Source organism: Aedes aegypti, chromosome 3 (genome assembly GCF_002204515.2).
Source record: "Aedes aegypti strain LVP_AGWG chromosome 3, AaegL5.0 Primary Assembly, whole genome shotgun sequence".
NCBI lineage: Eukaryota > Metazoa > Arthropoda > Insecta > Diptera > Culicidae > Aedes > Aedes aegypti.
The window spans coordinates 396,040,811-396,112,899 of NC_035109.1; the positions used below are offsets into that span (position 1 = coordinate 396,040,811).

At 38.6% G+C, this 72,089-nt stretch overlaps 1 long non-coding RNA gene across 1 annotated transcript; it reads left to right on the forward strand.

The window, feature by feature from the left end:
- Positions 1 to 34,591: 34,591 nt before the first annotated feature.
- On the forward strand, positions 34,592 to 35,753 carry LOC110678759. Its single transcript, XR_002501915.1, has 3 exons — positions 34,592 to 34,983; positions 35,098 to 35,278; positions 35,336 to 35,753. It is a non-coding gene; the product is annotated as an uncharacterized LOC110678759 (long non-coding RNA).
- Positions 35,754 to 72,089: the final 36,336 nt, after the last annotated feature.

The following is a 72,089-nucleotide window of genomic DNA, read 5'->3' on the forward strand; positions in this document are numbered from 1 at the left end:
ATTCCTTGTGTAGCATTAAGTTACACTATAGACACAGCTCGTAACACCAATAATAACTTTAATTAATAAATCTTCATCCAGGTGAATTTAAGCACACCCAAATTAAATAACAGTTCAAAGAGTAAAACACCATTCTCATGAGTTTTCGAGAATATAGATATGTTTGTTATTTGATATTTAAATATATGAATTATATCAATCATATATTTACAAGTAATTATAATAAATAAGTATGTATGGAACAAGAACTATTTTAATTTATCCCTATAATTGAACGACAATTTCAATTAGAATCTCTTTCAGGAGGATTTTGATTCCCTATAAATATTTTTTTTTGCAATGATTCAGAATTGAAAGTATCAAAAGTCTTTTGTAATCACATATTTGTTGAATTGCATGTGTTGTTATTCAATATTCAAAATAAGATTCTTTAAGCTGGACATGTTGATTCTTCAACAAGAACCAACAACTAGCATTGCTTTAAGATATGAGATTTTTTTGTAATGCACAACCAGCATTAACGTTCTCCCCCTTTTGTTTATGTACTTATTATAACTTCAAATCATTTAAATTAAATTAGTCATGTTGTCTACTACTAATCACGGAAACATGTTGCAACATAAGTGGAGCTGCTTTTAAAACAAACTTGTGCATCGATTAACCAAACCTAGAATAGCGGAAAAATAATAATAACCGATCATTTTAAATCGAGCCAACTGGCGCTCTTTCCGTTCGCTCGGGCTCTCTTCAGAGCTGTAAAAACAGACCTTTGTGCCTACCTTCTTTGGCTCTCCTTCAACTCAACAACTCAGCACGATCCACCTCGGGATGGACACGGTATACACAACAAGGTAGGCTATTCCCACGTGTAAACAACGATTTTTAATAAAAACATATGCCGTCATCCCTATCGTTAAGCATGGGGCTAGAAGGATAGTAGAAGAGAGCAGGCTTTGCTTTCTCTTGTATTCGTTCGAGTTTGCGATAGGAATTACGTCACTACCAAGTGTCAGTTTTCGGAATATAATACCTTGTTTCTTTTTATCGTGGGGATGGATTTGGTGAGCTGTCTGGTTGTTGCAGATGAACAATTATTGTGTAGCGCAACATCATCATTTCCACCAAGACTGCAATTCATCAGAAAACGATAGGTATAATTAACAATAGCCCAAATCTAAACAAGAAGAGCTACGCTAGCAAATCTTGGACGCGGTGATTGATAATCCTGGTCAGTCGCAAAGAGGGATCGATAAAAAGGCTTGGAATCCACCATTCCACTGTGTCTCGCGTTGTGAAGATGATCCAAGTGACGAAGACCATCGAGCGGCACGGAAGATAAGGCAGTACTTTAAGAATAACCCGAACCTTTCCACTTGAGACGTGGCCAAAAAGGTCAATTCGTCGAAGTGGTTGGTCCAGCAGATCATGAAGCGGGCTGGGCTACATGTTTTTAAGATCGGGAAGGCGCCAAACCGGACTGACAATCAAAACACGGTGGCCAAATTGCGTGCGCGGTAGCTGAACCGTGAGTAGCTGGTCATGCCAGGCTGTCTCGTCATGGACATACATCAAGGCGGGCACCGAACAAATCCCCTCGAGTTTTTTGTCGGTCGTCCCGTTCTGGAAAAGTTTCGTAAGAGAAAGCTGGACAAATTCGGGAAGAAGTACCTGTTGTGGCAGGCGATCTATGAGTGCGGACGGTACAGCAAGCCGTCCATTACAACCGGCATCATAAACGGGCAGATTTTTTGCGCTTGCTGCTCTTCCTCCGCTCTCAACGTGGTCCCACGCTGTTCTGGCCGGATCTCGCTTCGAGTCATTACGCCAAGCCTGCAATGGATTAGCTCGGAGTGAAAGGCGATAATGTGGTCCCGAAGGAGGCGAACCCGCCAAATACACCAGAACTAACATATAGTTATTTAATCCCTGAACATTTGAGAAGTATCCGATTTAAAATAAATTTTTGGTGATCATTTTTGTGTCTCATTTTTTCCGAGTTCAGTCCAAAGTACCATCGAAAGAGATTTGAGACACACCCCATCCCTACTGCCCTAAGGCTCATGTTAGTATTCGTATAATATAGAATATATTTCAATGAGATGATCACTTAGTACAACCGTTGGAAGGAAAAATGCGAAAACAATATTCAGCAGAGAAATAAATAAAGGTTCAGATCCTAGGCTTAATGTATAGAAAGAAGTCCTTCCTGGGAGCTCTCATCGTTTGGAGGAATTGGGGAAATATTATCCGATACAATCAAAGATACAGCTCTTCAATATTTTAGGGCAATTTGTAAGTAGTATCCAATGAGGTAAGATGTACGATGTGCACTTTCAAACTATTGAACCTCTATTTCCGTTTCCAACAGTTTCTTTTCGTATCTTTTCTAACACCAACACAAAACAGATTAAAAATGGTTAAATCTAACAGCTTGTTCAAACACCTGTTCCCTATTTTGGGCTGAAAAGATTAAAAGCCAACACCAGGGGAGCAATCTGTAGTAAAAACTTAACAGGCAATGTGAACCTTTTCTCTTCCAGGCTTCATCCTGATGAAAGTGCAAACTCTGTGTTACCTGACGCCTGTTGTGTCAGACGGGGAAGATGGCCCAAAATGCACCAATTGAATTTTAGTCTGAGACAATCTAAGGGATACTATGGAAATTCAAAATACTGAATGGAACATTGTAACAAAATAGCAAGTTATGTGCAAAGACAAACCCATTTATTAGTTGGCACCATCTTCCCTCATTCTAGATTGAACAACGAAGCCTAGGGCTATGTGTTTCATACTCGCTATGCGGCCCTGTGTAGCGTTAACTGTGCTGACTTTCCGCATTATGTACTCGTTCTACACTGATCGCCTGGCGTGGCTTCCCGGAGTTCAACTTGTTGACTTTTGAACAAATGAACGCAATCAATCGTTCGCATTTTACCCTGACTCTGCCCTCAATGCCCGGTGTCTCGTCTCCGCACCGGACCCGAGTTTCTGGGGGGCAGCTTATTCAGAGTACCAGTAAAAAGTTGCAGCAAAGGTGTTTTATGAAACAGTAGCCCATGAAATAATTTTAGCAAAAAAAGCCGAAACAGAACTAAAATAGTTGTTTTTTCAATTTCTCATCGTAATAGGCTGATTTTCATCACGCCAATCTGTCATGAAACGGCTTTCTTTACTGCACTGAAGTATGCAGTGCGGGAATAGTCATTACGCAACTGAAACCAGTGCTGTAATGATTCATTACGCAACGCTTTCTCATTACGCAACTGTTTTGAGTTGCGTAATGAATCATTACAAAACCATTTTTCAGAAATTGTAAAATGATGGTGAATGCATTCCGATATTATTTCTGATACCCTCAAGTGGTCTTCTACGAAATTGCAAAAAATGTTGTACGTAACTCGTTGCAGAACTCGATTTTTACAGCACTCGTCAGAATCATCCTACTCGGCAGGCCTCGTAGGATAGATAAATTTACAACTCGTGCTGTAAAAATCATCATTCTGCACCTTGTTGCGTAAACTACTAGTACGTAACTCGTTGCAGAACTCAATTTTTACATCACTCGTAGCAATTATCCTACTCGGCAAGCCTCGTAGGATAATTTTACGACTCGTGCTGTAAAAATCATCATTCTGCAACTTGTTCCGTAAACTACTATTATGCAACACGGAGACATGCTTAGTTGGATAAATACGACAAGCACTGAAAATAAAAATGAATTTTGCAACGAGTGGCACACACATTTTGTTTTGCAATTACGAAAACTTTCGCTTACTTAGTTCGATTATTTCTAGGAGCATCGATCCTGGTTTCACTCAGCATCCCTCACATTAGACGAATTCGAGTCATCCAACGGATGTGGAATCAGAAACTAGTTGACTAAATCATTGAGAAATCCAGAGCAATTCGTTGTCAGCGCTCAGATATTAATCTGCCAATACCCAAAACAGAACAGCACCGTTATGAAGAAGTGCTGAAAAGTAACACTTTTCTGATCTGTACTTGTTGGTACGAATAGAATGACGTTATTTTGTTCATTCTTTTGATAAAACAGTTGGCTGAAATATAAAGGAATTGCAAATCATGTATTTCCAACTAGTAAATCAATAACACAAGCAATGATAACTTGTAACCTAGCAATGAAAAATCAATCGATATAAAATAATTCAAGTACAAACGTTAATTTTAAGAAAAGAAAATCTTTGGTAGAAGTATACTACCAATATTGAACTCAACTAGTACACGACACTGAAGATGGTCTTACAGTTGAGGTAGAAATACACATATTCTTTAAAAGATACAAACTTTAGTGTCATTGAATGGTATGATACCAAATTTGGTTTTCATTTACTTACAGGTATTGCACTAAACAGCTCGACGATTTATAATTAAAAACAATAATAGATCATATTATTATCTATGGAGTATTTTCGATGTGCATAGTGTAATTTGATAATATTTATAGTGCAATTTGATTTATTGTGGAAAGGAAAGTATTTATTGTGGAACATTATTCCATAACATATTGTTTTTTTTTTATGAAGTACACTTCAATATTTATGGTGTATTTTTAAATGATTTTTCACTTTAATTTTCAAAATTTATGGTTTTACCAAACAGCATGTTCGTTTATTTATGGTAGGGGGAGATCCCCCAGTACCGGACAGCACCCAATACCGGACAAAGTCGAAACATTGAGAAATCATGGTCCAATCAAGATGGTGTATTAGTAGTAAAGGAAGCTATTCTGGAGACTAATGTTTGCGTAGAATAACACATCCTTGAAATATGCATGCCTTTTTAAAAAAGTACAAAAGATTGAAAATTTCAAAAAATTTGATGCATTGTCTTAATTTTGAGCCTATTTAGTAATTTTTAAGAATATGAAAAAATACTTTGGATCACGCAAGCATATTCGAACATAATCCTAATTTGATAATATGAATGTATTTTGTACCATAATTGGACTAAATATGGACAAATTACAATTTTGTTCAAGCACCTCCTGTCCCCCAGTTTCGGACAGCCTGATTTGTTATATGATATCTTCGTAATTATTGCACGAGTGTCTCAAAATACATTCATTTTTCATGGATTCCGTCGATCATTGTATCAAACATGCAATAAAATTAAGAAAAATGAACATTCAGTACAACATCGTAAAATGTGTTATTTTTCATCATATAAGAAAGAGGTTTTTGATGGACATCTTGCAAACTATGATATACTCAAATTGTTCTTGTAAATGTTGCAAATGCATTGAATTGGCAATTATATACTATTCCTAAAGTAAACACATTCAATGATGTTCAAATTTACAGAATTCGAGGCATTTCCAGATTGTGTCCGGTATTGGGTGCCACCTTTCAAGATCGATCAATTTGGTACTAAAATACATCATCAAAATGCAATGTCAAAATTCATACTTATATTTTCAAATTTATTTTTGTACACTATAAAAATGATAATATTTATCATAAATGGGTAACACGAGCGCATAAAATCAATATTTTTCGAATTATGAATTTAGTGGCTTAAGTGTCCGGTACTGGGGGATCTCCCCCTACATAATAAAAATTGGAACCATTGGATTTTCTGTGGAGCATTTTCATGGTTTTATATTCCCAAAAACCGTTTTGCCGTTAGTGAGGGAGAGTTCGTATTACTACGGGGCAAACTAGTCAGAATTACGGCTCTTTGGCACCTGTTGTCGAACGTCCCGTCATTACGGTGGTTGAATGGAAAAGTTTAATCAGTAAAAAAAAAAGGAAATTGCCGACACCTTTAGTGCTTGTAGTTTCGATGCGGAAAGGTAGATCCGTTCCTGCTTTTATGCACTCACGTACACTCAGGTGTTTTGTTACACCTCCTAAGCTGTTGAGCTTAATGAGGATTGTGAAAGTTTGCCTTCCAGGATGGGTCGGCAAGTCGCCTTGGTTGTTTTTATTGGAGATCTGAGCAAACGAGCTTCAACGAGCAAAAACGACTCCTCGGGAAGGTTTAGGAGGTGGTTTTCCCATCAACGAGGTTGGCGTGCTGATATAATTACTCTTGCCTCATCATTTTTTTTTGGTGAGAAATTAAGGTTATGCTACATGCTGCTGCATGTTTAAATTTGTGGCTAGCTTATCAACCTTAATAGCCTTATAGCTCAATGTAGTGATGTTCGTAAACGGTATACATTTGAGAACAATTTCATGACACGGTTACAAAAGTAACCACTAGCCTGCTAATTTGCTTTTTTTTTTGGTTTTATACGATCGTTTTACGGCTAGTATTGAGCACGACAGATCAGGACTATATTAGAAACCAGGGTGAATTGAAGTGCTATTTTATTGCTTTGGTAATATTCTATAAGGCCAATCCAGTCATTTTGGGTGCCGATATGTTCTTCGATATATTCAAACCAACTGGTAGGATTCAACCTAAGAGAGACTCGCGAAGAGGAAAAATATCAACGTCATATACAGCCCAGATTCTGCTGCCACGAAACGACAAATGCAGCCCGCCGTTTTTATTGCTGCAAAAGTGAAAAATATTGTATTCACAATAAACTGTTATTGAAACCTCAGTCGGGGGAGCAGTTTTTTCCAATGTTGCTGATAAATCTAAACACAAGATTAGTTATTTTCATTGTCTGCAACGTTTGCTGGCATGCAATTTCATTTAAAAGGCTATTTTATGCTTCGGTGTGATGCAAACGCAATCTTTTTTTGCTGAGATGTTCATGTGAAAGCTTGAACGGGCACAAAGTGGAATAAGAAAAAAAAAACTCAGCAATCACAGAAAAAGAAGACCGTCTTCGCGAGTCTCGTCCCAGGATTCAACTAGGCGAATCACTACCAATCCTCGTGAATTCAATCTTGGTTGGGTGATAGCAGGCCGAGCTGCTCATTGTCATCAAATTTCACCTGTCGTTTCCAATGTAGCAACAACGTCTAATCTACCTGAACTAATGGAGAGATTCTGGGCTTTGGAAGAACATGCATCACAACTACTCCGTCGAAGAGGCTGCTTGTGAGCAGTTTCTCGCAACTCCGAAGTCCGTCGAAGAGGCTGCTTGTGAGCAGTTTCTCGCAACTCCGAAGGGCGGTGCGCCTTCCATTGAAGCAAGATGTTTTGGCAATCTTAAGCGATAATCGTGGTACAGCAGTGAGACGCTTTCATTTGTTAGAACGACGATTGGCTCGCAACGAGGACTTGCGCATGCGCACGCAATGAACCGATGCACGAGTTTACTATTTTGACATTTTAGCGGTGCCGTATTCACTCGTTGTCATGGTCACATAAATAACACGGCACCGCTAAAACGTTAAATAGTGAACTCGTGCACTGATCCATGGACCGATGCACGAGTTCACTATCTGACGTTTGAGCGGTGCCGTGTTATTTACGTGACCATGGCAACAAGTGAATGCGGCACCGCTCAAACGTCAAATTCATGAACTCGTGCACAGGTCCATGGACCAGTGCACGAGTTCATTATATGACGTTTGAGCGGTGCCGAATTCACTCGTTGCCATGGTCACATAAATAACACGGCACCGCCCGACTAGAGGCTTGTAACAAAAATATAATAAATTTTTTTCAGAATATGATATGCATATCATATTATGATATAATTTTGTTAGCCTCCGTTATCCGTAGAACATAATAAAACAGAAATATAACATAATGTGTTTTATTTCCCTTTAAGATATTTTTTTGTTTATTTTCAACAACTGTATAACACAATAAATAGATAGTTATGCATTTCTATTATATACAATAATATCGTATATCCAACAATATTATAATTTTGATACTTTGTATCAAACATTATAATTTGGTTTGATATGTTTTTTATAAAATTAAAACACATTTTGTTATGTTTATGTTACTATTCATACACTTTTTGTTATAATTTTAGTTATTTTAACAACATCCTGCATCAAGTTTGTAACAACCTATGTTCGAAAAAAACTTATAACATAATAACATATGCTGATATAATTTTGTTATGTACCCTTAGTCGGGCGCTCAAACATCAAATAGTGAACTCATGCGTCTCAACGGTCCATTGCAACTTTATGGATGAATATCTTCGTCTCACGAATCACGAATCACGATAATGCTTCCCAATCATCTTTTCATCTTTCTCACCATGCTGTAATTCTGGAAGACAGCTCAACTACGAAAGTCCGCGTTGTTTTCGACGCATCATGCAAGTCAGCCTCAGGACCGTCTTTGAACGAGGCTCAAATGGTTGGACCAACCGTCCAAGAAGATTTGAGATCCATCATCATGCGCTCACGGAAGCATCCTGTTATTCTCATCGCCGATATCAAACAGATGTACCGACAGGTTCTGGTGGACGAGAAGAACAAACCCCTTCAACGTATAGACTGGCGATCTTCTCCTGAATCACCCCTTAGTACCTTCGAACTCAAAACGGTAACGTATGGCACAGCCAGCTGGCTGAGGACGAGCGTAACAGTTTTCCAGAAGCTGTAGAGACTCTTAGCAAAGATTTTTATGTAGACGATTTGTTCTCCGGCGTAGCTGAAGCTGTTGACCTTTGAGAGCAGTTTGATTCATTACTGACTAAGGGAGGATTTCAGTTGCGCAAATGGGCCTCGAACGAAAACGCAGTGCTTGAAGGAGTACTCCGGAGAATCATGCTCTACCATTATCCGTCAACCTTCCTCGGGATCAATGCATCAAGACTTTGGGCGTTTATTGGGAACCAGTTTTTGATGTCCTTCGATACCGTATCAATCTTCCTCTTGCAGACAGCACCTTAACACTCACCAAGCGAATTGGGCTATCGCTCATTGCCCAATTGTTCGACCCTCTCGGACTGGTAGGGCCAGTTGTCACAACAGCGAAACGCTTCATGCAGTCACTCTGGACTATGAAAGATGATAACGGCAACACCTGGGGTTGGGATCTTGAGCTGCCTTCAACCATGAAGGAACGATGGAAAACTTATCACACTCAACTTCCTCTATTGAATGAGCTCAACATTCAAAGGCACATTTTATGCTCCAATCCAACGACCATTCAGCAGCACGCCTACGGAGCTTGCGCTTTACGATCCACAAATGCGGAAAACGTCGTCAAGGTAGCTCTTCTGACAATGAAGTCTAAGGTAGTTCCATTGAAACAACAGAGCATCCCCAGAGTGGAGCTATGCGGAGCTCTTATCGCCACCCAGCTGTATCAGAAGGTTACATCATCCCTCCAACTTGCGGCCAAAATTCGAATCGATTCTCGACTGTGACTGGTGAAATGGGCCACCATGGGTTCGACAAGACGAAGGTGAATGGCCTTTTCAACCAATCGACCCTGGAAAGGCCATCGAAGCTCGCAAGACCCGGCGATCTATGATAACCGCCCTTTCAGAACCATCATTTGTCGATCAACTAGTAACCAGATTCGCGACAGACATGCTGAGAGGAGTTGGTAAAGATGCCTGAATCAGAGATGGTCGTAAAACGTGTTTTTGTTTTCTCTTATAAGCAGGTAAAATCAACTTATCTGTAAAAATTTGAACTGCTACGACAAATGAAATGTAATGTATTGTTAACAAAATGTTAATAAAATCTTGAATTTGTTTTACCAAATCAGGATGATAGTGTTGTCTAATAACACAGAACTCATATCAGCTCCTCACTCATGTGCGTTGACAGTCTTAATGGTAGAGGCAAGGTTGGACATAACGCAGACTCGACTTCAATGCTCATCTTGGTCAGGTTTTTTGGAAGTCGTTGTTGTACCTTGTAGGCCTTCCTTGTAGCCGAGTGGTTAGAGTCCGCGGCTACAAAGCAAATCCATGCTGAAGGTTTCTGGGTTCGATTCCCGGTCGGTCCAGGATATTTTCGTAATGGAATTTTCCTTGACTTCCCTGAGCATAGAGTTTAATCGTACCTGCCACACGATATACGAATGCGAAAATGGCAACTTAGGCAAAGAAAGCTCTCAGTTAATAACTGTTGAAGTGCTCATTAGAACACTAAGCTGAGAAGCAGGTTCTGTTCCGTGAGGACGTTAATGCCAAGAAGTAGAAGAAGATGTTGTACTGTTGATAAACTAAGTTGAGAATAACACTCTTAGCCCCTCTACCGGCAGCTTGATTTTATAACGCAAGAAAAAATTCTAATCGCGATAACTTTTTTGTTTCTTGGTATTTTTGCACCATTTTTTCACAAGTCCTCAAAAAACTCTTCTAGTTTTAGAATCTGTGTCAACATTGATCATTGGTCATCCGGATCCAGAGATATTCCGAAATTTCTTGGGGGATCGACGCGTAACCATAACCCAAGTTTATATCTCAGGCTACATAATTTTTATCGTATTCGGATGTTCACTCTTCCAAACATTACATTAATGAGAGTATGTTGTGAAAAAATGAATCATTTCGGTGCTGCCATTTTTGAGTAATGAGCATTTATGTTGTAATACCACGCTGGCTTAATAAAGATCCTGAAAACTTCAAAAAACCTCATACCGTAATTTTCAGATATCTCTAAGAATACCTAATCAATTTGTATGATTTTTTCAGAGGAGCTCCTTATTACATGACATTGCATAGCCCACAGTTCATTTTTTCGATAAGGTGAATTTAAACAAAATGGCCACCTAAAACATTTTATATGTAAGATGTCGGTCTCCCAAGGAACATAGGAATATCTTCAAAACCAGATCACTAATCATCAATATCGACACGAGTTCTCAAACTAGAAGAGTTTTCTGAGAACTTGTGAAAAAATAGAGGGGTTAAGAATAATACAAACAAATGTAAGAAGTTACGAAAAATAGATTTTACCCGACGTTTTACATGTTTATGTGTTATAATTTTTACATTTATATGTGTTATAATTTTGTTATAGTCAGTGTATATTTGGTATATTTTTTTTTTTTTTTTTACCAGCTCATCAGCTTATTTAATAACGCACTCCGATTTGATAAAATTAAATAAATGACACCAGTTTTTATAATTCTGTTTTTCTCTTCTGAAGGTGAATGATCTAGCCTAGAGCTGAATATCTAAAAAATTAAGATAAAAAACATTATACTCCCTAGACACCATTATCCCGACCAGTGGATTACAACAGATTGTAATAGATCTTGTTACTCAGTAAGCGCATTTTTGACGTAGAAGTACGTCTTTCTTCTCTATACAGGAGTGAAATTGGAATTTCAAAACCGAGAGCGTTACGCTGGCATGAAATATTTTAAACGTTTATAACTTTTCGCTGGCTTAACGAAATTTCTTGATTGGCACCTCAATCGAAAGATAAGACATCAAAGCTTCATGTCGTTTACTTACTGAATCCCACATACCTGTCCAAATAGTTTAATAACTGTTTTAAAATAGAACGTTGATTTCAAGCAAATCTATAAATAGGGGTGGCTAGAGAAAATTTGACGTCATTTGCTTTTCACTCTCCGATTGGCTCGCATCTCAGCAGGCGACAGATCGGCTTGCTCTGACCGGGCGTGCTTCTCAGGCACAGACATCGATAGCGAAGGACGCCCCCGTTTGTCTTGCTTCGCTCAAATCAAACTGTCGAGCGAGCGAGAGAAGATGCCGTCCGAAGCTAAAGCCATCACCGCTGCCGCCGCCAAGAAGAAGAAGAAGAAGAAGAGGAAGCAGTCCACAGGAAAATTTGCGGTCGAACTGTGAACACGGTCGGGCGAGTCATTCTCGCTTTGTGGTTCACCGCTTGTTTGCGTTTGATAGTTTAACGAAGTGTGGTTGAGAACCCCTGTAGGCTTGAGCTCCACTGCTCTGTATTGTTTTCCACAAGACAGAGGTTCACAGCACACTTTTCACGGGTCGTGTTAATTGGGCGATCTGAGGAGAAACTTCAACCCATTAGGTGGACTTTCAACCCACTTACCGGTAGTTTTCAGCACATAAACTAACAACAAAAAAAAGATGGCAGCTTGAATTGTGGGGACCATGCAATTTAAAGGGCTTGTTTGGAACAAAGAAAATGCTTAAATTATGTTTTTTTTTTACTTGCGCATTTTATTCACTTGCGAACCACTGTGAATGATCGTTGCGGCCGATGTGATGCTCGTTGGTCGACATGTTCCACTGGGAGACGCTTCAAGGTGGAGGGGTGATGCTGGGACGGACGCAGCCGGCGAGGGGTTTCAACCGAATCCTTTTACGTTTTGGACAGGGAGTCCAGATTTTCTGCGGCAACTCGGCCCGTGTAACGGTGGGCCTGGCGTTTCACTTCAGTTTGGGCCCGGGGAACGGTACCGTGTGCACTTTTTCTTTCGCGAGTGTCTTTTGCCAATCGAGTGGGATTTAACTGTTTGGTCGGGATCTGAGACGAGACTCGCGAAGACGGTCTTCTTTTTCTGTGATTGCTGAGTTTTTTTCTTATTCCACCAATTATGCGCATGCGCATACCAATTATGCGCATGCTGTTCAAATCCTCACATGAACCTCTCAGCAAAAAATGATTAAGTTTGCATCACTTCGAATCATAAATAGCCATTTGAGTGAAATTTCATGCCAGCAAACGTTGCAGACATTAGAAATAATTAATCTTCTGCTTAGATTTATCAGCAACTTTGGAAAAAACTGCTCCGTCGACTGAGGTTTTTAATAACAGTTTACTTTGAACACAATACTTTTCACTTTTTCAGCCATAAAAACGGTGGGCTGCATTTGACGTTTCGTGAGAGGGGAATCTGGGCTGCATATGACGTTGATATTTTTCCTCTTCGCGAGTCTCTCTCAGGTCGGGATTACATGCGGTTTTTCCCTCCAGTGGTTCTACTGTTCGTGTCTCTTCTACCAATTGTTCGACACACACTATGCCAGTACCGCTTCTGGCAAGCACTTCCTCGACCTTTTACACTCACGACGTACGGCGTACGATTTCAGTTTTTCTGGAACCACTGGATTCGAACTTCACTTCACACTAATCCCACTCGATGAATCGGTTAGAAATTTAACGATTTCGTGTGGCTTCGCTAACCGATACTACCTTAACTTTAACGTTTTCGAAACGCGTGGTCACTAAAGTTCACTATGTGACGAACGCTGCCGCTGTCTTCGTTCCTCCGGGCCAAATCACAAATTACAAGAGGACGCTTGGGAGTCCCAAGGTCTTATATATCTTTCCAGATCCTAAAAATTCGCCATATCATCTCCATGTCATATCCGTTCCGATGGTCCTTGCACCACCCCAGAGCGATGATGACAGTTGATGCTGGTTGATACTTCTCCATACAAACGACGAGGGTAACAATACATTCAGTTGGTGCCATTTCAAATTTGAAAATGTTGTATGCAAGTGCTTCTTGTAATGTTGCAAATTGGAATTTAATTTTAATTTTGATTTAACAATATTTTAAATGGAATAACAAAATGACAAATAATATAAACAAACAACGAAAATTATATTAACATTAAAAAGGGAATATTGGCACCAACATAGGCTAATAAATATAAAATTAATGACACTCAAACGTTTTCAGAAACGGAGCACAAACATTAATTTTATATTTAAACATTTACTAACAATGATATATACAAAAAATATACAATTTATTTAAACAAATTCAAGCTGTTTAAGCTGAAAACAATGGTTTAATTGTAACCATGAAAACGGTTGGTTACAATCTTCCCGGGGACGGGGTAAACAAAAAAACTGATGGTTTTTTTGTTTTGATGTTGACTGCGGCTGCTGCTCCATGGGTACTAGTTACAATCCGTGGGATGATTTTTCATGGTAATCAGAGGAGCTCTTTCCCACGGATTGCGTAGCACTAATGAAGTGAGTCTGTCCAGTCTTCATCGATGAGTGCGACTACTGCTCCACCTTTACTAGGTACAATCCACGAAATGATTTTTCGTGGAAACCAGAGGAGCTCTTTTTCATGGATTGTATAGCACTGATGGAGTGAGCCTGTCCACTCCAAAATAATGTCAAAATCAGGTGAAACTCTACTCCTCATTCCATTTATTGAATTGATTTTGAAAACATCCGTGTGGAGGCTATCCATTATGCGTCAGAATAAACACGTTCTAGCTGTCACTATTGTTGTTGAGCATGATCAGAAACCCAGAATAAGTCACTTACTCTAACCTATACTACGCATCAGAATTCAAAAGAGACTAAACAATTTAAAACGTCTCTCTTTCAATTTTGTTATGTCTCAAAAAAAATATTGGACCAAATTTCACTCACGCATAAACATCACATTCATTATTACCAATCAAACACCTCACATTCATTATTACCAATCATGCACCTCACATTCATTATTACCAATCATACACCCCCCTCATTTACTCACAGTCATACATTATTTCATTCTACGCAGACATACCAGGAAATATTAAAACTTACGATAAGGTTAAATTTGAGGGTACCCTAACATATAAGAGATTGTCCCTCGTCTACGCATCTCGATTCATCGAATCACGTGACGACAATCTACTATGATTTCAGTGCTTCCACTCAAACGGTTTCCGTTGGTACCTCTCTTGATTGAAGAGAAAAAGTTTGGAAACCACTGATAGAAGACACCGACTATTTATCGTTTTGCGGTTGATGGCTGCGTACTTTCGCTCCGCCAGCGCCACAACCCTGAATGTCGACTCAATGATGTTTCGGTTTCTAATCTGTCAAAGCATTCACTGACAGCTTGCAACGAGTGTCATCTTTCCATGTCGTGTTTTCATAAGAAAACGAAATTATTCTGAACGGATGCTTTAGCTAAGAACAGGTGAGTATTTTATTAATGATTCTTTCTGCTTATCTATTTTTAGGTGCAGTAAAGAAGAGGAAAACGCAGTCATTCCTGCTGGGTGAATTGCTGTGTTTGAATGATAAATAAATGTCAATGAGAAGAGTGTGTTTTGTTTATCCGGGCTTCAAGTGAATGGCAGGCCAGATTCCGAGATTTTTACCTGCTAGGTCCTCCAACTCGTACGAGGAAGTGCCGTGTTTGTTTTTCACTCGACAAGGGAGAAATTGCCGGCCGTATTTGGCGTTATAGTGCTCTGCCGAATTGGATAATTTCATATTTCTCCGATACACCAACTGTCCCGGAACGAATGCTTTCGCAAACTTACGGTGCCGAAGATTGTAGGTGTTAGACGAAGATTCGAGAGCTTTGACTAAATTTTTTGATACGATGCCATATAGATCTGCGAACATCTGTAGTTTTCGGGCTTCTCGCTCATCCGGAGTAAGATCGTTATCGTGGCGAGCTAGACGATGATCGGCTCCAATCTCCGACATCTCGTGACCGTGAGTAATAAAGAACGGTGTGTACCCAGTCGACGAGTGAACACTCGAGTTGAGAACCATCTCAATTTCTGGAACCTTCGTGTCCCAAAGACGCTGGTCTTCTTTGACGTAGGTCCTAATCGCCGCATTGATTGTCCGATTTACTCTTTCGACGGGATTAGCCTGTGAGTGGTACCGGGAATTCAACCAGTGCGTGATTTTGTATCGATCTATGAGCTCTTTGAACTCTTTCGACAAAAAGCAGCTACCGTTGTCGGTTATAATGACTTCTGGCACAGAGTTTCGGTGAAACCATTGGTCCTTCAAGATCGCACACAAAGTTGAACTCCCGATACTTCTCACAGGCTGAATCAGCACCCATTTCGAAAAGTAATCGGATACAACCAATAAATGCTGGTTTCCCCGGCGACTCCGAGGAAGAGGTCCAATGTAATCGACCGAAATAATCTGCCAGGGGCGTGAGGCGAGACGCATTTTTCCCATTTCTGGTGCCACTGGGACAGACGCAGCTTTGACCTCCTTGCAGGTTTGACATTGCTGGCAATATCGACGGACTTCGCTTGCCATTCGCGGCCAGTAGTACCTCTGGCGAATTCTTGCTATGGTTTTGTCGTAGCCTGGATGGAACACGGAGTCATGACACTCCTGCAAGACTTTGGGAATCTCCGCTTCTTTTGGAATCAATTTCCATTCGAAGCGATCATCGAAAAGGTGATCTTGAGCAGCAACGAACTTATAAAGCGTCCCGTTTTCCACCTTAAAATCAACAAAATCATCCGGCTTGCTCGTTACCTTCTGTAACATGGAGTCGTACCAAGGTGTAGTAGGTGAGTTTTGAACTGCTGCCACACTACGTGACAGGGCATCCGCTACCACATTTTCCTTCCCCCTTCGATGCACGACAGCCATGTCATACTGCTGCAAGTCAAGTGCCCATCTACTACATCTTGATCCAACTTTCCATTTTGTGCTAAGAATGTGAGTGAGCGCGGACGAGTCGGTGATTAGGGTGAAATGATAACCCTCGACGTACCCACGAAATGCTTCAATAGCGAGAATAGCGGCTAGAGCCTCTTTTTCCGCAGCATGATAATTTTTCTGTGGGGTAGTCAATTTATGGGAAAAGTACGAGATTACCCGTTCTCCGTCTTCTTGCTGCTGTGTGAGTACCCCTGCTACCGCCACATCGCTCGCGTCCGTTTGGATGACAAACTCCTTTGAGAAGTCAGGACTGCCGAGTATGGGTGACGTTATGAGACATTCTTTTATCTCGCAAAAGGCACGTTCCGCGTCATCATTCCAACGAATGACTTTTGATTTTGTCTGCAGCAGGTCGGTCAAAGCAGAAGTGACCCCGCTGAAGTTTTGGATGAATCGGCGATAGTAATTCGCCATTCCTAGGAATCTTCTAAGTTTTGTGACAGTATTAGGACGTTCATAGTCCACGATTGGGCGAATTTTCTCTGGATTGGCCCTTAATCCATCCGTACTTAGAAGATATCCTAGGAAGGGAATTTCTCCAACTCCAAACTTGGACTTTTCGAGGTTTATGCTAAGGTTTGCCTCCTTGAGACGACGCGCAACCTCAGTGAGAAGCTGCACGTGATGCTCGAACGTTTCCGTGACAATGACGATATCGTCAAGGTACACGAAAACGTTCGGTTCCAGTACACCATGTCCCAAGACGTTGTCCATCAGCCTGGCCAAGGTGGCTGGGCTGTTTACAAGGCCAAAAGGCATTCTGGTGTACTGGAACAACCCTTTGCCCTGTACACTGAATGCCGTGAATTTTCGCGATCCTGGCTCTAAAGAGACCTGTAAGAACGCTTCTGACAAATCGATAGTAGTAAGGTATTTCGCTTTAGGTAGCTGTCCCAAAATACGGCCAGGGTGGGGCAAAGGGTACGCATCACGCACAGTCCTCTCATTGATTTTGCGCGCGTCTAAACAGAGTCTTACTTTAGTGGGTTTGATCACAGGCACACAGTTCAACGACCATTCGGAATTGCTGCGCTCAATTATCCCCACATCCAACAGTCTCTGCAGCTCCACTGCCACCAGTTCCTGTGTCTTTGGAGACATTACATAGGGAAATTGCCTTACAGGCGGCTTGCCCTTCCACTCCTCACTGATTTCGATCCGATGCTGAGTGAGTGGGGTAATTGTTAACTGCCCTGCTCTCGCTGGAAGAAACAGGTATTTGATTTCTTCAATTCGGCGACTTTCTTCTTCCGACAGAACTGAGTCGTCACAAGACGGACTTACTAACGCCACATTCCCTGGATTTCCCAGTTGCTCATATGGCTGTATTGTGGGCTGAATCTGGAACTTTCTCCAGAAGTCCATGCCACAGATACAATCAAGCGACAGATTTTGAACTACCAGTGTCGTGACGATTTTAGTTCGGTTACGAAAACGGAAAGGAAGATTTGTTTGACCGAGGATTTGAAGTTCATTCCCGCTGGCTGACTTCAGCGCGACATGACTAGGGGGACGGTGAAGCTTTTTAGGTTTTAATCTAGTAAATAAGTTTTCGCTAATGATTGTAAAATTGCTTCCACTATCTAGCAGAGCATGTAGTGAGAATCCATAGACCTTAACGGCCACGAATGGTCGATTGTCGTTAGGAAGAGGGTAGGTGATTTGACAAATTTCGGTTGAACGTTGGTAGAGGTCTTCGGTCGCAGGTTCCCAGAAGACTGATGGGTTCGAATCGGTGTTAATGGGTGTTACGCTTCTTGGTTCGGCGGACGGCGATTTTCGTTCGCTCTCGTGCCGTTTTTTAAGCAGTAAGGGCAAAAGCCAGTGGGGAAACCGTGCAGACCACAGTTGTCACAGAACAGCCGGCGGGGCTGTCGGCACATGACAACGTGATGGCCTGGTGTACCACAGTTGAAGCACGTGTTTGGACTTGGGGGTTTATGCCCGTTTACAACCTGCTCAAGAGTAACTGGTGGTCTATGTGGCCCTGTATTTCCCGAGGGACCGGGAATTGGTGATTTCGTGTCGGAGCTCCTCGAAGCTGTGGGAGTTGATGCGGGTTTTTGAGACGTATGTGGGGAGTTAGGAGTTGTATTTTGCGCTTTGGGTTGTACATTGGGTGGTACATTACGATTAAATTTGTTTTGGTTACCTGGTGGGCCCTTAAACGAACCTGCAGGACGGTTTGGTTGTTGTGATTGTGGCTGAAAAGCTTTTTGACGGTTCCGATTAGCATGTTCGTTATTTTCGATAGCTTGTACGGACTTTTCGGCACCGAATACCTTATTGTACGCCGAGAAGTTCAGCGCGTCGAGTTTTTGCCCTGCGGCCACGAGTGTCTCCAGATCCTGAATTGGAATAAACGTCATCTGTCTTTTATAATCCACTCTCATATTCTGCTGCAGAATAGCCACCTTTTCGTGTTCGGGTATCTGCACACACATCGTCCTGAATAACTTCTCCATTTCAAAATAGTATTCATGGAACGATTCCTGCTTTTGCTGACGACGCTGGTAAATTTTCATTTTGATCAACGCGTCCAAATCTGGGTGCATGTAAGTGCGGCGAAGCTCAAACACCAAATGCTCCCAGTTCATCAGACGTCCTGTTGATCTTTGGGTCATGTACCACTTCAGAGCCGATCCCGTGAAGAGATGTACAGCGGACTCAAACAACTCCCGTTCTGAAACGTGTTCAGCAAGAGAGAGGGCTTGCACCAGTTCTAGGAACTCGTTTAGTCGCAGACCCTGATCATCGCCACTGTATTTCGCTATGTTCCATTTAGAAACAGGCAACGAATGACGTGGTTGATAAGAAGCTGTGTATGGGGCAGAATTGAAAGGAATTCGAGCCAGTGGTGGGTTCCTAACCGAGCTTTGTGGAAAATTTGGTGAATTTTGGATTGTTGGACTGGTGAATGAGTGGTTTTGAGGTGCGAATGGAGAGTTATGATTAAAAACTGTCGGGACTGGTATTGAGTTATTTTGTTGATAAGATGGTTGTTGGGGAAGATCGAAGGGGGGGAAATTGCGGCTATTGCTAGCTGAATGGAATGGATTTTGAGATTCATGGGTGGAAAAGCTATTATTATCATATCGATGTGTGGGTGGATTAGGACGATAACCATCGTATGGATCAGTTTGAATGGCCATATCAACTCTCTCATTACGCTTTGCCAACTCATTCTCCAGACTGATGATCCTTGATTCCAGCCAATGAATCCAATCAAGCTCATTCTGGCTGAATTGAAGCATTCTGTTTGATGGCGTTGGTGGGATCTTGTTAGATCCGCTCGTTTCACCTGAATTCTCCGGCTCATGTGTTCCCGAAAGATCCTCGTCCTGACAATTATTAGTCGGTAAGGTTTTTTGGGATAGAGTCGTCCTAGTCGTAATGCCCTGATCCTCGGACAATGTATCAAAACCCTGTTCTATCTCATTGACTACCTCCACAAGCAGGCTCTGCATACACCCGTGAAGATTTGGAGATCCCCTAGATGCTGTAAGTAGTCTGACTATGCGCGCCGCATAATGCAACAATCTATGATGCAAAACACGCTTCTCCTCCTCACCTGGTTCTGCTGCTAAAAGACATCTTAAATCCGAGCATCGTTTCGAACATTCATTTAATTCTGGTGTGGGATCGCTAGGAATGTGGACAGAATTATCATTTTTTCCTTCACTCTCAGCTTTCAAACAGTCTCGCAACGACTTTCGTTTCCGAGCGAGATTCATGTCTCTAGTGATGATGACACGACGAGCTGTCAATTCATCATCGAGCTCCTCATCCAGTAGGTAATCAACCCTCATTGAATAGTACCACTTTGCAACAAGTGTACTTGCTTGATCGTAAGTAAGCACTGAATTTGCCATTATTAAATTATTTAAATCAAAAAAGCCAAATTTATCAAAGTATATGTAAGAAGTAAAAATAAAAAAAATAATTAGAACAAAACTAAATAAATTATTGATTTAAATGGTAAATAAACAATAAATTAACAAATCAACGACATGCTTGAAAAACAGAAAGAGAAACTTACTAAAACATAATACAAACATTTAACAAACCAAAATTAGGTATTTCAATGCTGATTCTCAGTTTCCAATCATTCTCAACACAATAGCTCCAGAATTGACGTGAAGGGTTATCATCATCCGCGGACGTCCGCTTTTCAATTTTCGCAACCTTTTCGCAAAACGGAATTCAGATTTAAGTTGCCCTAATGACAACGCGATATTTTAATTAATTTCTAATTGATTGAAATTTCTCCGGGAGACCACCGGAAAAAGAGATTTACTTTCGGTCCTATGAAGTAAATCGCTTTTTCTTTTACGTTGGGCGCCAATTGATAGTTTAACGAAGTGTGGTTGAGAACCCCTGTAGGCTTGAGCTCCACTGCTCTGTATTGTTTTCCACAAGACAGAGGTTCACAGCACACTTTTCACGGGTCGTGTTAATTGGGCGATCTGAGGAGAAACTTCAACCCATTAGGTGGACTTTCAACCCACTTACCGGTAGTTTTCAGCACATAAACTAACAACAAAAAAAAGATGGCAGCTTGAATTGTGGGGACCATGCAATTTAAAGGGCTTGTTTGGAACAAAGAAAATGCTTAAATTATGTTTTTTTTTTTACTTGCGCATTTTATTCACTTGCGAACCACTGTGAATGATCGTTGCGGCCGATGTGATGCTCGTTGGTCGACATGTTCCACTGGGAGACGCTTCAAGGTGGAGGGGTGATGCTGGGACGGACGCAGCCGGCGAGGGGTTTCAACCGAATCCTTTTACGTTTTGGACAGGGAGTCCAGATTTTCTGCGGCAACTCGGCCCGTGTAACGGTGGGCCTGGCGTTTCACTTCAGTTTGGGCCCGGGGAACGGTACCGTGTGCACTTTTTCTTTCGCGAGTGTCTTTTGCCAATCGAGTGGGATTTAACTGTTTGGTCGGGATTACATGCGGTTTTTCCCTCCAGTGGTTCTACTGTTCGTGTCTCTTCTACCAATTGTTCGACACACACTATGCCAGTACCGCTTCTGGCAAGCACTTCCTCGACCTTTTACACTCACGACGTACGGCGTACGATTTCAGTTTTTCTGGAACCACTGGATTCGAACTTCACTTCACACTAATCCCACTCGATGAATCGGTTAGAAATTTAACGATTTCGTGTGGCTTCGCTAACCGATACTACCTTAACTTTAACGTTTTCGAAACGCGTGGTCACTAAAGTTCACTATGTGACGAACGCTGCCGCTGTCTTCGTTCCTCCGGGCCAAATCACAAATTACAAGAGGACGCTTGGGAGTCCCAAGGTCTTATATATCTTTCCAGATCCTAAAAATTCGCCATATCATCTCCATGTCATATCCGTTCCGATGGTCCTTGCACCACCCCAGAGCGATGATGACAGTTGATGCTGGTTGATACTTCTCCATACAAACGACGAGGGTAACAATACATTCAGTTGGTGCCATTTCAAATTTGAAAATGTTGTATGCAAGTGCTTCTTGTAATGTTGCAAATTGGAATTTAATTTTAATTTTGATTTAACAATATTTTAAATGGAATAACAAAATGACAAATAATATAAACAAACAACGAAAATTATATTAACATTAAAAAGGGAATATTGGCACCAACATAGGCTAATAAATATAAAATTAATGACACTCAAACGTTTTCAGAAACGGAGCACAAACATTAATTTTATATTTAAACATTTACTAACAATGATATATACAAAAAATATACAATTTATTTAAACAAATTCAAGCTGTTTAAGCTGAAAACAATGGTTTAATTGTAACCATGAAAACGGTTGGTTACACGTTCACCCAGCCATCGTCATCGCCGCCGCAAATTTCATCGGCCGAGGAGCTGTTGACCCGCGCTTCAAAATTTAGAATCGTGATGAAATCATCATTGGTGGTCAAGAAGCAATCCCGTTAGGGGCAAATACCAGAAGCCCCCTGAGTTTTGCTGGTCCGAGCAGTGTTATTTATCCGTAACAACATCGAAGCTTACAAAGCCATCGGTTCTTTTCAGAGCCATCAAATTTGTGGAAAAGAGTTAAAAGAGAAATATTTCCGTCTTTATTTATAACTTCTAATATTCCTAAATCAATTTCACACGGCTTCATACAAAATTTCATTTGTCATGAATAATTTATGACTCAACCATTTGAGATTGTACTCGCAGCTGCAGTGCCGTCGGGGTGAGTGCTCAACGATTGTAAAATAGAGTGGCTTTTCCAACAGCGCCTTTTATGTTCCATATTTTATGGGAACACTTTGATTAGGAAAATTATCACATGTAACAAAATTGCGACATATTTAGAATGCTTTTGAAAAGACATTCTCATTGAACAATTGTAATAATTTTGGCACCCATGAATCAGAAATTTACCGTCATAATAAAGAAATCTATTGATTATCAATAGCTCGTATTGAATATTTAGGGAATGCCAATCATTCCAACAATTCATGTTCGACCAATTTCTCACGTCTTAGTATTCTCCACAATTTTCAAGTAATTCCAAGCCCAACACATTATTGGCACATACCTATTTCCCAGACTGGTCGATCAGAAAGCGAAGAGCACAAAAGGGAGGAGCATCATCTGCTATTCCAAGGTTATAAAACATGCTGCCTTCGTTGGATTCAGTTTCATTCCATTTCCGCTTTCGAGCTGGTAAGAGCTCCTCCTAACTTGCTTAGCAAGAAATACCTCGCTGCTAGAAGCCTGCTCATCTTCATCTCGTCAAAATCTACAACTTTGCTGTTTAGTTATGTCAATTATAAAAAATCGTCAAAAAATTCACTTTAGTCAAACCGTTACTGCTTTTCAACGTGTGATTGTAAAAATCACTCAATAATATATGTTAAAATTTAAGCTATGTCTGATATTCTGTGAAAATTTCATTCAAATCGGTTCATAAATAACTGAGATATGGTTTATCAAAGTTGGTTATTTTGCATGAAAAATCAAAAGAGTTGCAGTTTTTTTTCTCAGCGAAGAATCATCAACGAAAATAGCGCGAAAGCAATAACCAATCGCGTGCGAGTAGCGAACGGAGTGACGAAACAACTAAGCGAGAACCCCACCACTCGCCATCGGTGAAAGAAGCTCGAGCAAATAAAACCACTGGTTGTTCTGCTCCCAGCTCATTCACAAATCGAACGGCATAACGAACGGATCAAGCAGCGGAGCAGCAAAGAAGAGCGCGTGAAAGCCACAGCAGTGTGCGAGTAACGAACGGAACCAGAGAGCAACGAAGCGAAAGCAACAACTGAAAAACATTCAGTGGACGGATTAGTAGTCAGCGCCAACCGGTGACCTGTTGGAAACTATACACCATCTGCCTCTCCTTACCATTCATGTTCTTGTACTTGATGAATCCAATGAAATGGTTTGGTTTGGCGATGGAGCAAAGAGTTATTGAGGATGATTTTACTTAACAAAGAGTTGTTGATAAATATTCCAATCAATAAGAGTTGTTTTAGCAGAATTTTCCTCGGAAACTTTCTGCTTTACCAAAGAGTTGTTAATGAAATTCCTGCAGCAAAGGGTCGAGTTTCTCCCCACGAATATTTCCAGCCAGGACCTGTCATGGCCCCCGCTTCCAAAAATCTCGACTACGGAAATTGGAAAATGTATTAAAATTGCGACAAATTTTAAATACTATTCAATAAACTGTTTCTTGATCAATTGTAATGAGCAACTATTGATCTGAATTGATTTTTCTACATGTTGTCTATTGCGTTAATCTGAGAAAGAGACTATATGAAATTGATGTCTTGGCAAGGGACGTATAAGATGAGCATGATGCTGTTATTGCATCCCGACGGCACTGCAGCAGCGTTCTCGGACCATCCTCAAATTGCCGTATTATCGATTATTCGTGATAAATCAGATATTGTATGATGCTACGAGATGAATTAAGATATTATAGCAAGTTTGTGGTAAGCACATTAAGAAATATTACTAGCTATACTGTGTTTATCACGAGAAGTTCTTACTAGCTCGAAAATGTAAATGAAATGAACCGAATCCTGTTGTTGTTACAGAGGGATTTTAATCCGAAGGTCATTCGTCCCTTAAATGAACCGAATCTGTCTAAGATAGTATGTTTTACATAATTTGAATTGCAGACGATGCACCTCCCTTTCGTATTCTTCGCCTTCTTCTGATTGACCAATCTAGGATAAGATACATGAAGTTGATGTCTTGGTTAGGGATTTACATACCTTGGAAAATTCACATGCGCGTTCGTATGGACAGTAAAAATATCAACATTACTTTAATAGCTTACAATTAATTAAAATCACGCATGTTTTGGTTTCCTGCAAATTTTAAATATTTCTGATCAATGTTCAATGTGTTCTGATTTATATACTATGACATTTGCAATAGACTAACATGTAGAAAAAAATTCAGATCAATAGTTGCTCATTACAATGGGTCAGGAAACAGTTTGTTGAACAGTATTTAAAATCTGTCGCAATTTTAATACATTTTCCAATATCCATACTCGAGAATTTAGGAAGTGTTCCCCCATTATATAATAAATCAACAATGCTGTTAGAAATACCATACAATGCTGAATAGTATGATGTTATTACGGTCCGACGGCGCTGCAGCGGTAAATTCTCAAATTCATGTAATTATGTTGGGTAAATTATGTGAACCAAATTGTAGTATACCGCGATATTTAGATCATTATAGATAAATCAGTAAATATCATCCAATAAACCCTTTTATGAACGTATGTTGACCCTGAAAAGGGCCGATTGAGCTTGGATGCTGTGACCACGAGTCGAAATCTAGAAGCGCGGATCGGTCAACCTAGAAATCTTGAGCGATTTCACAAACCAGATGCTGGATTGGCAGCTTGAAGATTAACAGCTCAGCAGATTTCTAGCATCGAGGTACTTCTCGCTGAGCAAGTTCGGAGGAGCTCTTACCAGCTCGAAAGCGGAAATGGAATGAAACTGGATCCGACGAAGGAAGCATGTTTTATAACCTCAGAATAGCAGATGATGCTCCTTCCTTTTGTGCTCTTCGCTTTCTGATCGACCAATCTGGGAAATGGGTATGTGCCAATAATGTGTTGGGCTTGGAATTACTTGAAAATTGCGGATAATGCTACTGCGTGAGAAATTGGTCGAACATGAATTGCTGGAAGGGTTGATATTAACTAAATATTCAATACGAGCTATTGATAATCAATCGTTTTCTTTATTATGACGGTAAATTTCTGATCCATGGGTGCCAAAATTATTACAATTGTTCAATGAGAATGTCTTTTCAAAAGCATTCTTAATATGTCGCAATTTTGTTACATGTGATAATTTTGCTAATCAAAGTGTTCCCATAAAATATGGAACATCAAAGACGCTGTTGGAAATGCCACTCTATTTTACAATCGTTGTGGAATGTTGAGCACTCACCCCGACGGCACTGCAGCAGCGTCCGCGAGTACAATCTCAAATGGTTGAGTAATAAATTATTGATGACAAATGAAATTTTGTATGTAGCTGTGAAATTCATTTAGGAATATAAGAAGTCATATATAAAGTCGGAAATATTTCTCTTTTAACTCTTTTCCACTAATTTGATGGCCCTGAAAAGGGCCGATGACTTTGTTAGCTTTGATGCTCTTACAGATAAATAACACTGCGGGATGTTATCAGTTGATTGCCATGGTCAAACGGGGAATCCTCAACTCAAATGTATAAATTTGAGCATATTTGCTTATACGACGAACCGAAAGTTTCGTGGCGTGGATGGCGCACAACAGTAACAGGTAGTGGATCACCGGGCTTAAGTCGAAATCTGATGATGGCGGCGATGACGATGGCTGGGTGAACGCAAACAAGCGGTGAAGCACAAAGCGAGAATGGCTTGCCCGACCGTGTTCACAGTTCGACCGCAAATTTTCCTGTGGACTGCTTCCTCTTCTTCTTCTTCTTCTTCTTGGCGGCGGCAGCGGTGATGACTTTGGCTTCGGACGGCATCTTCTCTCGCTCGCTCGACAGTTTGATTTGAGCGAAGCAAGACAAACAGGGAGGTCCTTCGCTATCGATGTCTGTGCCTGAGAAGCACGCCCGGTCAGAGAAAGCCGATCTGTCACCTACTGAGATGCGATCCAAGCGGAGAATGGAAAGCAAATGACGTCAAATTTTCTCTAGCACCCCTATTTATAAATTAGCTTGAAATCAACGTTCTCTTTTAAAACAATAATTAAAATATTTGGACAGGTATGTGGGATTCAGTAAGTAAACGACATGACCCTTTGATGTCTTGTCTTTCAATTGAGGTGCCATTCAAGGAATTTCGTTAAACCAGCAAACAGTTATAAGAGTTCAAAATATTTCATGCCAACGTAAGGCTCTTGGTTTTGAAATTCCAGTTTCACTCGTGTATAGAGACTTTTTATTTTACTTTCAAACTGTGCGGCATAATCAACTGCAAACGCATTCAGTTCCCGATGGTTAGTGCCTGTGCTTTTACTGTTCATAAGTCGCAAGGTGGAACTTTCCCCGAGGTCGTATACGACTATGACAAAAGCCAGGATCAGCAATTGGTATATGTTTGTTTGTCGCGGGTTACTTCACTGCAAGGACTATTTTTGACAAACTCTTCCAATATTTTTAAGTTCCATCACGCCAAAGGCAGCAATTCTTCCAAGAGGGTTGACTTGAGGAATGAGCTGCAGCGCTTAGGCAATCATCGATTAGTGACGCTTTGAGACGAACTGCGTGAAATACTGGATCATAGCGGCCAAGCCTGCATATTGATGAGTATCAATGTACAGAGCCTAAATGCTCATGCAATGGATATTGCTACGAACCAAAGCACTGGACCGATTCTATCGATTCTAACGATCGAAGCACCCGAGCTATCAAACATCTAATCTACTGGAGGAGTTTGGCGAACTACAGCTGGAGCCAGAAACCGATCACCCAACCAAGCAACACAAGGAAGCAACGACCAAACAAACAAATTCAATCATCTGGCATTATTCCTGGAACAACAAACACTGGTTCTCGGAACCACAGAACGACAAATGGTTCTTTTCAGGACTACCAAAATGAGTCCAAAAAGAGTTAACTTCTGAAAACTTCATCCGATCAATAACAACACAAAACTAGTACACTTATGTGTATGAACATGACAAATCAAATTATTAATCATCGTAGTTCTACGTCAACCCCGCGGTAATGGAAAAGACATTACCCACCCCTAATTTTTCTAACAAATTTAACTCATTATGTTTCGAATCAAGCAAAAATATAACTCATTTTGTTATTTTGCATAACAGAATTATACCAAAATTTATTATAAGCGATCGCTCTCAAAGTATGTATTTATAATTATGTTTTAAATTGAAACAAATTTGAAACAGTCTTCGTTATTATAACTGATTTTGTTTTAAACATGTTATAATTTTCTCCATCAACTCAAAGTGCTTCTAACAAAGATGATACAAAGTCTGTTATTTGTAACAAATCTTGACATAATTGTGTTACAATTTTGTTGTAATCTACTGGTCGGAATGCCCTGTAGTTATCCCCCTTTTACACCAGTTTTTTTTTAATTTAACCCAAAAACTAGGTGCAATTATCCCACTGTACAGCAGCTCTATCGATTTTTCGGTCCACCATTCGAAAGCTATTATGAATTTCTAAAAATTTCTGAAACTATATTCCTACAACACTTCATTGAAACGTTTGAATGATTTTCAATAATCAGATCCATTGACTCCACTGTGTTATTGATTTTCGGCTAGTACTGACAACCATAAACGCCTGCTTGTCGACTTTGCCAAAAGCATACTTTTCAAAGTACATCGTTGAAAGTTAATATTTTTTTTTAATTGCTCATTTGGAATACTTTCAAAGTTATGAACTGAGAGCTTTATATGACAAAGTTGCCGTTTTCACATTCGTATATCATGCGGCAAGTACTCTATGCCCAAGGAAGGCAAGGAAATTTTCATTACGAAAGGATCCTTGACCGGCCGGGAATCGACCCAGACCTTAAGCATAGCATTGCTTTGTAGCTGCGGACTCTGACCCTTTCTGCTAAGGAAGGCCCTGCTGCTTTCTATCTATGGAATAGGTAATCAATTTGAATTTTGGTCGTAAAACAAACCATTTAAAAGAGAACAGTCGTAAAAAGAGATTGACGTTAAATGAAGACAACATGTGACTACTCTGTGCCGGCTCTCCGTCAAGATTATCCCACAGATAGACCTGTCTAGTTGCATCCGATAAATCATAGCGTTCGTTGTTTGGACATACTCCATTACCAATATTGATACCATTTCGCTTTCGATTCGTTGGCAGCCACGTGGCCCCCAACGTGATCGATCAGAATTCACTTGCCAGGGTGGAAATTAATTTCTCCGTACTCCACCAGCGCCAGAAACAGACAATGGATTTCCTTCCGAGAGCAATAGTGGGAATTGGCAGCATCGATGTCGATGGGATGAGGGTCAATATGGCCCTCGTCACCGTTGATGGCTGGAAGGATTCGTGCTCAGCACTGTATTTGGCGTGGTTATTTGAAGCGGTGTAGAAGTGAACAAGCTTTTTTTTATTACACATTTGCTTCTGGAAATCTCCATTAATTGCCGTAAGTCGAGTTCCAAAGAGAAGTCCCATCAGAAATCCCTTTCTTAAAGTTTGCACCTCTAGGAATGCTAGAATCCCATCAGCAGTATCTCAACCTTTGAATTCTCTGCTTCAATACTAACTTCGAGGTGGACGTGGTGGCATTAAATGAAATCATAATGATTATCCACTCACTTTAATTTGAACGATGCTTTTGAGATTTCCGTTTTGAAGCACTCTTCCGTGCCCCGAGCCATTTAATGGAAAGCTGCCACTTTTACTCTGTCTATCTTTCATCGGCTTCCGGGCGTAAGTAATTACACTTGAAATCAGTCCTGCATGGCACTGCACTTCAAGTTCATTCACGCCACCTTGAGCGGCAGCTACAATTTAACTGCTGCAGGATAGATTACGATACGGAAAGTGTGTTTAAAATAATTTGACTTGCTTTAAAGGAGAAGTCAAGGTTTAATTATGTGATTGAAGAATGTGTATGTGTAGATTCGGATAACGTCCATGGATTATGTCATGCAAAATTTGAGCATTTTTGACCTTATCCTCCTTGGATCGTCACGATTCCCTGAACCCTAAAAGTGTGACGAAATTCATGGACTACCCCATATTACAATATGCTTCATGGCTATTATCATAACTTATTTCTTTTCAATTTAAATAAAGTATAAAATATTAGTGACGAATTCTCTAAAACTTCATCAAATAATGATAGTAGAACAGATTGTTTATAGGTATTTAAAAGCATTTAAATCACTTAGAAAATTTGTAAATCGTTGATAGATTTGTTCATCCAAAACAAGATTATGCCAAAGTTGAGCCTTTTTTTTATAGAAATTGACATGTGCTGTTATAGGCTGTTATTATTCAGAACAACACTGTACATTGAAGATCAAATCATGTTTTATGGTGGCAATATAATGAAAAGATTGTCATCCATAAAAGCCAATAAGAAGTGAAATATCTGAATTCGTAAAATGGTATATACACACTCGAAACGGAAAAGCTTGTGTGGTAATAATAGCAACATAGAATAAACTTAAATGATAGTGACATGGAGCGAACTAAATATGATAGTAGTAGTCGATTCTTAATGGTCTTCAACAAATATGAGCATCCCTAATCATTCCTTGGCTTGAGAGTGAAATAGTAGAATCTGATCACCAATACATTGAAGGTAGATCAGAAAGACGAGAAAACAATTAATATAAAATCAGCCGATAGTTCGTGCAGCGGGCAGTTGATCGACGACAGTTGTACGAAGCAGTAGCAGTTGAAAAAAAAAAACAGCAGCAGGGACAAACGCTTATTTAAACCACAGCCGGACTGCAGTGAGGTTTTTTGGAGTCTCCTCACTGCTGCCGGCTTGGTTTACAATATTAGCTGTTTTAGGATGTCCGACGGATGAGTAAGCGAGTGACTTCTCCCTCTGTCCGTCGGCATCGGTTACGACATTGGCGCAGTCGGTAGAGTAATTTGCATTTTGGATTTGGAAGGTTGGTAAAACAATGTGCTGAAAGTGACAAAAAAAAATACGAAAGAAGTGTTCCTGATGACAAAGATGGAACAAAAACAATCAATAATTGACTTACAAAAAATAAATGCGAGAAAAAAAAAATAAATGAGAAAATGAAAAAAAAACATGATTCGATGCATACCGGTGGAGATAGACGGCTTGCTAAAATATAAAAAGGTGAGAATGAGAAAAAAATAAATGATTTAACGCATTCCGGTGGAGATAGACGGTTTGCTTATACATGAAAAAAAAAGATGAGAAAAAAAATAAATGATAAAGAGCATTCCGGTGGAAATAGACGGTTTGCTATAACAAGAGATAAAAAAAAATAAAAAAAGAAATTGAAAAAAAAGAAAAATGGCAGCAAAGAATTCTTTGGCAGAAAAAAAACGTGTGGATGAAATTAATGACATATCAGAATATAAATAAACTGAGACAGTTTTTTTTTATTGAGTTTAAATTTGATTTGACTGGAGTTGCATGGAAGCTGTTTTGGATTTGGATTGGATGCTACTTGCATTAGGATTGGATTTGATTTCGATTCCATTTTTTATTAGATTTATTATGAATTTGGATTCGAATAGGATTAGATATGGATTGGATTTGATTTGAATTTGATCTGGATTGGAGTTTCACTGGATTTGAATTTAGTTTGAACTGAATTTGGAATTGGACTTGAGTTTGCATTAGATTGTATTTGATTGAGATTGAATGTGGATTTGATTTGGATTGTTTTTTTTAATCGATTTGGATTGGAACCCAATCCAAGGTTGGGATTTAGATTTTATTTTTATTGCATTAGGATTGGATTTGATTGCGACTCCATTTTTATTAGATTTATATTGTATTTGGATTCGAATTGGATAAGATATGGATTGGACTTTAATTTGAATTGGATCTGGATTGGAGTTACATTGGATTGGAATTGAATACGGAATTGGACTAGAGTTTGCATTGGATTATATTTGATTGAGATTGAAGTTGGATTTGATTTGGATTGTATTTTGATTCGATTTGGATTGGATTCGGATTGAAGTCGGATTGGATTTGGATTGGACTTGGATACGATTTAGATTGGATTTGGATATGAATTGGATAGGTTTCTTTGCATTATGATTGGATTTGATTTCGATTACATTTTTTATTAGATTGATATTGGATAAGATATGGATTGGACTTTGATTTGAATTGAATTGGTTTGGAGTTACATTGGATTTGAATTAATTTTGAATCGAATTCTGAATTGAGTTTGCATTGGATTATATATGATTGAGATTTAATGTAGATTTGATTTGGATTCTATTTTGATTCGATTTGGATTGGATTCGGATTGGATTTGGATTGGGTTGGGATTTAGATTGGATTTTTATTACATTAGGATTGGATTTGATTTCGACTCCGTTTTTTTATTAGATTTATACTGGATTTGGATTCGAATTGGGTAAGATATGGATTGGACTTTGATTTGAATTTGATCTGAATTGGAGTTTCACTGGATTTGAATTTAATTTGAACTGAATTTGGAATTGGACTTGAGTTTGCATTAGATTGTATTTGATGGAGATTGAATGTGGATTTAATTTAGATTGTTTTTATAATCGATTTGGATTGGAATTGGATTGGGTTGGGATTTGAATATGATTTTTATTGCATTAGGATTGGATTTGATCTCCACTCCATTTTTTATTAGATTTATACTGTATTTGGATTCGAATTGGATAAGATATGGATTGGACATGGATTTGAATTGGATCTGGATTGGAGTTACATTGGATTTGAATTGGATCTGGATTGGAGTTACATTGGATTGCGATTGGACTAGAGTTTGCATTGGATTGTATTTGATTGAGATTGAATGTGGATTTGATTTGGATTGTATTTTGATTCGATTTGGATTGTATTTTGATTCGATTTGGATTGGATTTGGTTTGGATTGGATTTGGATTGGATTTGAATTGGAATTGGATTTGGATTGGTTTTGGATTGAATTTGGACGATATTGTATTGAAATTGGATTGAATTTCAATGTGGATAGGACTCGGATTGGATTTGGATTGTATTCTAATTGCATTGAAGTCTCATTGAATTTGAATTGAATTTGAATCAAATTTGGAATTGGAATTGGAATTGCATTTGATTGTATTTGGTTGAAATTGAATGTGGATATAATTTGGATTGTATTTTGATTCGATTTGGATAGGATTTAGATTTGGACTGGACATTAATTGGATTTTAAATGGAATGGGATTGGAGTTCAATGTGGATTGGATTTGGATTTTATTCTAATTGCATCAGAATTGGATTTGATATCGATTCCATTTTTTATTAGATTTTTAATGGATTTGGACTCGAAATGGATAAGATGTGGATTGGACTTCGATTTGAATTGAATCTGGATTGGAGTTACATTGGATTTGAATTAATTTTGAATTGAATTCGGAATTGAGTTTGCATTGGATTGTATTTGATTGAGATTGAATGTGGATTTGATTTGGATTGTATTTTGATTCGATTTAGATTGAATTTGGATTGGATTCGGTTTGGATTGGATTTAGATTAGATTTGAATTAGATTTTAATTGGATTTGGATTAGATGTGGGTTGAAATTGGATTGGATTTCGATGTGGATTGAATTTGGATTGGATTCGGATTGTATTCTAATTGCATTAGGATTAGATTTGATTTCGATTCCATTTTTGTATTAGATTTATACTGGATTTAGATTTGAATTGGATTAGATATGGATTGAACTTTGATTTGAATTGGATCTGGATTGTGCTTACATTGGAATTGAATTAATTCGGAATTGGACTTGAGTTTGCATTGGATTGTATTTGATTGAGAGTGCACGCAGAAAATTCTTGCACGATTGACATAACTTTTCCGATAGTTGCTTTAACATGCCTGGATACAATTGTTACAAGCATATTATCGGTGCTTCTAAACTGACAGTATGGATTGCCCAATCACTTTTGCTTTTGTTTCTGTCTTCCATCACATGAATGTTTCAATTAAATTATTGTTGAATTAGCTTTCCGCACATTATTACCTTGAAACGTTATGAGCTGTACCGCGGAAAACCGCTGTTTACCAACAAGCGATGTTGGAGTAGATGTAAGTTAATGCACTCTCACTCTCAATATAGTGGTTTGAATTACCGCTCCCATATATGTTTACATTTTGTAGCATTTTTGCAATGTCGATAAAGAATATTCGTGCCGGTTTTGACAACACAACACCAACAATAATACCATTGTCATGATTGTATATCAATATTAAGTCAATCATATCTATGGTTGATTCAATTATTTTGTTTAGTTGAACCAATCATACCAAATAGTTAAACCAAGCATAGATATTGTAGATTCAATTTTAATATATGGTTGACTGAAATCCAATGTAAAATATGATTGATATACCAGCAAATATGATTGACTGTACAATTCTTTTTTCTCCGTGTGAATGTGGATTTAATTTGGATTGTATTTAGATTCGATTTTGATTGGAATTGGAATGGATTCGGATTGGATTTGGATTTGGATTCGATTAGTATTTGATTTGGATAGGATTCTTTGCATTAGGATTGGAGTTGATTTCGATTCCATTTTCTATTAGATTTATATTGGATTTGGATTTGAATTCGATAAGATATGGATTGGACTTTGATTTGATTTGAAGTGGATCTGGATTGGAGTTACATTGGATTTGAATTGAATTCGGAATTGGTCTTGAGTTTGCATTGGATTGTATGTGATTGAGATTGGATTTGATTTGTATTGTATTTTGGTTAGATTCGGATTGGATTTGGATTGGAATCCGATGTGAATTGGACTTGAATTGGATTTAGATTGAATTTGGATAGGATTGCGATTGGAATTTTTATTGGATTTGGATTAAAACATAATTAGATTCGAGTTGGATGTTATTATATTCGGATTAGATATTAAATGGATTTAGACTTGAAATTTAAATTCGTTTTGAATTGGGAATGGATTTGAATTGAGTTGGATTGGACTGGATTTTATACTAGATTTGAATTTGATTTGGATGAGACTCGGAATAGTGCTTAAATTAATTAACAACAAATATGAAAAATAAAAAAAAAACTCATTAAAGCATAGAAAATCAAGAATGCAATGTAATATTTATTTTATAAAACCACAGAGATTGGAGAGTAGGGGTGAGAGAGATTGTGGTAATAATAGCAACATAGAATAAACTTAAATGATAGTGACATGGAGCGAACTAAATATGATAGTAGTAGTCGATTCTTAATGGTCTTCAACAAATATGAGCATCCCTAATCATTCCTTGGCTTGAGAGTGAAATAGTAGAATCTGATCACCAATACATTGAAGGTAGATCAGAAAGACGAGAAAACAATTAATATAAAATCAGCCGATAGTTCGTGCAGCGGGCAGTTGATCGACGACAGTTGTACGAAGCAGTAGCAGTTGAAAAAAAAAAAACAGCAGCAGGGACAAACGCTTATTTAAACCACAGCCGGACTGCAGTGAGGTTTTTTGGAGTCTCCTCACTGCTGCCGGCTTGGTTTACAATATTAGCTGTTTTAGGATGTCCGACGGATGAGTAAGCGAGTGACTTCTCCCTCTGTCCGTCGGCATCGGTTACGACAGCTTGCTTCTTTATTATCAAAATAATTATGGAACAGTTCATAGAAAATGTTTCCAAATTTATTTTCAGAAGAGCTCTATTGTCCGAAGAAAATGAAGTAAAGAAATTGAGTAAATACCTGCAAGCGTGTACCGCCGCTTAATGCAATCAGCAGATCATCCCATTTGGAGGGATGAAATGGACCGAAGAAATAAAGTAAAGAGAGAAAAAAAAGAAGAGGAAGTGAGCTCACTGAATGGGAAGCGTTTGTGTAAGTCATAGGATTACAAATGGGACCCATGAATTATGTATCTCTCCCTCGCCTTAGGAAGCACTCATTTTTCGCTACATAGCAGCATTAGACGGGCAGCAAGTGATGAACTCTGCGTGCGGAGCTACAATTTGGCTTATTCTTTCCTTAGCCGATCTTCGACGCTGGATGCTGCTAAACGACATCGTTTAACGGGAGCATATATCACTTTCCGGGAGGAATAAATTACCCATTAATACCTTCCAACCCTTCGGATAATGATACCGTTTTTCGGGGAAACTGGGATTTGGGTGGTGATGTGGTGTTCGGAAAAATAAATTAAATTGCGATTTCTACTTCATCGCTTCTGCGTGATTATTTTCAGATCTGGACAAAGTGTATTCTAAGCTCATAAAGTTTATAGAAGTTCCTTAAAAAGATGATTGAGGAAACTAGTTTCACGCATTGCCTACATTAGTAAAATACAAGAAATATATGTACGGTTAAACTTCATTTTACAAAGCTTTTATTTTGACGTGAATATGATTTACGTTTAACCTCTTTACTAGTACTATCAGATTTAAACAACAAAAAAATATTTTAATCGTAATAACATATTTTTGTCTCGATATTTTTTGCACCATTTTGTTTTCAAATTCTCAAAAAACTTTTTCAATTTAAGAATCTGTGTCGATTATGATCATTGCAATGCATTGGTCTAGATCCAGAGGAGTCTATGACATTTCCCAGAAAACCATTTCCTGGAATGATCCATTTCCCAGAAACCCATTTCCCGGAAACCCATTTTCTGGAAAGCATAATAAATAAACTTTCCAATCCAGCCGATTGAGAATCTCTTCGGGTTGGAAAATTCTTCTACTTTCGAGAGCATAGAGTGTCTGTCAATCGGCGAAGAATACTCTCAGTTAATCACTGTGGTAGTTCTAATATGAACATTGAGCCAAGAAGCAGGCTTTGTTCCAATTGGATCGTCATCCAGAAAGAAAAATAAGAAGATTATACTAAATTGTTCAGATGAAGTTAAGTATCTAGGGTCCATGCTAGATAAGAATTTAACTTTCAAAAATCATATCATGCATTCAAGCCAAATGTAACAAATATGTAAAATGTCTCTATCCACTTACTAATAGAAAATCAAAACTTTGTCTTAAGAACAAGCTTTTGATGTTCAAACAAATTTTCAGGCCAGCCATGTTGTATGCTGTACCAAGTTTAATTATCTGGGTTTCGTGGCCGTGCGGTTAGTGTTACCTAGCATTTAGCCGCATCGTGTCAAGGAGAGTGGGTTCGATTCCCGCTTCAGTTTGGAAAATTTTTCGACAGGAACGTATTTCGACTGTACCACTGGGCGTTGCATGCTAGTCCGTTGCCAGTGTGGTGCTTCCTTCAAAGGACAATTCGTCCACTGGAAGCATTAACGTGTCGGTGTCTTTTAATATGGACTAGCTGTTGTAATACCAGGAAGAAAGCTCTGCAGAGAATTCAAAATACAATTTTGAAAATGATTTTGAAGCTTCCTCCCTGGTATAGTACCAATGAGTTACATAGGATTTCCAATGTTGAAACATTGGAACAAATGTTAAATAAAATAATTAATAATTTCAGGCAAAAATCGTTACAATCTTCTATTGATACGATTAATGCGTTAAATGTTTAGGTTAAGTTAGGTTAAGTATATTTAAAACGTTTTTCTTCTCTTATAAGCAGGTGAAATCAACTCACCTGTAAAAATCTGAACAGCTACGGCAAATAAAATGTAATATGTTGTTAACAAAATGTTAATAAAATCTTAGATATGTTTTACCAAATTAGGATGATAGTGTTGTCTAATAACACAGAACACCTAGATATAAGAAATAATGAATGTAATGTTTGAAATGACACTAGAAAAGAAGAAAAAAAGAAGATTATACTAAAAAACACTACATATATAAAATTCATGCTAATGTCTCATTCCATAGGTGGGGAAGAAGTTGAGGAAAGCAGCACAAGCCTTTTAAAATTGACAATGGGGATGTTGGTCAAATATTTAAAAATTTTGCGTGAAATAATTTGTGTAGAATTCAATGACTCAACCTTAGAATAACCTTACAAGGGAGGGTCGCGATAGCGCCCCCGGGAAAAAATCCAAAGCCTTTTGGGTGATTGGCCAGTGGTGTAACCAAGAGGGGTTCTTAATGGTGCATACTATTGCATATTGAATATAATTGTAAAATTTTCTCATTCAAAAAAAAAACTATAATTTCAACGCTGTTTGCAGTAGTTACAGACAGAACGTGGAGGAGTGGAACCGGCCTACATTCCCCGTTTCGCTATGGTAGGCTTCTGCTGGTCAACGAGGCGAACAGTTGAAGCAGAGCCCTTTCTCTCTGGTCAACGAGTCGATCGGTGCCAACGGTGACATCCTTGCCGCCGGCGAGGATACCAAATAGTGTGGAATCTCTCTGTCACAACCGAGCGTGCAAGATTCTTGCCGATCTTCGAGCGGATCAGTACCGTTGAAGCCTTCTACTGGTCAACGAGACGCACAGTAGAAACACTCGTTCTCCTTGGTCAACGAGGCGACCAGTCGCGGTCATCCTGTCGAATAGCGAAAAGTTCGACACTATCGAAGCTTCTATTGGTTAACGAGGCGCACAGTAGAAGCAGGACCCGTTTACCCAGATATTCCAGGCGACCAGTCCAGGAATTCCCGCCAATCAGCGAAAGATCGGTACCAAGCGTGACATTCTTGCAACCACAAGAATACCAAAGGAGTGAGAGGCGTCTACCGGTCTGTGAGGCGATCGGTAACGGCGCCTTCTGCTGATCAACGAGGGTATCAGTAGAAGCAGTCCTCGTTTCCCTGGATAACAAGACGTGCGGTAGAGACGGTATCTGTGCCACGCGGTCAATAAGGTGACCATTCGAGTCCTCCTACACGTCTTGCGCAGATGTGCTGAGTAAAGCAGTGGCACCTGCTCGATCAGTCAAGTCCCATGCTAGTGAAGTATCCCGACTACCAAAGGTATCCCGGATTCATCGTTCGCCAGTGCCCATCGAAGAAGAGGTCTTCGAGTCATGCAGGGTCGGGACACTCGAACGCATCCCGACCAACATTTAACCGAAGAAAGTTCAAGAGGAGCACGTATTCTCCGATTCGCCCAGAGTGGAGTTACCGAAACGTACTGTGACGTCCAACATGTCAGCAATCAGGGCACATCAGCGAAGTGATTGCCATGAACACCGTCGGGAGTCGACTTGAGAGGAGGCGTCCGAACAGCCAGTTTCAGATTCATCGATCGATGGAGTAACATGTGCCGACCAAATGGGACCCGCTACCAAGGAGCAGTCCGCGCATTCCAGAGAAGAGCTGTCACACCATTCCACATAGAGACTAACTATTGAGTACAGTCAGACATCTGAAGGGGTGTCAGAGTCCATTCTGGAAGAACTCTCCGATCAATCCTGTGCGACTCAGTTCTTCCACGAGGTGACATGTGATGTACAACCGGAGTTTGACCGTGAATAGTACTACCTGGCATCTGTAGTACCCATATGCAGAACAATAAATGTTTAAACTAAATTAAATAAAAAATCTATAATTAAGAACGCCATAAATACTGGACTAATAAATGGTTGGATCAAATAAAATGAACTATAAAATATATTATTGAACCAGTTTTGAAATTATTGAATTGTTTGGCAGTTTACCTACATTGTGTTTATTGTGTATCGATTGCTTTACGATAAGTCCAACCCTGTGTTGGTAGCGAACGACAGCAGTCTTGATGCAGCGACGTTAAAAGCTTTTGAAATGAACGAAGACTGCGAAAGCTTCCAACCGCTTCGCGGAACGAAGGAAAAACGATCATTCACTAGCGTAAATTCGGGCAGTAAAGTTGTGCGCGTATCATCTTGAGAGTTTCGTCCGAAAACAAAATGGAGTCTCATAATTCCGGAGAACATCCGGATTCCGAAGATTACGACAATGGCGCAGCCGGTAGGATATGACTTATCGAACGCTTTTTTCCATATCCAATTGGACAAGGATTCCCGCCATTTGATTAATTTTTTCACAGAGTTTGGCATGTACAGATATGTTCGATTACCCTTCGGACTTTGCAATGCGCCAGATATATTCCAGGAAACTTAACATAGGCAAATACTAGGAGGCTGTGAAGGGGTGAAAAACTATCTGGATGACATTTTAGTCTTTGGATCCACAAAAGACGAGCATGATGCCAATCTGGAAGCTGTTCTGACCCGCTTGCGAGAGCATAATGTAAAGCTCAATGATTCGAAGTGTGTTTTCGGTAGTGAATCCGTGAAATTCGTTGGCTTTATTTTGACTAGCGATGGATGGAAAATGGAGGAGGAAAAAATCAGTGCGGTTAAAAATTTTCGGCGCCCGACAAGCTGTTCAGAAGTGAAGAGTTTTCTTGGGCTGGTGACATTTGCCGATAAATTTATTCTGAATCGAGCAGATAAAACGGAGCGACTTCGACGTCTAGCCAACGCAGACAAATTTTACTGGACACAAGACGAGGATGATGAGTTCAACTACCTAAGATGTGAAGCACTGAAGACAATCGGAAAGCTGGGTTTTTACAATGTTGCGGATAGGACCGAGCTCTTCGTTGATGCATCACCTATCGGATTGGGGGCAGTGTTAGTGCAGTATGATGAATCCGGAATGCCTCGCATAATAGTATGTGCATCCAAAGCCCTTACTACGACGGAACAAAAATATCCACATTCGCACAAGGAAGCGCTAGCAGTAGTCTGGGGCGTAGAAAGGTTTTCGTTTTATCTGCTAAGTAGATCATTCGTCATTCGAACTGACGCGGAGGCTAATGAATACATATTCAACTCTAATCATCGACTGGGTAAACGAGCCGTCTCTCGAGCAGAAGCGTGGGCACTTAGATTACAACCGTATGATTTTGTGATGAAGAGAGTTCCAGGTGAAAAGAATGTGGCCGATGCTTTATCACGGTTGATCCAGGAAACGCAAAACGCGTTACCATTTGAGGAAGATGATAACAATCACTATCTGTTTGCCCTTGATGTTGGATGTATGGACATCACCTGGGAAGAAATAGAACGAAAATCAGAGAGCGACGAAGAACTACAACAGCTTCGTGGAGCTATATCATGTCAACATTGGCCCAACGGACTGCGCAGATTCGAATCACAAAAGGATAGTCTTCATGTACTTGGATCTCTCGTCTTCAAAGATGACAAATCGATATTACCAAGCGAACTACGATTGAAAGCGATGCAATTGGCACACAGTGGACATGTGGGAGAAACGGCAATGAAAAGAGTAATGCGTGAATTTTTCTGGTGGCCAGGAATGGCAACTGATGTTGTCAAATTTGTTAAGCAATGTGAGACTTGTGCCATGTTATCGCGCAAAAATCCCCCAATTCCGCTTTCATGTAGAGAGTTGCCAGAGGGACCATGGGAGATCATTCAGATCGACTTTCTCTCAATTCCCACATTTGGTACTGGCCATTTTCTGATCGTAGTCGATACATACTCACGCTATCTATCGGTTGTTCAGATGAAACAAACAGATGCTGACAAAACCAATGCCGCCCTTTGTGAGGTGTTCAAAACCTGGGGATGTCCAAAAATTATCCAAAGCGATAATGGTTCTCCCTTTCAGAGCGCCGCGTTTGTGCACTTCTGGGAAGAAAAAGGATTACGGGTTCGAAAGTCTATCCCTCTTTGCCCTCAAACAAACGGACTAGTGGAGAGGCAAAATCAGGGTTTAATAAAAGCAGTAGCTGGATCCAAACTAGATGGAGTAAACTGGAAAGTAGCTCTTCAGCGTTATGTACACCATCACAATACATTAATTCCCCATTCACGGCTATTAGTTACTCCTTTTGAATTAATGACAGGGTGGAAGTTCCGTGGAACATTCCCAAGCCTTTGGAGTGGCTCTAACAACAAGGTGGACAGAGCTGAAATAAGAGAGCGTGATGCCGAATCGAAGTTAATAAATAAGAAATATGCAGATTTGGCACGTATGGCAAAAGACTCAAATATCATGGTTGGTGATAAAGTTTTGATACTGCAACAGAAACGTAACAAAGTAGATCCTAACTTTTCGGCAGAACAATACACGGTTGTTTCAAGAGATGGGCCAAAAGTAGTTGTGGTTAACAATAATGGAGTGCAATATACCCGAAGTATAAACGACGTGAAACAAGCTCCAGAAAAATTGTTCGATTCTGGTAATCAAGGAGGAGCTCATGGAAATAGTGTTGGTGAAGGAGGACATGATCATAACAATGATAATTTTTCTAACATTCGGGATGAGGGTAGTGTTTCGGTCACAAGAACTCTTCGACCGAAAAATGTGATTAGAAAACCTGCAAAGTTTGACGACAAATTTTTGTATCATGTTTATTGTTAGAATAGACAAGGAGGGTGTTGTAGTACCCATATGCAGAACAATAAATGTTTAAACTAAATTAAATAAAAAATCTATAATTAAGAACGCCATAAATACTGGACTAATAAATGGTTGGATCAAATAAAATGAACTATAAAATATATTATTGAATCAGTTTTGAAATTATTGAATTGTTTGGCAGTTTACCTACATTGTGTTTATTGTGTATCGATTGCTTTACGATAAGTCCAACCCTGTGTTGGTAGCGAACGACAGCAGTCTTGATGCAGCGACGTTAAAAGCTTTTGAAATGAACGAAGACTGCGAAAGCTTCCAACCGCTTCGCGGAACGAAGGGAAAACGATCATTCACTTGCGTAAATTCGGGCAGTAAAGTTGTGCGCGTATCATCTTGAGAGTTTCGTCCGAAAACAAAATGGAGTCTCATAATTCCGGAGACCATCCGGATTCCGAAGATTACGACAGCATCCAGTGAAAATCCAAGTGATGGCACTGTGGTTAATACCAAATGGAGCTAATTGCGGAAGATCACGGCAGACTGTCGTTTGTAAAGCCATTGGGTGTTACGACAGCTATCAATCAATCGGAGCTCGCTTTGAAAGAGCCCTCTGAGCAACCAGCGAACGTGAAGACATCTCCAAGTCAGCTGATGCTCTTCACTCATCCGAGATTCGATGCAATGGCCCGTACTCGTAGAACCAGTAATGATAAGTGCCCTACTTCTAAACAAGTGGATTTGAATGCAAACATTTTCAAAAACTGTTGAAACATGATGAAACACCAAGTCTATATCAACCAAGGACAACGAGGAAATGGTACATCAAGCCAGCGAAACCACCACCAGCTGCCATTGCGAGCCATCCCAAATCAGCAGTGCAAACTGTATTGCCCAACTGGTCTGTGAAGGAAACCCTACGGAAGGAATTCTTGAGCCTGCATCTCCCTGAATCGATTAAGCAGTGGAGCAATCTGCCGTTGGATTGAGTCTGCTGAACAACGATACGACTTCTTCCAAGCAGATGAGTCCAACTGATGAGAAGAAAATCAATTCAGGAGGCCTGGAATCGAGTAGCAATGGCTTGCGTTTCACAGCTCGCGATCAGCGTCAGTGTGCGCTCATCAAGGAAAGTACTACCGGAGACACTAATGTACACATAGCAACGTGTCATCCAACGCCGATTGCCAAGAAGTTTTGGAGTCGAATTCAGGTACATTCCATCGAGCAGAGGACGTCCTACAACATGCATCCAATGGACCAGTTGTGTTATGCTGCACAGCCGCAGAGTGAGCCGTGGCGATTCTTGTATCAGCTCGAAAATGGACAAACCTTGTGTGTAACTCAGCATATCCCCGTGGAGATCTCCGACTGGACGAAGGGGAATCGTCCATCGTTGGAACCAATCCTGTACCGCTTTCTGTCCTTCAAACGACGATGGAAGAAAGACTCTGCTGCAATCATCAACCGGAACCCCGAGAAGACAACTGTTATCAGTATGCCAGAGCTTCGATACGAGTTCTTGCCAGCCCGGGGGGAGTATGTTCGCGCCCGAATCGACTGCTCCGGTGGCGAAATTGCCCCACTGTCCCCTACAGAAACAAGCATGAGGAGAAACGTCAAATGCGGGAGCAACATCATCACCAGCAGCATTCAACCTACCCGAAGCCAGCAGCGGTGCGCGGTCACTCACTGATGTAAACAAATCACTCATGAGTGACGCGCGCGCCTGCAACCTGAGAGAGACTCGCGAGTTTTTTTCCAAAGTTGCTGATAAATCTTAGCAGAAGATTAATTATTTCTAATGTCTGCTACGTTTGCTGGCATGAAATTTCACTCAAACGGCTATTTATGATTCGATGTGATGCAAACTCAATCTTTTTTTGCTGAGAGGTTCATGTGAGGATTTGAGCAGCATGCGCATAATTGGTATACACACAAAGTGGAATAAGAAAAAAACTCAGCAATCACAGAAAAAGAAGAGCGTCTTCGCGAGTCTCGTCTCAGCCTGCAACCATCGTCGAGGGAGCTCACCGTTATCATCACCATCATCACTGTCATCGCGCGCAATGGATAGGACAGTGTGAGTGACAGTCCAACCAGATTCCCGACATTTTTGGAATGTTCGAAGTTGGGACATGTCCAGAATGTTCCAGCTTCCCTCCGGAATAGTATATAAGGCGAGTGGAAGCCTCGCTTAGAAAAATAGTTGTTTCTGACCCGGCGAACGGTCAAATACTAAGTGAAGTAGTGAGTAGTGAAATAGAATAGAGCAGGCTCAAGCTCAAGTGAAGTTTAGTGTGTAAGTGAAGTAAAATAAAATGTTTAGTGGAACAGTAATCAACCCCGTGTTTTTTCTTTGTGAAGGAAGAAACTCCCGCTTGAGGCACTGCGGCGCATCAACAGCACCATTCAGGTGCTCATCGAAGTGTTGCTTCCACCTTTCGATCACCTCACGTTCGTCGGTCAAGATGCTTCCGTCCTCATCACTGTACATCTCGGCTCGCGGCACGAAGCCGTTGCGGGATGTGTTGAACTTCTGATAGAACTTAGGAGTTTCTTCAGACCGGCACAGCTGTTCCATTTCTTTGCACTCCGTTTCTTCTAGGCAGCATTTTTACTTCCGAAAGAGGCGGGTATGCTGTTGCCGTTTCCGTATATAGCGTTCCACGTTCTGCCGGTTCCCTTGCTGCAGCATGACCGCCCGCGCTGCATTCTTCTCCTCCAGAATCTGCCTACATTCCTCGTCGTACCAATCGTTTCGTCGATTCCGTCTCACGTACCACACGTTGCCCTCAGCTGCATTGTTTCACTGTTCTCCAGCAGTCCTCAAGAGGGGCTTCATTCAGCTCACCCTTTTCCGGTAATGTAGCCTCGAGGTGCTGCGCATACGCAGTTGCGTCATCTGGTTGCTTAACCCGCTCTAGATAACACAGAGGTGGCCGTCGGTACCGTACGTTGTTTACGACAGAAAGTTTTGGGCGCAGTTTAACCATCACCATATAGTGGTCAGAGTCGATGCTAGCGCCACGATAGGTCCTGACGTCGATAAAGTCGGAAATGTGCCGTCCATCAATCAGAACGTGGTCGCTTTTTGTTTTCTGTGGTGATCTTCAGGTGCATCGGTATGGAAGGCTGTGCTGGAAGTAGGAGCTACGAATGGCCATATTCTTGGAGGCGGCGAAATCGATTAGTCGTAAGCCGTTTTCGTCCGTCAGCCGGTGGGCGACCTTTGACGATTTTGACGTCGTGGTTTATGCACCCGGCGTCCTCGCGTTCGACTGGGCACGTTCATTATGCTGAAGTTGAAGAACCGGCCTTTGATTCTCAACTTGCACATTCTTACGTTGAACGTTGATCGTTGATTGATGTCATTCAGCACATCGGCGAATATGTATGTGCTCTCGATAAAGTTTAGAGCTTTACAATTCCATGTACCGAGCTTTCAATAGTTAGTCCCTTAAGGCCCAAGTAAAAAGTGAGCAAATGTCAAAAGCAGGCGTTGCAGAATTCGCTCTCATTTGAGAATGAAGCACGATCAAAGCAAGCAAAGAAAAATATCCCATCTGTTGCGGTCCACGATCGTCATTGTATCGCAAGGTGTAACCTGGGAGGGAGAAACCAATACAAAATTTCTGTACGTCATAGTGAGCCGAGATTCCGCTGTCACGAACTGTCACTGTGAGCCCAGATCTCAAACATTGGACTAACATGAAAAAAGCGCGTAATTGATTAAAACACATTTTCGTTTTTCTTCAAAAGTGATAAAAATGGAGTGAAAATCAATTCATGCACATAACACAAGTAATGTCACGTGAGCACCATTTAATCTGATGGAACATAAAGCATTGAAAAACGCATCGTTCTACTTTTTCCAATGAAAATGAATATTTAGTGCATAGAAAACTGTGGCCCTTTTTTCATGTTTGTCAGGAAAGATCGAAGGTGCACAACAAAAGGAAACTACCGATTTTCTCGATGCCTGCCTTGATTGTTGTTGGCAAGCTAGAGTTATCTTGCAGTTCAAAATAACGTTGTCTTATATTTCGTGTGTAGTATCGGTGCCTCCCTCCCAGGGTGTAACAAGTCTGATAAATGGAAGCAGCGAGCGAGAGCCCCAACGAGAGAGCGATGATAAAATCCATTTTTCTCGCTTGTTTACCGTTGGGGATAGGTGTTTTTCTTTACTGGCACGATAAACAATCCACGCACTTCAAATAACAACAGTGTCCCCCAGGCTTGGAGCATGTTTAGAGGGGTTTTATCATGCACTACTACCCCCCCAATCTGATCAAACTTGTAGCAGTATACGATAAATAGTCTCTCATAATGTGCAGCATGTTATGATAGTTACAGAGAGCGATACGTGAGAGATTCTCTCAATTTTCTCAGGATTCAATCCCTGGTCAAAAGTGAAAAAGCAGTTTTCGCCGTTAAAATCGACAAATCGAAAAAAAAAAAAAATAAATACAGCTGTTTTATTTGCAAAATAAAAATGCTGTGTGTTTTATTTTTTCCGATTTGTTGATTTCAAGGATGAAAACTGCTTTTTCATTTTTGAAATTTACTTCATTTTTTCTTGCTCCTTAACTTCGTATTCTATAGATGATTATTCGTTGCTTGATTTTTTACGGCTGGCTTTCAGGGCCTGATACAATTCCCCGTAAATGGGTCATCCGAACATAGTACACAGATTAGCTTAGGTTGCTTCTCTAGCACTCGACCAATGATCAGCCGCTTCTGACATGAGGAACAGACGCTCCAGGTTTGAAAGTGTTTATACCTATGTTTTAAAAAAGTGAACAGATCTCTAGTTACGCAATGTTTGAGTCCAATAAATTATTGGAAGAGTTTAACTTGTCAAGTCGATTCCAGTAAACGACATTGAAGTTGGCCTTACAGTTAAGGTCGAATTACGATTCAAAGGATACAAATTCTAGTTGTAATTAAGTACCAGTACCAAAGCCTTTTGTTTTATTTACTTCAACTCCCTCGCTTTACGAACTTATTCAATTTGCGAACTCTCAATCTGGTTGGTAAACTGAGATTCCAGTGTATCGAGATTATTTTCCAGAAACTCCATCCAGTTTCCTAATAATCAGTCCGGCTTTCCAACTGCAGTGAAAAACATTTCATCTCGCATTCCAAACAATGGATTAAATCGGCATAATTTGCAGCAGAGAATTGAAAAACTTTCCAAACGCTTTCTGCTTCTTGTTGACGGGTGGCAAAGAAAGTGAAAACAAATGATTTCGTTCCGAGCTGCCGCAGGGTTCTCCCGGGATAGTTGTGTTCCGGACTGCGCGAAATTAGACCTTAAGCTTTCCTTCAGCGAAAAGTTGCGATAATGAGCAAAACTTGTGCTTCTGGCGGGAGAATTGAATAACGCTAAGGCGAAGGCATCACCGTATTGTGTGTGTGAGAGAGAGACAGGGACACTGGAAGGTAAAGTTTATGTCCTCTTTCCAGCCGCCTCGAAACTTGTTCGTCTATCCAGGAGCGAACTGCGAGGAATGGATTTTGTAATTTGATGCTCTCTGAATATGGCATGAATGCGATGAGAATTTAAATACCGGGTCTAAATAAGGCAAAAATAGTAAATTATATATTTATTAGCTAACGGGGTGGCAAAGGTTACTTACAATGACAAATGTTGAGTTGAGTAGATTTAAGATTTGGCAGCAGAGTCAACAGAGACTAATCTAAATAACTTATTTCGATTTGAGCATTGTCTCTAAATTGTTTTTAACGGTATACTACATTAACCCATAACTTTTTTCCTTAATTGTGGGAACTTTAATTATTGTTCAGAAAAAATGTCGTACCGATTTATTATTGTCACGAATTTTTTTTTGTTCGATATACAAAACTTGTTCATATAAATAGATTCTTAAGACATGCCTTTCAGATAAATCTTTTGATCGGCATTTTGTTTAGTTATGAAAACAAATTACTTTATCAGCCTTCATTTTGCAACCAGCAATTTAACTTTATGATCATAAACAAGAACAGAATAATTTATTACATTAAACATCCTAAAGCACACTGAAACGAGAAGTGGATTCATTTTCATGCCTCCAGCCAAATGCCTTAACACAATCCACCGCAGGCAGAAAAAAAGAAAGTTTAGCCCCGGAGAATTACTTCGCGAGAAAAGTGAAAGAAAAAGGGTAAAAACGCAATCTCAGAGGTAAACCCCAAAACGTTTTTATCTTTGGCGAAAACCCCATCAATCACGTTTTAATGGGGTACTTTTTATGGCCATCGGTGCTGCGCGAACGAAATTATAATGTGTGCTGAGTACCTACATTATTTTTCATTCTGCCTATTGACTTTTCTCGTTCTCAACCATTACGTTTGAGCTTTTGTTTCTCTTTTGATAACTTAAAAGTGATTTTCTCTAGAGTTTTTTTTATTGACTTTTTTTAGTCTTTTAAATACTTTTCACAAAAGGTCGTAGACGGGGTTGGTGGTCTGATGGCAACCGCTTCTGCTTCATACGCAGAAGGTCATGGGCTCAATCCCAGGCCCGCCCCTTTCCTCGTACTTTGTAGTTGTATATCTCTCACTTGCTTCTATCTTCCATTCTAAATATATCACACTCAAACTATTCGTTCATAGCAAACGCTAGAACCAGAGACGGACAAGAAACCGTTTCCCTAACGCTTCCATTATTCCACGCGCATGCTTTCCTTACGCCTGATTCATAGGCAGTCTGCTAACCACAAAAGCAAACCTCTCTGCCATGCCTTTCCCCCAATCCATACACTCCCGCATGTTCTGGCGTAGATGCAGTGGTATATACGGTCTACGTGGGAGCCAGTATAATGCATCATCAATTCCTCACCCTCCCCACATTGGTCTGCATTCTGACGTGGCAGGCACCATTGTCGCCTAAAAATAGAAGATCACCAGCACTTATACACTGAGGATGCCTGTTAGTCCCAAGCAGTCATTCGGTTGGTTCCTTGTGTAAGTGCAGCTGATCTGGCGATACTGGAGTAGCATCCACGGGCGGCCAATCAAGCTCAAGCTCAAGCTCAAGCTCAATACTTTTCACAAAAGGTCGATTTTGATAATTCGTCGCTTGGATTTGATCATATACCAATGTTTTTTGGAAACATCAACTCCTCTTGTGAAATCTCTTCAACTGAAATCTCTTCAATTAATCAAAAAACTAAAATATATAACTTTTCACCCTTGATAAAGACCCAATACAGAGATCTGAAACGTCGGGCAAAACAATACTGTCAGTTTTGATTTCTCTGGACTACTATGATAATTGAAATTTCTCCAGATGAATGTCCTAGAACGGTCCAATTCAAGTCGGTCGGTTCAATTTATCCATATTTTTTTTGTAGCTGGATAAAAGATATCAAATATTCATGTAAGGCAAACGTCAATTAGACATTTAATAACTTCCCCTTATGGTATGCGCTTAAATTGGTGGTAGCTGACAATACTGCTGTATATGATTTCTAAGTTTAAGAATTGTTTTGAATTAGTGTCAAATCTAAATAGTTTTGTCCCATAATTGAAAAAAGGTTTTGATTGATTACTAGAATAGAATCAAATTCAACATGATTTTGACGCAAATTAGACTTGCATGGATGCATTGAAAGAGAAAATCGGGAAAGAAGTTATGAGGAAATTTATGAAGGAATCCTTTGACAAATCAGTTTCAGCCCTTCTATGTATAAATCTCTGAACGAAAAAAAAATTGGAAAGATATTTGAACAAATTTTTTCAAGAAACCGTAAGAAAATACCTCGTGTAATTTGTGAAAAAATCTCAATGTTCATTGTATAATTATAAAAGAAAAGTCCCAGGGATAATTCACAAAAATTGTAAGAGGGAATTCAGAAAAAAATAAGTTCTGAAGTTGTTGTTATGTAGAACATTCAGATTTGTTTTCTTTCAATTTGTATGTTTGAAGAAAATTTTTGTCCCTGGAAATTATTGCAGTTCTATGAGTTATTCCTGAAAGGATTCCTAGAAGAATCCTTAAAGGTATTTGTGGAAGAATTTCTAAAGGAAGGCTCAGAGCAAATTAGAAAAAAAAATCTACTTTAAACTGCAGAAGATACTTCTGAAGAAATTACTGCAGGAACTGTTAGAGTACCTGCTACTTTCTATGGCATTTGTTTTTAAAGAAATTCTTGGAACAATTCAGTATAATTTTTTTAGACCTGTGTTTGGTGTAATTCTTGTGAAAGTTCTACACTCTTGAATATATTACAGGAAGAATCCTTGGAAGCATTACTGAAAGAATTCATGATCATTTGTATTTACTGATTTTACTGAAGGTTTCTCTCAAAAATACTACAATTGTGAAAACAAATCTTCCTTCGGTTTCGACACCAAACAACACTTGCGAACTGACTGAACTAACTGAACGAACTTTATTGCGTGATGGCGGATAGATACAAATTCATTTTATTTAAGAAGCGGAAACTGGTAAGTGGTAAGAAAAGAAATACAGCGGGCGGTGAACAAATACATACATGTCATCGTTTTATGCTTAGATGAAAATGGGTGGCTTGAATTAAATGTTTCATTCCGATTGGCAGAGAGTGATGGAGTGCGCTTCAAAAAGCGCAAGCAAGCGGTTTCGTTTTTGTTGTACCGCCTAATTGAATGTTTTGTTTCGGTTTTCGTGATTTGCTGGATAATGCGCTTCGGAAAGCCCAAGAGTAGTGTGGTATTTTGATACCGTTGCATGCTCCTGTGGAGCGAGCGACGGAACCCGGATCAATCTTGTCCGGCTCGCGTTGTGCAAGTGCCAAAAGATATTCGTGTTTAGTCGAAGATGGATTACCAACTCGTGAGCCCGTTTTATGTTCATGATAACAACATTTTAGTGTGGCAATGTTACGTTTTGTGTAATTTTCAAACAAATTAAGTGGGGCGCCTTTTTTGAATCCAAGTTGGCCATTTTTTTGTTCTGTTTATACTCTCCGATGCAAGAATCTGTGAGCAAATTGGACGCTGTTGGTTTGTGAGCGTGTGGGCGTGGCTTTTGATCAACTTAGGTTATTTTTGCGTGAATAGCATGATGCTTTTTACCACTGGCTCCATGGCATACAACACTTACTTCAAATTTGATGATCATGCGATATTGTTATTTTATATTTAATTTAAATTTAGAGATTAACATAACGCTCTTATAAAAAAGACACCAACCGAATAGTGTTGTCAGCTGAAGCCAGAAATTATTATTATGAATAGCTATTCCGAAAAGTTCTCAAATCTTGCCTTGACTTTGCCAAATATCTTAATATATTATTTTGACATCTAGACATTGCATTTTTCAAAAACAGCATTCAACATTAGTTTTTGAGGACCGATTATTTTTAAGACCTTTTAGGGCGGAGGGTAATAACCTACAAATTATGATAAAGCTAAACTTTGAAAGGCCATTGTTCCATGATTTGATTTAACATCAACTAATGAAGTATATTAGAAACAAAATTGAAGGGTTAAGATGATCTCAGAAATCGTGCTACGTTTATTTCCGCGTGCCGAATGCAATTCATATATCCTTTACTCTGTATGTAGTATCTTAATACATCTTAATAGCACATGCTTTCGCAGAAACCTTCTTTCCAGAACATCACTTTCGTACTGCATTCAACTCAAATAAATTTAGTCACAGTAGCTCCGTAGTAACTTAGTTAATCCCACGTGCCTCATCCATAGAGTACTCATGAGACTGGATCCCAATGTGACTTCGTTCTAGAGGCACTCTTTACTATCTTCTACTGCGCAAGTTCGTCGATTTCTATTTAACATCGAGTGATAGACAACCGTAGCCTCGGTAGGTACTCAGTTGACAACTGAAAACATGTTGACTGACTCCTACCGAAAGCTGAAGTTTAGTGAGTACTCAGATCCATGGTCGGCTGGCGGTGTTTTCCCTATCGCCGCAATCAAAACCAACCGAAAACTCATTGTTTACGGTGGAAGATATACATACTTTCACTTCGGAATTTTACAGCAAAGAAAGAGCCCTTGAAAAAAGCGGATGCGGTGATTTGGTCAAACACTCTTCGCACAAATGAGTGTGGCTAGTAGTATGAAGGTGGTTTCTGTTGTAATGCAAACAGGTTGGAGCGGATGATAACACGAGTTAATTTTGGGGGTGTGCTGAACGCAAACCGGAATGCTATTTCTGACGCGTTTAATTTTTTTATCTGTGCCGTTGAGGAGTAGCAAATTTGACACTCGTGGTTGAATGATGGTAAAGGAAAACTTGGTACATTCGCCATAGTTTATGCGGTATAGCGCTTAGATGGATATACTTCATAATAAATCTTCGAGCGGTTTAGTGGAATATCTATAATTAAATGAAAAACCGAATTTAGTAGTATACCAATTAATTCCACTAGAATTTGTATCCTTTGACAGATACACGTATTTCGACCTCAACTGTAAGGCCGTCTTCAGTGTCGAATTCGAGTCTAGTACACGACACTGAAGACGGCCTTACAGTTGAGTTGAAGTCCAAAAATTTTAATGTTGGCGTTGCCATGAGAAATCCATGAAGACATTATGTTACAAAGTGGAAATCGAGCAGGAATCTTTGGACAATTCCTAACAAACATCTTAGATAATTCTTTGAATAAATTGCAATAATCTCTTGTAGAATTCCAGAAAGAATTATTCGAATTTTTTTCGACGAAATTTCTTACAAAACTTTTGAGAGGGATTAATAGCTATAAAGATCCTGAAGAAATTCAAGAATATTTGCAATATTTATAAATCCGCAATAGTGCTAGAAGGAATTTCTAAAGATAACCTAGAGGTATCTTTCAAGAAATCTTGAAAGAAATCCCTGAAACTCTTTAGACCATATGTTACCCCTCACGGCGGTAGTTAAAGCACATGTATTTGTCAAAAGACAATCACTAAAAGGGAAATCAAAATGTACAAAAACCTCAAATCTCTTGATTTTCCTAGACAAATTGATTAGTTTTGCTATTATTCACTGTCACTGTAGTATACAGTGACTCAACAGTCTTATCCGTTCAAATCTATGTGTTTTTTACATAGGTACTCGAACATCAGTTCATGAATTTATAAGACTCTCAACCTGTTTGTTCACCGAAAACATTCTGCAGTAGAAATGTGGAACGTGGACGCAAAAATCCACCGAGAACCCGCCATCAGCGAGAACACTCGAGGTCAGTCCTGTCGAATGCATTTCATTGTCAATCAATCAAGTGTTGGAATTTTACGTCCATGTCCACTTGAATAAACTTTACAGTGGTTTGGTGGGACAGCACTGATACGGTACTACTACCGATGGCAGCTGCCAGTAACAATCATCTGGTCCATTGGTAGCTAGTATGTTGCGAGCGGAATAGTTGTTCCCTTGGAAATCTTGCGTTATTTATTGGTGGATGAACCAATTTCATGTTGTCGTTGATTTACTTCAATACTGTACGGTAATCGACTTTACCAAATCATTTTAACATTATTTTCATGATGAACATAATCGTCACATTAACGCAATATTTCAATGTTATCAACCTCGAGTAGTCTTACCTTGACATCGTTTGCTAACTGATGTTTGTTCGAGTGCCTTTGCGAATGTTATTTTATAAGACGAACCTTTATACCGTACCATCTTTACTTTGTAAACACTAAGCAAACAGCAAGCATCAAGGGAAAGCAAAACAGCTTCTTGAGCGTCAACATTTCAGCACTCGTCGTTTCTTAGAGTTGGCTGGGCTTTAGCTCTCTTGGCAGTCCAAGGAAAGATGTTAGACTTCCCGAGCAGAGTGAAATAATAATTGTGATTATCACTTTAAGTTTTGCTATTTATTCTTAACTTAAACTAAACTGATTTGCATGCAGTACCTAATTACCTAACATTAAATCATCCACATTTTATTTTTCATTGATAAATTGACTAAAAACAAAATGGCGGCCATAGAAATTTTATATGGGAAGTATTGATTCCCAAGGAATATTAGAATATCTTCAAAACTAGATAACTATTGGTAATTATCAACACAGATTTTAAAAACAGAAGAGTTTTTCGAGAATTTGTAAAAAAATAGTGCAATCATATCGTGAAACTAAAAAGTTTTTAAACATTTTTGTGGTGAAAAAATGATACTCATATTTTGACCTAAGACGTCTTGAGGGCCGCCTTGAGTGTCGTGTACAAGACTCAACATTTTGTTTTTGATGTGTGTCAACGTGCTTTACCTGCAATTTAACCCCATTCTATAAACTGGCTGATTGGTGACGGTTAGTTGTTGCAGTCAATGAATAGCTAATATTAATTGGTCATTGCAGTTAACTAATACCTACCATGATATAAATTTATGATCAATAACACAGCGTAACAAAAATGACATTTTCGCGTGTCTCAAGGATCAAATTATGTGTCTCTAGTAATTTTGGGGCTACTGAATCTGATGCCATTCTCAGAAATGTTCCAGCACGTCACAGTTTTTTTGCTACTGGTCGCCAAAGTTGTATAAAACACTGGTTTTATTGATGTTTACATTTAATTTAAAGTGTAATTTATCAAACTTTTTTGTGATCTAATCCACTAAGCATGCAAAATAGGACCTGAACTTAAACATAATTTGGTTGAAATTGTACGATTTAATTTAGTTTAAACCGATTTTTTCAACATGCTTGCTGTCGCTATACAAAGTTCTTCGTTTCTCTTATAAGTGAAAATACAATACTTCTTTAAATCATCAAAATATAACTTTTCCGTATCGGAAGTATTATAAACTTTATTTATAAGTATTGTTATACATATAAAGTTTGATTTCTGTGGCAAATTAGGCAGATAAATTGCCTTACAAGCCGGCAAACTTGCATGCAAGTGGGCTAAAATAGTCAATTTTTGTATTTTCAACAGCCATTATCTCAAAAACTAGACGTGTTATGACATTTTTGAAAACGGCAATGGATTCAGCAACCCTGAATTAAGTAAATAGCGGTATTTTGGTGCTTGAGACAAAAACGTGTTCCGCAGTGTAATCATACATAGTGTTAAATATACCAAATAACATCCTAGTTTTATCTCACTTTGATCGGGTTCAGGTTCAAAGCAATTTCAACTGGAATGTTGTAAGTCGTCAAGGCCAAAGAATGATGAGAAATGAAATGAGTAGCACAGACCGTTGCTATGAATTACGTTGCCTCAGCTAGGACAGGAGTACGACATTATGCTTTATTTGAAGTGTCTCGTTGATGAAGATTGTGCTTTGCAAAGCGTAGGAAAGTGATGTGTTGAATTGACGTTTGAAATGTAGTTTCTGATTATATCGACTCAGTAACATTACAGTGTCTGATTTAAAGCATTCGATCTTCTGCCGAAACTCAGCAGGATTTTTATATTGTTTCGAAATTGGTACAACCCGGCTTTTTCCCATTTGTCAGGAAAATATGCAAACTGAAAACAATTGCTAAATATATCATCCATAAGCCATTCTCTGGAAGTTTTTTGATGAGGATGAATAACTGTACTTATCTATTTGACGAAGCGTCTCCATCAAAATAGCATAGCATAGCATAGCATAGCATAGACTGACTGTACATGTCAATGGTTGCTACTCCGTGATTGATCGGAACTGGTAAGAATTGCACTACGATCCAAATGAATAAGGGATGGGAGTTTCCGCTTACTCTCGAAGTGCAATTTTAGCAGATCTAATATTATTGATCAATAACGGCGCCGGCCAAGTCCTTACAGTCAGTTGGGATGGGGAAGGAATGTTAGGGTGTAATGATTGTTGCTTCTAGAGACCGAGAATACCTCTGCATCTCCACAATCACCACGGGAAGGGTGTTTATTAGTGAGGGAGGAAAAGATCTGGGAGTCACCTCTGGTCGGTGATGCGATCCATGGACAAGGGGGAAATATACGACTTGTATTTAAAGCTAGTTTTGTATTTTTGTCTCGAGAAGTTTTTGGAAAAAATACGTCAACATCTATAATGTCGAACAATTCAAAAGACGTTTTTATTAATGACGAAAACTGAAAATTACATGTATATATTTTATCTTATATGAAACAGGAATAATGCCGAAACTTGTAGTGACGAACCATACATAGTTTGTTTGAAAATTACATATGAGTATTACTGTGCATTTTGTCTCGATATGGTAGAAGTTTTAGAAAATTCGTCAACATTCACAATGTCGAACAATTCAAAAGAAATTTTTTTTTAATGTCAAAAAGAGAAAAATATATGTATATTCAAATTGTATAAGAAAAAAAGCATAATGCCGACACCTATAGTGACAAACCATACAAAGTTTGTTTTAATATTACATGAAAGTTACGCTTTCAAGAAAATATGTGTTATCATAAGCATGAAACGAACTCACCAGTTGGTAATCCATCCTCGACTGAACACAAAACTGACACTGACAGCAAAACTTCTTGGCGTCCCGAAAATAAAACGTCCTGCTTGGGCCTTCCCAAATACGTACCCAGCAAGACGCTCCAAAACAAGGGAAAAAAATCTCCGGCGACGAAAACACGCGCGAAACCGTCAGCAAAATCTATCGGACGACGCAAAACCGAACTTGGGCTTCACGAAGCACTACCCAGCAAGACGCTCCAAAACAGGGGGAAAAAAAATCTCCGGCAACGAAAACGCGCGAATCCGTCAGCAAAATCAATCGGACGACGCAACACCGAACTGTCCTGCTTGGGCTTCACGAAGCGTCTTCATCAAAATAGCATAAAAAGATCAGAACTGGTAGAGTCGTTGACTTATCTTTACAAGGTCCAAACTTCATCACAGGTTCCAAGCAATCAAACACTATAATCAAACCTTTATCATTCCTAGTTAAATACTCTCATAGAAACCTATGATGCTAGTCAGGTCAAACAGTCAGTGACTTCATAACATATTTATGGGAGTTGCTTTCCCACCAGCAGCTGCTGTTAACAGTAAACGAAAAAAAATCCGTCCCCAACACTTGGTACCCGAGTGAATATTTCACGAAGGCAGCTCACGCAAACGTGGCATTTCAATAAAAATGTATGCAGTGAAAAACTGTCAGCGATTACAGATTCTCTCTCTCCCCCCACATACCTCCAGCCCAATTTAAACGGTTTGAAGGTCTGCACGCTCCATTCAGATTTATTATGCCGCTGACAAGGCTGACAGATCGCGACGAAAAAAAAACTGGAAATGATTGATTAAACTTACATTACTTCCGTACGTTTTTTTATTTTTGACATGAACATACTTTCAGGAGCACACATAAAGGGCTACAGCTCGGTCCTACGGTTACCTTAGATTCATCTGAAAGGTATTCCGAATGAAAATTTACAAGTTATTCAATAGGTGAACTTAATCCCCCCTATAATGTGAAATAGAGCCTTTTTTATTTATTGTAGATTATTTGATTAAGGCTAAAGTTTTTATAGTTTTTACTGAAAATAACAAAAACAATTGAGTTTGTTGTATAAATTAATTCCATTATGTTTCACAAAACTATTGCTTTGAAAAGCTATCCAACAAAAGTACCATGAATTCTACTGTTTTGGTTTGGGATAAGTACGGACATTTTACCAGAAAATTTTTGTAAAGATACCGTAAAATGGGGTGTTCAGGACACGTAGGGTTTAATGGAAATAAATTTCAGCATCTTGTTTGACGCAGTACAGAAACCCCGAAAGTTGATGCATCAGTATTTTGAAATGCTTTATTTATTCGAAGCATTGTGAGTTTCATTGTGTTGAGAAGGATAGAGGGTTCAGATGAGTTGGAAATGAGAAAAACATAGGAGGCTTTGAAAATAGAAAAGTGTGATGATTTTGATGACTTAAATCAGTCTTTCAACGAACCTTAAGAAGCACAGAAGCAAAATATCAATAGCTTGGATTCGTCCGGTCACAACAATGGCGCATTCAAGTCTCCCACAAACCGAAGTGAATCCTTGAGATATAGATATGAAGTGTTGAAAAATCTAAGGAATCACGAAAATGCAAATCAGAGAATATAACGGTATATGCAATTCAATCATATTTTGATTTTACAGGACCTGATTGCGTCGAAGTAAATGATGGGCTCTGATTGAGAAGGCAGAGCGCCAATGAGCTCCGATAGTTAAGGCGGAGTTTCATAAAAAAAAACTGGGCTCTGATAGGGAAGGCAGAGGACCCTGCAGATATTGATCTTCGATTGAGAAGGCGAAGCATCTTATTGAAAATGGTCTCTGATAGAGAAGGCAGAGTAACCAAATAGAAAAAAAATGATTGAGTTATTTTTGCAAACTTCTGTTGCTGAGAACAGAAATCTTATTGAGCAAAAACTGTGTAGTACCGAACCGATAGTATCTTATACAGAAAAACGAAGAGAATGATTAAATCGAAATTGAGTAGCTTGATAACTAATTTATAGAATATTGCTCGGTATGTCAACTGTTGTGTACGTCTACCAGCTTGAAACACTATTTGACAGAGTTGTATGAATTAGATTCATAGATTCATTTAGCTGTTTGTTAAAATACGAGCGGAACAAGTTACAAGATTTGGAACAATTAGTTTATTCGTAGTCAAATCACGTGATACTGTTGGTGTTTTACTCATGCTCTTCGGCAAAATTATTATTCGTCTATAAAGAAAAGCATTTGGTAAAAATGATTAAATTGATGCTCGAAAATCGTGGCTTTCGTGGCTAAGCTTACAGTCTCAATAACATGGAATGAAATACAAATGTGCAGTATCTTTTCTTTTACAAAGCATTATGAAAAAATATTGACATTGGAAAATGCATTGCAATCTTTGATAAATTAAAGGGAAATGAGGTTCATTGCAATCTTTCAATGGCATGAATGAAAACAAATTCAAATATGTACACTTTGTATGCAATATAAAAATGCAAATTATTCAATATAAAAAGGGCTTGATTGATTAATGTCACATCGCTCTGAGGAATGAAAATTGCGCATATCAGAGTTCTAGTACGATTGACAATCCTAACTAAATAATCATCTAATGTTATTCAATGTGTTGTAAAATTAAATTGAAGTTGTACTGCAATTAAATGCTGTTTAAAGATAAAGTGTAAGGCTTTGGTTCGATAATACAAATATGAATATTATTATTGGCTAACGACTGTTTGATCGGCATATTTATGTTGCGCAATAGTTATGCTATTTTAGAGGATTAAATCTCATAAAACTAATAATTGTATGGAAGCTCGTAATATTATTGAAAAATTTCGATAGATTGTCTTTTTAAAGCTAATACATTTAGAGTAGAGATGGGAAGTAATGTTGAGAAGGATAGAGGGTTCAGATGAGTTGGAAATGAGAAAAACATAGGAGGCTTTAAAAATAGAAAAGTGTCATGGTATTGATGACTTAAATCAGTCTTTCAACGAACCTTAAGAAGCACAGAAGCAAAATATCAATAGCTTGGATTCCTCCGGTCACAACACATTGTATGATAGAAGTTTTCTATTTATATAAAGTATTGTATATTCTAGATTCTGAAAACGCTGCAAAATATTTTCGTTGGAATTTTACGGATTCAAACATTTTTTTTACAAATCTTCTAAGAAACAATATTGAGAAAAATTGAGTAGAAAAGTAGCGGAGACTTAAGAGACTATATACAAATCATCTTTTAACAAGATTTTTGCACAGGCTCTTATGTAGCAAAATTGGCATTAAGGCAAAGTAGGCCGTCATTGTGATTTGTACGCGTCATTGATGATTGTTGTTAATTCACCGCACAATTCTAAGTAAAGAAAATCAGTTGGTTTTGTACTGGCATAGCTGAAAAAGTATCAGCACAAATTCTGCATGTACATAGGCGTACACAGTGATCCTTTTTTGAACCAATGTCAATTATGATTACCGAGTTATATTACATTGAAATTGTGAGGTGCTAAAGCAAACATGGCTACCAACTTTCTGGAGAACCAGACAAGCGTTTTAACTGAAAACTTGATCGATTGGTCATTCTCTGGTGGTCACCAATCCGTCAAATTTTCAGCGTGAATGACTGTCTGAATCTCCGGATTTGTGCTATTGAAAACTATATGTGTGCATTTGATTAATCTTCACAAACCTTAAAATACTCAAACTTTAATTTTCCCATGACATGTCAAATATAGTTTTTTTTAAGTTATGTGACACAAAAATATCATTCTGTCTACTAACTGTAAAATTTCCAACTCTGAATTTGTTTTTCGTGTAGAAGAAGTATTGTACAAATTTCGGAATAACACTGCTTCAGATTTCGAGAAAATTGGGAAGGAACAAGTCTCCCCGAGGCACATTTGGTAAAACTTCATACAACGGTCGGGCAAAACTTCAAAAGCGTCGCAAATTGATTGAAAATTAAGATCTTTTATTTTTGTTAGATCGGATATCTATTATCCCGTTGAAAACAAAAATCGATATTCTAGTAAAGTTTGTCCAAATTTTTCTTTTTCTTGGCATTAACGTCCTCAGAGGACAGAGCCTGCTTCTCAGCTTAGTGTTCTTATGAGCACTTCCACAGTTATTAACTGAGAGCTTTCTTTGCCGAAATTGCCATTTTCGCATTCGTTATATAGTGTAGCAGGTACGATTATACTCTATGCCCAGGGAAGTCAAGGAAATTTCCATTACGAAAAAATCTTGGACCGACCGGGAATTGAACTCAGACACCTTCAGCATGGCTTTGCTTTGTAGCCGTGGACTCTAACCACTCGGCTAAGGAAGGCCCTAAATTGAGATTTAGATTAAGAAAAGGATATTTTACATAGAATTTGGTTGCAAAGAATCAAGGATAAGCACATGAATACAACATTATTACGATGAAAAATTTAACCACCAAAGCATTTTTTGACAAATGAAACGCACCGCTGAGAAACCTGCTATAGTTTATTGAAAATTACGTAACTAACATAGGGTGATCAATGTAATTTGCACAGACCGTTATGCGTATATAATTTGGACATTTACGGCAAAATCAGAGGAAAGTGGCCAAATTATATACGCGTAACGCTCTGTCCAAAATACATAAAACACCCTACTAGAAAAAAAAACAAGTTCCAGCATAAGTAGCCTTAAACCTCAATTGAAATGCTGATTGAGTAAGCTGCAAAAATAAAATACATTATCAACAGTTACAGTGCTGCTTGTTTTGTGCCATTATATGAAAATATTACAACAATGTTTTCTAGTTCAACATGCTATTTCGAAAAATCCCAGGATTTTCGAAAATATCCCGGGATTCGGGATTTTTTAGATCCCGGGATTTCCCGGGACAAGACCCTCTAGTTGTGACAGTTCTCACAGCAAACAAAGAAAATTTGCAGTACTACGCAGGCAATTGGATTGGTCTATAGTGGATTCAGTCAGATGCGTACAGGGTTGACAAAAATTCGTTGTAAATTTTTGGATGGATCGAACACATTCCTGACCTGCCGCGCTGAAAATCGTAATTTAGCTATGTGTCAATGGCTGGCAATGACTGGCAATTATAGTTCTAACCAAGGTATCTTGATAAACCTGGTTTTTAATTTTTGATGATTGCTCATGATTGAACGATAGGATCGATCGTAGTGTGCCGCGCGCGAATGCGGATGTCAAAAATTGTGTGTCCCGCATTTTTTTCCGCTGCCAAAAAGAGTTTTAAGGATTTTCTGCTGATGGCGGCAAGCATTTCCGCTGTATCTTGTGTTTCATTGAAACTGTGTTCTCCAACGGTTAAAGTTTACTTCGCGTCCGTTATAGTATATAGGAAGAAATTGTTAAACTTTAACTGTTGATAGCTTAGTGCAATCGTGAAAGTGTATGGATTAGCGGAACATTCTGCAACTGCCCCATTGGAACGGAATCAGAAGATATTATCTGAACAGCTGAAGGGAATTCCAATGTAAAATGCTGAAATTGGTGAGTTTGTTCCAGTTGGAAAGCTTAATTGTTATCCAATTATATTTTTTAATGTGATCCAATGACCGTCAAGAATCTGGCTGAAAAACAAACACATTTCAGTTATAACCATTCTATGTTTTGTTACATTCAAAGTTTTGTTAGTCTCAAAGTTTAAATTAGATGCCTCACGATTTGCCGGAGCTTTATTTTGTTCCTTTTTTTTATTCCGATGACCCTAGAGGGATCGGTTCTGCTTAAAAATCGCAGAGCAGAAAATTACTCCCCTACTTTTTGTTTCAAGCACTACATTAACATATTTCTTCTTTTGTTTAGTTACACGTTAATCGTACCCACGCGACATTTTATTTATTGTTATTTTTTTGTTCCGATGACCCTGGAGGGATCGGATCTGCTTTTAATGATTACTGAGCAGATAACCAGAGCTTACACTACTTTCACAAAAACGGTTGATAGTACTATTCGATGGAAAATAATCTATACGGTAAATAAAACACATGTTTTCTTTTTTGAATGCCGGCATTCAAAAGATTAAAACTTAAAAAAATAAACAACAAATGCCCTCGGTCTATCGCCAGCTTTTCAGGCGAATCCTGACAATATACCTATCCCAACCTCCACCTCCGTAGCACTTATGAGGGCGTCGCTGAGTCGGTGGCCTCTCATTAAGTAAGTGCTACATCAACATTTACTTCCCCTATCCCAAGTTACGGTAAAGATGGGCGTGGCCGGGAATAGCGATGTTAATGCTATTGGTATTCTTCTTCATGATTGGACCAAGGTTCACTCCCCAGCCTTGTTCCTAAAAGCAATCTGGATTAGATTATCAAAAATAAACATTAATGTTGCTAGTATCCAATCTACGAAGTATACCGTAACTACGCTAACGCTAACGCTAACGCTATTGCTCATGATTGAACGATAGATTCTTGAACCTTGCTTTTGACTTTTTCAAACTTTATTCTCATGTAGTCACCGCAAAGTTTTTTTTTTTAATTTTACGAAACAACTGGTCCAAAGCCAGATGACTTGTTTTTTATTCTGATAAAATCGCCACTGGTTCTAAGCAAATGCTTGCAAAGATTTGAAGGCCTATAGGTTTTCAAGTGGTTGGTGAATGACGTTTGCGAAACAAAATAGAAAATGAGGGGAAAAACTTGCTAGGATCTCAAGGCTTGCTGACCTGATGGAGCAACACAAACTTGCCAGCTGTCAAATATTTTTTCAATATGGCGGAATGCTCTAAATGACACGTTGAATTACCTATTTTATATATACCTTGGTTTTAACACTTTAGTTCATCTAACAAGCTTCAAACAGCTGTATATCAACAAAACCATAGCCGATTTGAGCTTCATTTGAAAACGTTGTCCTTACCCAGGTAACATTGATGATACGCTTTTATATGTTTTGACTTTTTTCGTGAAATAAAACTGCAATATCAAACTTAAAAGGTATATTTTGTAAGTCGCCGAATATCACAGATATGATAAAGCTTGAATTATGCATAAACTGATAGGAAAATCAAAATATAATCGTAATTGTGTGAATATGGGGTTTGCCTTGATAATATTTTCAAAATGCGTTCGATTGGTTCGACATGCCTCAAAATAGGCATGTTTCTCTTTTCGGAAATGGGATTGGAACTAGCAATCTATTGAGGCTGTACCTAGATGAAAAATAATATTGTTATATCATTTGTGAGCTCTTTTTGACAAACTATTCGTGGCGTGTGTTGCCCGAGAATCTATGACATTTGGTCGAATGACATTTAGTCGAATGACGTTTGGTCGAAAGTACATTTGGTCGAACGGACATTTCGTCGAATGGACATTTAGTCGAAAAAGTTTAATTGCAACAGAAAGCATATGATATTTGGTCGAACCGACATTTCATGGAAATAATAGTTATTATTATTATTATTATTTATTAATGACACTTAACCAAACATATGGCATTCGTGTCAGGGAAATAATAGTGGTTGAATCTAAATAGTATGGAAACAAAGTTTTACGTTAAGTCTGACTATCGTCGAGAGTAGCATTTTGTCGCTTATACAAGAGGGATTGAATAATTGAAAAAGTATCAGCCATTATACCAACAATCTATATGCGATTAGCAAAACTTTCCTAATATATTGATCAAACTCTTGCGGTTTTTATGCTGCTTTTTTCGTTCAGGTATGTTTTGCGATACGAGATTATCTGATCATAAATGGATGCAAGTAAACTGTTGTAGCCTCAGTCAACTCGACTTCCCAACAAAGAGTACATAGAATTAGCACAACTTTCAGTTTTAATAATACAAAGTTTCTATTGCGAACTCTGTCATTCACCCGAGGTCATCAAGGAGACCCGGAATTCAAAGAAAGTTCCCGAGCACTCTCTCCGAATGCTACCATCAGATGAAGATTAGCAGTTCATAACGAAGAACGATGACATTTCAAAAGATGATTAAATAATGAAAACATTATGTTCACATCGTCGAGTAATTAAAACATTCATTAGGCAGTTTTCAAAGAATGATGATATTTTCAAAGAATAATTAATTCACTAGAGCTAAATATTTCAGCCAATGTACAACTCCTTCTAAAAAGTTCATTTAAATAATCACCGAAATCCTAGATTGTGGGATATCTTCAAATTACAAATGAAAAGTTGTATATTTTTATTCAACAACAGTTAAAGAATCAGATTATTCAAAAGAATACATTATCCTATAAATTTTGCAAACTTTGAAAATAATAATTAATTTTACCAAATGATCTTTCAACTAACCATTTCAAAATAATCTTTTAACCAAATTTCCGTTAAACTAAACGTTATTCGACTAAAATAAATGTTCCAAAGCAATTTGACCAAATTTCCATTCGACCAAATGTCCTTTCGACCAAATGTACTTTCGACCAAATGTCATTCGACCAAACGTCATTCGACCAAATGTCATTCGATGAAATGTCCTAAAGCCGTTGTCCGACATTAGGCTCATTGAGCTATGGATTTTGCGTTAGATTCCCATTTCAAACTGGAAAACACTGAATGTTGCATGTAAGTCCTAATGGTGATGTAATACAATTAGAAAATGCTTCCACTACACTTAGTGACAAAACGTGAAGCTGTTCAGAGTTTCCTTAAAGTAACCAAGAGAAAGAATATTTAAAGCAATAATCACGCCAATCACACCACTCCTCTTGAAAGCCCACGAAGCCGGCGGTCAGTCAGTGGGCAAACCCGAACCGGACCACCTCCTTCAAAGTTCATTAATCATTCAGGTGAATTCCATCCTGCCTGTGTCCGGGTTTCACTTGGTAGTGAATCTCAGTCAACAAAACCTTGGATCTCCGTCAAAGCTTCTCTCCGGGTTTCGTTCCGTTTCAGTCTAGTAACTTGTACCTCCGCAATACCCTTACCAGAATGTCATAAATAATTCATGGTAGCTCATTTGTAATTCAGGAGTTTCTCACGCTTATCCTTTCCCTTCGGCCCTATTTCACTTTCCGCAAGCAAGCATCTGGGCTACGGAGGAAACGCTTTACGAATGGATTCAATGCTAGTTTTAGTTTCTGGAGTTTGCCACGAATGGTGTTGCACTATGTTTTTTTTGCAAACCGTTGTTTATCAACATGGTCGGGGAGTATGCACTGGATCTGGATCTGGATGTTTGCACCAAATGTTTGCGGAATGGTTTATTTTCACGGGGAAAAGTTTATCCAACAGGGCAGATGGCTTGTAATTGAAATTTTGTGAACCGTTTTGGTGGTGGTTTAACGGTTTAAGTTTGTTCGCTCCATATAAACATTGAGGTTTCCACATATTAGGCTGAACAGAATATATTATACATTTGACCCTCAACGTTGGATCAAATCCATGGAAGTCTATTACATACACGTAGTGTTTTGGTCATCGCCTAAATTGAAGAAATCTTCATATTAGGTAGTGTACATATCCTTATATATTATTGATCACCAAGTTCATGATACCTCGACAAATATGTCAATATACCGAATCAGTGTTTAACGACTCGTAAAATCAATGTCCAAGTATATCGAGATGTCACAGCAATCAATTATATGTTAACGTAAACATTTTTTCAACGTATATCTGTAAGCATAACGAAGACGACGAAACTTTTTCTATATAACTTTTTCACTTGCGTTGATAACGTCAGACAGATAACTCCAGAGCCTAGATCTATTTATGAAACAGCCGTGCATCCGTTCCATATTCTTCATTTCCTGTTCCGGGCTAGCAGTGCAAAAAATATCGAAGAGGAAGAGGAACGTTAAACGCGAACTACGCTGTGGAAAAGCGAAGGTCTTCTGCTTTGAGTGACGACATATGTGAATCATATGGACAAATCATAAGAAATTATTTGAACGTCTAACAAGCACCTCGTTTGACACCGTCCCATTTCAATTCGCTTTGGATTCACTTTTATTCAGGATTTTATTTCCCAACCTTTAAGTGTGGCACTTTAGGCTCTCTCACTTGTAGCCTGTTATCAACAATGTATAGCTAAATAGGGCTCGGTGCCCCGACAGACCGCTAATATGAAAAAAAAAAAATGTCCATTAAATCTGAACACAGGGCTCGATTTCTGAGGGCATTCTGCACCTCTGAGCCAATCAAAAAAATCCCTAGGAGGAATCTCAAGAAATCTTGATTTGAAGTTTTAACTTGAAAATTCAATATAATCAATAATAAATTTACGTAATAGCACTGAAAAAATCTACAAAAACGCTCAAAAAGTTGGCCAAACTATTCTCAACTAGTGTATAACTGTTACCGTTGTTATAGTTGACTTAACTTACCAGAGTGACTCAAGTATGTTTTTACATGGCTCAAACCAGTAAGCTTAGTTTTATAGAATGCAATCTAAGAATCTGTCATATTCACAACTACCGAAAGCTAAACATTACATATATTTTGCAATTGGATTAAATGGACAAATTGATGTGAAGAATAATTTTTGATTGACGTGAGCGTACCAGAGCAACCAAATCATTCCAGGTTTGAAACAAACGGTTGATACTAGCTAAATCGACTATAAAATTAATCACATGGCTTATCTCCTAACCATTATTATGCATATTTATTCTCAGGCCCTCTTTTTTTTCATAACAACATTGATTATTTAAGTTTAGGCTAAAAACACAAGTTTACTCATTTTTTTAAAGCTTTTTGTTTGTTTAAGTCCAAAAAATCTTTTTTTCTTTTTTTTTCGATTTTGTCACACCCCTAAGCTTAAACTTAAATTTTGGGTTTTTTTCCGTGTCCCTTCCAAAATGTCAGATAGGAACAATCGAAGTGTTAAAACTAAAACCCCTGTGGTGTTTATTTTGGGTAAACGAACATCAAACATGATTATATATGTCAAGGTTCATTTATTTAGCCAATTTTTAAATTAAAGTTTTTAAATAATAAAGCCGTTATTTGAGTGGAAAAAAATGCTAAAGTAGTTACAGTGACATGCTCTATCGTGTTATTAAATAAAAAGAAGATTTCATTAAACATTTTAGGACCCTATTCAATTCATACCAGTAGCTTATGAAAAAAATAACATACTTAAGCCTCATACTCCATACATACAAACATACTCCGGTAACTGACTAAAAAAGTGGGCAAAAAAAAAAAGAGAAAAAGGAAGAAAAGGGATTAGCGTATGACTTCTGATCAAAAGTGGCCGAACATGTTTTTCATGATGAGCATCAAATGACAAGCGATAACCTCTTTTTTATATTAAACTTTGGGAGGGATTATTAGAGTATGTTTAAAACTACAAATGAACTTTAACACTTCACTTTTTGCTAAAAAAAAATAAAATAAAATACTAAAATCACTAAGGTGAGCAAATACCTTTAAACTCTAATATGTGTTGCTTATCTTGACAGATAGGCCTATTTCGTCTGCGACTTACAGACTTAGTGATTTTAATATTTTATTTATTTTTTTTTTTTTTTGCAAAAAGTGAAGTGTTAAAGTTCATTTGTAGTTTTTTGATAACCTCTTATTAATATTTTTAAATATTCATATCTGCAGAGCAGTATGAGCAAAACCGGATTTTTCAATCAGACCGCTAGACAACTCTTGATTTGCTGAACAAGTTTGCCGAAAACACTAACTTTCTAGCAGATCAGGGTCTCAAGATACAGAATAATGAAAAAAAAAAATGTTACTAGCGCTACCTAGTTTTAATTTTTTTAGATTTTAGAGTCCACAGAAGATGGTCTAAAGCCTCACCGAAAACCAATCGATGAATCAATGAAGTATCTAGGGTGATTAAATATATTCTACCACAGAGATTCGGTTTTGCCACCAGATGGCGCTAGTGATACTAAACTTTTGTTTTTCAAATATCTCAGGATCATGACCACTTCGGTGGTGTCTTCGGCAAAACTCAGTAACTCTATCTTGACAGTCGATATTTTGCCACTAGGTGGTACTAGTGAGCATGGAACTTTTATTTTAAAGATGTTTCATGATCCTGACTACTTAGAAAGATTGCGTCTTCGTTAACATTATTTATTCTAGCCAAGAGAAACGAGATTTTTGATAAAAAAAAACATACTCTCTAGTGCCATCAGGGGCCAAAATATTGAATTGCATGGCTCGAACAATGATAATCATTGCCTTTGGACAAGCTGATATCTTCGAATCGCGTAGTGTTGAGGTCAGAATTCCGTTTTTCAAATAACACCGCATATCAGACCCTTTGAGATAGAACAACTCTTCCCAAGACACCAAACTTTTATAAAATCAGGATTTAGAGATCTCACATGTTCCATCCCTTAAGGTTCATATAGTGCAAATTCGAAAAAGCGCCCCTACTGGCTAAGTTCTTAACTAATAGGATAATCCTCAACTCCTGAAGTAAGATCGTATTGAGTACTGAAGACAGTACTGTGCTATCTATCTTTAATGCATATGAGATATTCAACTCCCATGAACCAGGGGTCTCCCTTATCGCCTTTCATCCAGTGTCTTATAGAAGATCTGACATTATTTAGTTTATTGAACCTTTTTTATCAGTGTTGCCAGCTTAAAAAATAATTGTGTTTTGTTTTCCCGAATGCCATGTGCAACACAAAATACATACTTAAACTTTGCTCAAGATTCGGCTTAAATAACGTGCTGAAACGTGCAGACGACAAAATTTGAACCCCTCATGAAAATCTGGATTACTGTTCAGAGTATTCCTGTTGATAAGCATTCTATGTTTATATTCCTCTCAAGTTTTATGATTTTGATCTTTTCCTAATTCTTCTTAAGCAGAACATTTGAACATTTGTACCTCGGCCGACTGTATAGCATTCAACACTTGCTTCAACTTCGGTAATCATTCGGTATCTTTATCTTTAAATTTATTGGTATCTGCATATAATACCTCCATATTATTGGCTATTTTGATAACTGTGCTTCTCATCTTTTATCAGAAAAATGAAATATGAAAACTTGAATGACCATTTTGGACCATTTTTCTACATCTAGACGTTGCATTTTTCAAAAACATAATAATAACCCAGATTTTTTATACGATCCCCCTATAAGGTTGGGTGTATATCAATTCATTGATGACCACTCCGGGATGGGACAAAAGTATGTTCACATTTCATCCGGGCTCGTAACCCGAGCATGTGTGCCATTGATATGCTATCTGAAAAGAAATGAACCCTTCCACTTCCGGAGGAAACCCTCTGACTACAATACCTGATACCTGAGTATATACTGCTAAGCGACGCAACATATTTCATGAACTAGAAAAGCATTGCCTGAGTGTATTTTTATTATTTATATATAATTTTTCCATTGTTACAACTAACCCAATATCTTATTAAATGTGCTTGTGATGAATGAGACCATTGCATTGTTCAACCAGAAAATTTATGACAAGTCCCGTTGGAATCTTATACAACAACACATAAACTAATGACAATCGAGCCCTAAAGAAGATCCTATCAATTGGATCGAAACGTTAGAAATGATTTAGGGGTCTATTTTATAAGTCGAGTCGATCAAAATGACTCGACTGGAGTCACTGTCGACCGAAAAATTCGCTCGACTCAGCTCTGTCACTCGAGTTTTTCGACAGTTGTCACTCTATGTGACTGGATTACTATGGGAGTCGACGGGTGACATCTGAAATATGCATGCTTGCTTTGATCGACAATAAATACAGACGAGTCACATGAATCTGCTCGATTTATAAAATGGGCCCCTTAAACGAATCAACGATAAGGATAACTACTGAAAGTTGAAAAATCTATAATCTTTAAAAGCGTTGTACGAACCCAACGAACTATCCCACTAATGAACCATTGTGGAGATGCAGAGGAAAACATGGTCTTACGAGATATATGTAACAAATGATGATTTCCATGTGAAATCGTTCAGTGGCAGAACTCAACCTTCTACGATTTGCAGTAAACTTTGCACATGTCAGTGAAGCCAGTGAAATTCACGTCCATCGCTGCTGTAGGCCAAAAGCCTTGAAAATAGCAAAACACCCGTTGCTAAGGGTAACCCAAAATTATTGTAGAAAAATGTTCTATATGCCGTTGCAAACACAATGACCGATTGAATGATTTGCTTGCTTTTCCCATAGTAATTCCCATATAAACTTTGAAGGGCTTGTGCAGTCTCAATGTTGATCCGAATGAACTCAAATTTTGGGAGGACACTCAGAATTCGATTCTGAATCTTGAATGAGCGGTGTGGAGCAAAAACGATTTTTGAACCACTCTAATAGGCCATTTTTTGGATGGATAATCGCAAATGATCAATGAAAATGGCCTATTTTATTTTTTAATTGAAACATTGACTGAATGTCATAGTGGACCAAGTGTTCAAAGTCCATCAACAACTCGTTCTGTTAGTGGTTTGAAAAATGTTTTTCCATGATTAGCACTTCACATTATATTGTTTGAAAGTCACACAAATATACTGAGCAAAAATTTCAATAGTTCACTGGCTGCAGAGCCTTAAACTTTAAACTTGTTTTTCTCAAAATACCGTCGTTGGGGGTGACAATGGGTCAAAAAGGCATATGTACGATTTGTTTTTTGTATAACTATCTCAATTTAGCTCCAATAAACTTCAAATTTGGGGTGTATGTACTTTGATGGTACATTAACAACTGTTCAAAAAATTATTGAAAAATATTTATTCACAGCGGCACTACAAGTGAATGAAAAATGACCCAATCTCACCCCATAGAGGGGGTGACATTGGGTCACTATTATTGAAATAACTTATTTTTGAGAATATGATTGCAGAACCATTCACAGCTGAAAAAAAATTGATGAAATACGATGCAAACAAGACGAAAAGATATCAAAGATATTTCACAAGTATGATAAACCCATTTAAAAGAACGATTATACCAAAAAATTGGAAATCTTTGAAAAAATATATGAGACCCAACATTTATCGTCAAGTTTACATAAATTTTCTTGTTTGTTTCCCTCAAATTATCTTCAAAGTCTTATCCCCATTGCCATAAAGCCTATTCAGTTTTCCCAGAGGTGTACTGAAACAGTGATTATTTTAAACCCTCGCAAATAATTATATTTCGGTGCGACATTCCTCGATCAATATATTTCAGGCAGACTTTGACTTCATAATACCGGTATTCCAGCGATCCAACTCATTTCGTGAGATGTTTCTGTAATATGAGAACACTAATAAATAATTAAATTTATTAAAAAAAAAACAATTGATAAAATTTTACGATGTTGCTGCGCACAAAACACAGTTGCTGGTTTGAGAAGTTGTCAAAATTCGTTGCATTGTTATTCGATGCACGGAATCCTCAAGTAGACTTGTTTGATGTTGCAGAAATGCTGTATTTAGAAAGAATAAACACATCTTAATGAGGAATGAGAACACTCGGCACCGTAAAATGTCAAAAAAGTGGTCTTGCAATTTAATTTACTATCGTTCTTGCTTGACCCAATCTCACCCCCATTTTCAATGTTTTAGACACCGTACCGAAAAAAATAAATTTTTTGTGGAAAAATCAATTAGATTACGGAAAATACTTGTGAAGTGTAATGAAAAGTCTTTCAACCTTCTACTAATACAACGATAGAGGTTAAAGTACATGCGTTATACTTTGCACAGGAGAAATTTAATGCTGTAAATTTTAGCTAGTTTCAACATACAAGTTTATTGATATAGTAAACAAAAATTACTAATTCTAAAAATGTATATTGTGTTGAATTATGTGTAATAATATGTTCCCTAACATATGAATAATTGTTTCTAGCGATATCAGCGTTATTAGCTGATATATTACATAAATCATAATTTTCCGTTTTGACCCAATCTCACCCCCTAGACCCATTGTCACCCCCATCGACGGTATGGAAAATGTTACTTGGTCCACTTTGATTGAACGTCGACCAATGAATAACAATTTTTGAAATGACAAAACTAATGACAAATGAAATAATTAAAAAAAAAAATAAACTTCAAAGTTTTATCAAACGCGCAACGTATCACTCAATGTTTTTGCATTGCAAGCTGTAAA